Raw genomic sequence first — 72,089 nt, forward strand, 5'->3', positions numbered from 1 at the left:
GGAAAGAAATGAGCAGAGCATTCAGAAAGCATTAGAGTAATGCATATAGGTCCATTGGTTGCTGTGATTCTCTGTTGGGATCCACAGGCTCCTGGTGCATTCTCTCTTCAGTGCAAGTGTCAACATGGCATGGCAGGTATTTGAAATCATCTGAAGTGGGAGGCTTGCAATGCAGATATAATGGCAATAAGGAATCTGTGAGTATGGTCAGTGGGTGATTGAAATGATGGACTGTGGAATGCAGGATTAATAGAGAGGAGTAGGAGAAGAGAAGCAAGAGGGTTGTGAAGATATGCTTACTGGAGTAATATACTTTCTCGAAGAATGGTTACTTAGACGGGAGTTCTTTGTGTCAAAATTGGAAATATGGAAATTTGTGGTGGGAATATAGTGTTTCTGAGTTACTGATTTGGGAACAGGAGAATTTTGGGTGAAGATAGGATCAGGGTGTGGAAGTGAATGACTAAGGATGGAATAGTGAATAATTTCATTAGAGATGAGGCCATAAAGGAGCTATGGATTCCTTGGAACTCTGTGTCCCAATAACAGTGGGCTGTGGAGCACCGGCATGTGTGTATTTGACCATGAGAGAGAGAGGAGGAGAGGAACGTCCTGAAGCAAGATGGTGGAGGGAAGTTGGTCTGGATTTGACACTGGATAACGACCTTGAGCTTTCTGTCCTTGTCTCACATCAGCTTGATGGTGTCACTGAATCCTGTTCTCCACGTGTGGTCCCTGTACCAGCATCATCAACATCACCTCTTAGAAGTGAAAATTCTCCATTTCTTCCCCAGACCTACTTGGGTTGAGGTCCAGCACTCTGAGTTTTAAAAACCCTCCAATGATTGTGATGCACAGTGCGATTTGAGACACATGTGTCCAGGGAGAGAAGGAGGGTGGAATATCCACGTGAACTGAGAACGTTCTCTTTGGATGGTAGTCTTCATCATCCATTTTGTTCAAAGTTCACATTTTATTTTGTTCTGAAAGAGAAAGCTCAAAAAATATGCCCAGACTTCATAGTGGAAACAGTAAGACCATGAAACTAAACCCAATCAGAAAACTAAAGTTCTACGCACCCTGAATCCTAAGTAGCTGCATATTCCAGAGGCCAGTTACTGGACTAACTTCCCATCCTGGCGGTGAGGTCAGATGCAGTCAGTGGGAGGAGACCTTGGAGAAGCCGCAGCAAGTCTGTGGATACAGTGGACTGCAGGGACTCCAGGCCTGCAGCAGTGAAGAACTCTTACATTCTTCGGAGTCGCAAATACCTTTGAAACAGTCGCACAGGCTGGTCCATGTGAATCTTTGGACCATGCTGGGGCCGAGGGATCTGCACACCAGCCCTGAGCCCACCCGGGCCACTGTCCATATTGGGCAGAGATGAGTCCAGGGATGGGTCTGGGCCACTCACAGCCCCTCTGCAGGCAATGGGCATCTTCTAGAGATATCAGGAGACAGACACAGAAAGTGAAGAAAAGCATGGGAGAGACTGACTGTGGCCTCGAGGACAGACGAGATTGCCAGGGAGCCAGAGAGAGCAAGGAGCCAAGAAAGGCATCCTGAAAACACAGTGAGGAAGGCAACATCGGTACCTAAGAAAAAGAGAGTGATGTGGTTGAGAAATTCCCCATGAGACAAGCTTGACTCTCACAGCATCTCTTTGTAACATCCATCATGATCTTGACCTTTCATGGTAAACCTCAATTTTTATTTACCATGAGTTTTCTCCTTTTTATATTAAAATTGATAGGAGAATTGAAGCTGAGGAATTAGTGTATTGAAGTTACATGTGTATTTTCTAGAACTTACACTCAATGAAGAGATGATACCTACTTGAACAAGATTTGTCTGTTAATTTATATTAAATCCGATTCCATAAATTTTTATTGTGATTTTGCATTTTTTTTTTTTTCTGCTGAGGAGGATTCATCGTGAGCTAACATTTGTTGCCAATCTTCCTCTACTTTGTATGTGCGTCACCGTCACGGCATGGCTGCTAATGATTATTGTAGGTCCGTGCCTGGTAACTGAACCTGGGACACCAAAGCAGAAAATGCCAAACTTAACCACCTGGCCAGGGGCCAGCACTATGATTGTGCATCTAATTATAACATAAAATCCATCAATCTTCTCTTCATTGTCACATGGTAATTCAGACATAGGTGATTTCAATATCATGAATTAAGTATCTCTTATCTGTTACCTGGCAAACTTGTGCAGCTTTGATTTTGGAATATTAAAACTGAGCATACCCCCTGGAGGCATTATTCTCCACTTAAGAGAAGCTTGCAGCAGGCTCATTGCCTTCCTTCCCACACTAGATCCAGAGTCGTGGAAATGTGTTCGCCTTGCACACAACACAGAGCACAAAGGAATTACTCAACAAACACGTGATAAGTGAATAACTGGTGGGATCATCAGGTCATTCACAGAAGCCAGACTGAGAGAGAGCTTCCTTAGGTCAGGAAGGAGAAGCATTGCTTTAAATTTGTGATGTTTTAATTTGTAACATTGTAATATGAACAGCAAGTATACTACATTTATCAAAATTGTGTTCTGAAGGTTTTCAAAAATCTCTAAATCTCAGAATAGAGAAAACTCAATCTCTGTGAACCTGTTACTTGCTTTAAAGATTGTCAACTCGTATACCATCTGGCTTTGTTTATCCTCACACCAAGTCTCCAAGAATTAACCAGAAGAGATGGCTGAGAGCACATCATTTCAGCTGTAAATATTTCCGTTTCTCTTACAGATGAGGGATTTTTGGAACACAAACACAATAATATTATCACACACAAAAATAAAAATGTCATTCGGATAATCAACTGTCTAGTCAGTATCCCAAGTCTCCCAGTTTTGTCAAAGTTATTTCCTGGTTTTACATTTTATTTGAGTCAGGATCTTAATGAAACCCTTCTTTTGCAATTGGTTGATCTGTTGCTGAAGTCACTTTTAATCTCTTAGTAGTTCATGCATCTTGGGATTTGGGTGGGATATGAGTGTGTGTGTTTGTGTGTCTACACTGATGTGTGAATTCTTTCTTTCCTGGATGGCAGTGTCCTGAAAGGAAGGACCTGGGCTGTGGGAAGCAGGATTTCTACTCTGCTTCAGGCTGAACTGAAAAGGCATCCGTGGGTGACACTTGCAGCCTTCAGAAAGGAGGGGGAAGAAGTATCAAGGAATTCAAGACAATGGCCCTTGTCTTACAGGGTGTTTCCAGGGCATGATGTTCAAAATGCCAGGTGCTAAGACTTTAGCTCCACGTCGTCGGGTGGATTCTCAGCATGAGCTCTGAGCAGTGTCTGTTCACCACCCACGTGGGGAGCATGTCAGTATTTTAATTGTTAAGGTGGTGTCTGTTGTGTCTGTGGTGTCTAAGATTGGTGGAATTCCCCTGCTGGACCCACTTCTATACCTGATCCTCTCCTGCCTCATCTTTCAAAACTCCCAACAGGAAAGTTTCACATCCCTGTAACACAAATCCACATATCCTCAGCACAGACTGGGGAAAAGAACACAGCAGTCCCAGGGACTAAGTGCTCTATTCGCTCAGGCCCAGCTGCCCCTTTGGGACAAGTCAGTAACAACACGACTGAGTGTGTAAACTAGTGATTGTCTAAGACCATGGACCTCAGAACCACATGGGCCCAGATATCACCCATGACAGCAAGGGACGGTGTGGGTCATTCAGTGGACAGGATTAAGGTCTATTGTCCTGGCAAACCAGAGCTCACCACTGATCCATCAGGCCCAGCCAGGGAGGAATGGCCACGATGTACCTGACAGAGAGGCTGGGGGCCTTCTAGGGAATTTCTGCCAAAAAAGAATCATACAAGGAAGTGCGGGGATGCTGGAAATCCTAGTTCACAGGGAGCAGTGAGGTTTATGGAACAAAGTCCTGTTGTAGCTTTAAAAGCTGCATCATGAATCTTTCCCTCTGGATATGAAACAAGCGGGAAAAGGACTTCCTAGGGCATGGGCCAGGATCCCAGGTTTCCAATCTTGGTGAAGGGTGAACAGGGAGGACTAGAGGCGGCCTGATGGGGATGTCCTGTTGGCCCTTAGTCCATCTGCACATGGTGTTCCTCTGGCCTTGTCTGTTCCACATGCAAACTTTTATCTTTTTACATTTTTCCTCATTTAGTGTTGATGCAAATCCAGAGACTGGTTAGAAAACGGCAATTTACAATATCTGATCAAAGAAACATCAACAAGAGAAGCAAAAAACATTCCTTCTTCCTGATAAGCTGTAGAAAGACAGCCGCTGTCCTGGGGAAGGACATGGTCCTGGTAAGTGCTATTTGAAAGACACCCACATTTCAGTGGTTATTGCTCTGCCTGGGAATGTCCCTCCAACCTCGACATCCAGGGAGATCTGAGGGGCTGTCTCTGTTCCTGGCCCAGGTGAACCACACAGAAATGCACCTGTCCTCTGAGGAAGGGGGACTTGAGGGTGTCATTCATGTGGCCAGGGAGGAGGCTGGCCCTCCTCCCTTCTCCCACATAGAATAAGCTATGACCATACACAAGTTCTTAATTCAAGGAGGAAAATAAGATTCTGTGTCTCTTTTACATGAGCATAAGAAGTGAAAGAACCACACCACAACACCCAGGCTGCGACAGAAACAGGATATAACGTAAGAGTCAAACCTACCATTTACTATTAGAGAAATAATATCACTCCTCCCCAATGGGTTAACGGTCGCAGGGGTGGAGATGTCAGGGAGTTGGAAGGGGTGGTGCCCTCCCTCTGGGGCTTTAGGGGAAACCAGGGAAAGTCTTAGGATGTCATCGTTCACTCAGGGTGGGAAGAGCTGGCCCGGTGCACCACGAGGGCGCCAGTGTCACTGCTGGTCAGGAGGAGCTGCCCTTGTGGTCTCCAGAGTGTGACGGCTCATCGCCAAGGGCGTGGTGGCTGAAGAGAAGAAACAGACTATTTTGGGGTCCCTCCCTGAGATTCATGGCACACCTCCCTGCACCCCTGCACTCTGAGCCAAACTCTGTGCCGAGTGCTCAGTCCATCAACAGCACCCTGTTTGTCCCTGATGCGGGAGGCATCATTTAGCATCACCCATTTCAGAGGATGCAACTGAGTCCCAGAGAGGAGAGGGGAGCGGCCTGTCCCAGGTCTGCTCAGCAGTGGAGCTGGGATCCAGGCCCATGCTTAGCCCGAAGCTGTACTGAACCCCTGGATTCAGTCGCTCCTGGTCCCAACACTCACTTGGCCCTGAACTGGAGGATGTCCGGTTCCTCTTACTCCTGAAGAGCCGCATTTTGCTCGCCTTCTGGTGTGCAGGCTCCAGCCGGCAGGAGACCCAGTAGCTACAGGGCAGAGTGGCCTGTGAGCTACCAGGAGCCACACCTCAGGTGCCCCTCCCAGAACGTGCCAGCAGATGAGTCCCAGTGCCCCATGGGTCACCATGCAACGAGTTCTGTGGCTGATCAGCGAGCCAGGCCACAGGCTCTGGAGCTGGCCATCAGAGAGAGTCTGCCCTGCCCTCACCCAACTCCTGTCCCCCTCACCACTCATGGACACTGATTGGCTCCATGGCCTGGAACCAGGCCCCAAATCGCTCGTCGGGCTCCAGGTCATATGAATTTGCAGCCTGCTGGAGCAGCTGGATCCTCCGGATGAGTGTGTATTTCTGGGAGGAAGGACAGGATGCAGATAGGGCTTGGGTGGGGAACGCTGCCAGGGACTTGTGCGGAGTGAGGATCTGGTCTGGGGTCTGTGCTCACTCGGGAACCCTCCTTCCTTCCCACTCCATTCAGGACTTGCCTGTCCTCACAGTTGGCTTGAATTAGTTCCTCATCCAGGAAGGTGTCCTTGATGCCAGCCCCTCCCGCACCTGCCAACGTGATGGGATGCCCAGCTTTGTGGATCTGACTCTCCCAATAAATGTAAGACCCAAGGGATGAGGCCAGAGAAAGTCTTGCCAGGGGAAGTCTGTGATTTCCACTTCCTCACCCTGCCCACAGCTGCTCACCTCACACCATTTCTGGAAGTTGACCCGATTTCCCTGGAAGGGAGACAGCCCCCTAAGCCCATAACCAACCCCCATCACACCCCTTCTCAGGCTGCAGGAATGTCAGGGCCCAGCAGAGGACAGACCTTCCACAAAGAGAACTTGACATTGGGCCAGGCTCTGGGCTCCAGAGCAGGAGGGACAGGGGAGCTGAGGCCAGAGACCTTCTGTAGCACACCCTCTCTGATGACAGACGGGGAGACTGAGGCCTCAGGGAGGAAGGGACAGCTGGAACACAGAAGTGCTTCCTCACCTGCAGGGGCTGATGGCACTCCCCCAGGGGCAGGGCCCGAGGGGGAGGCTGAATCCATCTCAGACACAGCCTCCTGCAGCTCTGCAGGCAGGCAGCTATGAGCTTCACCAGCCCAGGTAGACTGGTGGGGGCCTTATGTGGAGCGTCTATTCATGCATTGCTAAGATGGGCCTGACTCCCCAACTCCCAGGGGTGGCCATGGTGCTCTCATGAGAGGAGGTTTGCCAGGTACTGAGAGCTCAGTTCCCAGTGCAGGGCTCTCGCCTCCCAAACCTCAGGATCCTGCTCCCTGTCCCCACCTCCAGGCTCACTCACATCCAGATCATCCTCCATCCCAATGTCCAGCAGCTTCAGGTGATAGAGGAACGTGCCCAGGAAGGGGACGACACCCTTTGAAATCAGGGTGGGAGTGGTGAGATGAGTCCCACCTCTCAGGTGCCCCCATGGACCCTCCCCCAAATCCCTTCACCCCAGCCTCCTGCCCACCACAGACTCCCACAGAGAACAGCTTAGGACCCTCAGTGGCCTCCCCCCGGTTACCCCCTCCAGGACCACCCAACTTCCCCAGTCACCTCCCAGGGGTGGCTTTTGGCAAGTCCCAGGGTATGTGGTCCCTGCCCCTCCCCACCCTAACCCATTTTGGGCCCAGCCCTTCCAGGCCTCCTCCTGGTCACTTCCAGGGCAGGCCTTTCAGGCTCTTGGGCTCCTGGAGCTGGGCTGGAGGAGGAGGGACCCATCTCTTAGAGAGGCCTCCAGCCGTGAGGTGAGTGACCCCGCCTCTGACACCTGGATCCTCCCCCTCAGGCCACCTCACCTGCTGCTGCTGTCTCTCCTGGGCTCCCTGGGGGTCCATCTGCAGGGTGGCGCTCACAGATATCACCTCCTGCAGGGTCAAGGACAGGCTCAGGGAGGCCATGTTCCCTTCCCCATGTCTCCCAGGCCCCTGATCTTGGACCCTGGCCATCTGGTGTCTATGGCTGCTCCCATTCCAGGGTGCCCTGATTCTAGATCACTCCCAGCTCCAACACTCCCTCCTCTGTGCCCTCAGGCCTGCCCAGGCCCCTAAGCCTCTCTCCTCATCAGGAAAGTGTGAGGCGGACTCCCCATGCCTCCCAGGGTCCCCTGAGGACTCAGTGTCATCTGACTGTCACCAGTGCTGTCCCCTCCCCCTTCGAGGAGGAGGAGCACAAAGCTCCTGCACATTCCTCTCCCCCTTGTACCTCATCACCCCTGTGAGGCCTGCACCACAGATCATCTCCCTCTATTTCCCAGATGAGGAGACCGAGGCCCACAGAGGGGCAGTGACTTGTTCAGGGGCCCACAGAGGAGACCGCTCCCCCTCCCAGCCAGAGGCCCTGGCCCCTGGCCTTCACTCCTCCTCCAGACACACCTCAGACCAATGTCCTGTCCTCTGGACTCTCGGGGTGTGTTGAGGCCCTCAGTCAACCTGAGCCATGGATGGAGAGGCACAAGGTGTCTCGGGGTCCCATGCAAGTGGCTTCTGTGTTTTCCAGGCCCCTGGGATTCTCTGACACCAGGCTGGATCTGAGGCCATGCCAAAGTCCTCAGCTCCCTAGGATCCCCTCAGGATTGTCCCTGCACAGAACTCCTCCTTCACTCACTCAGGAAGGGGACCCCCGTGTGCCACATCTGAGTGACAGTGTAGGGGCTGACCACGGCACTGTATAATGGTGACATTTGCATCCTTTTTCACTTGGAAACTTCTAATGTCCCTTCTCCTTTCTCAGCTCTCATGTTTGAAGTCTGTGGTCTGAGCCTTTGCACAATCCTTAGGCCCCTCCTGCCAGGGCCTCGATGGAGGCCATTAAGAATCTGTCAGGAAGGTCCATTAAGAATCTGTAGGTTCCTCGATAATTCTCATTGCCATCTGGGGCGTATCCTTGTCGACAAGGCACCGGGGGAGACTCACTGGTTTGTCAGCAGTGACCACTATCGGGCTAGAGTGCACAGTCCCAGAGAGCACACAGTTCTGTCCCAGATCCACCATTTGGCCCAAGGCTGTGCAACCCCTGTGTCCACAAGGCCTGTGTGACTTCACAGTGCCCATCCCTGGGACAGGCAGAATGCCCTCCCCTGCGAGGTGCAGTGAAGACAGAAGGAGCAGCAGGGGCCTGGCTTCCTGAGGACAGACTGGGCTGCTTTAGGAAGAAAGGAACCCCCACCCACTCCATCCACCCGCCAGCCTGGAGGATGATGAGGGCCAGCTGATGGGTCTGCATGGAAGCCAGACACCTGCTCATTCTGCCAGCTCCTCACCTCTTGGAACAGTCCAGGCGACACCACTGTATCCCGTGACCAAGGCCTCCTGCCCCAAACAGTCCCCACCTGCCCCTGCAGCTCACACCCCCCGCTTTCTGTCCAGCTGGACAAGACAGACCGTTATTTCTCGGGGAACCTTAAGTGAAAAACTTACCAAAGCACATCCTGCCTGGTCCCTCCCCACCTCACCTCCCGTCCTTCCAGATCTCCAGCCTCCACTCACCTCCTTGAGAAGCTTTCTGCTCTCCCGGTGGCATGTTTGGATGATCTTTTTCAGTATTTGACAGCTCTTCCTGAGGAGGGAAAAAAGGAAAGAAACACTGTGGAGTGGTTTGAGGGTAAATCCCTTTTGTTTGAAAACCCAGAAGATCCAGACAGCCTGGATGAGTATTTTCACTGTGTCCTCTGAGCCCTGAGGTGTCTGGGACTGGGGAGGGGGCTCTCCTGTTGTCACCTGGGGCCTCCATTTTCTTATTTTCTCAGCAGATGTGTTTTAAACAGTCTTAATTCCATGTAGACAGAGAGTTCTGTTGCTGCAAACACTTGAAAATTTTCAATTTGGTTCAAGCCATGATCTGTCACTTAGGGAAACTGATTCCTGAAGCAGAACCACTGGCCTAAGTTTTCAGAAAGACTTGAAGCCTGCCAACCAGGTCAGACCCTATCCCCAGGGTTTGCTGTCTCCCAGGAGGTCCCGACTGACTGAAGGGCAATGCCAGCCCTGTGGGGGGTGTCTGGTCCACCCAGGTGGTGCTCGCATGGAGAGAGGCCTACCCACCTGGACACCTGTCTCCACGTCTCTTTTAAACGTTGAATGGAGGGGCCCTCCAGAGCCCAGAGGATCACATGGAGAGAGGAAAGGTTCCTCAGGCCTTCGCATTCCTGGGGAAGGGAAGAGAATGAGCTGTGAGGGGGAGCTGGAGCCCTGCTTACTCTGGCTTCTGTCCCCTCATTGACGTCTCCTGTCCCGGATGAGACAGCAGCTCAGGGAACCCGGGAAAGGCACAGCTGGAACCTGATGAGGAATACTTCCAGGGAGAAGGATTTCAGCTCAAGCCAAGAAAGGAGCCCAGGAAGAGGTGAGCTTCCCACCACTGGGACCAGGAGTCAGGTCATCGAGGCCTGGCAGGAGGGGCCTAAGGATTGTGCAAAGGCTCAGACCATGGACTTCAAACATGAGAGCTGATAAAGGAGAAGGGGCAGTTCCCCCGACTCCAGAGAGGGGCTCCCAGGGCCTCCCACATCTTACCTTGGCCACCTGGATCCAGAGCTCCACCACCCTGGCCCTGTCCTGGGCCGTCATGCTCGGGTCCCCAATGCAGGTGGTGACGATACATTCGACCACTCTCTTAAAGTGGGTCATGGTGGCATGGATGGTCGGTGCTAGGTGCTCATTGCCCCTTCTGTCACACTGGGACCAGATGGAGTCCAGGAAGTCATGGGGCCTCACTGTCTTGAAGAGCTCCTGGGGAGGACAGGGAGTGTCACCCAGCCCTGCCACAGCCCAGCTCAGCATCTGCAGCCCCCAGTCCCAGGCCAGGTCAGTGGTGAGAGCTGGAGCTCAGGAAGCTGAGAATGCGGCCTGAGGCTTGTGGGAGTCCCTGGGTGTTGCCTGTGTCCCCTGAGGGCACCCAGCACAGGATGACCCAGGACCCGATACTGTGGCGCAGGGAAGTGGCATTTGCTCGCCGCCCAGTCTCACTTCGTCCGAGCACCAAAACTCGGCTCCTGCTTGACCATCTCTAGGGGCATCTTCCACCCATTCTGACCATCCTGGGGTCTGACTCCTCTTTCAGATGCACATTCCCCCAAGGCAGCAACAACCACGGGCTTTGTTTGTCTGCCTTGTAGTCATGTACACATGAGGTGCCTAATTAGTGCTGAGGCTGTTGAGGCCTCCTGGGCAAATGAGTGAACTACCCAAGGACGAGACAGCACTTCAGTGTGCTCCACTCCCCCACCAAAGTGCAGACTCTGCCCAACTTCCTCTCTGCTCCACCTCATCCACCTGCACAGCCACTCTGCAAGGCAGCTGCTCTCAAACTCCATCCCTACTGTCCACATGAGGCCAGCAAAGGCTTGGGAGTTAAGAAGGCTGCTCAGGTCACATGAGGGTAAGTGGGGAAGCAAGAGGTTGGACCGAGATCATGGGATTCTGGATGAGGAAATGGCAGGTCTGGGGCAGCTGATGGCACAGGGAAGGCCGGCCCCACCTGCCCTGAGAGCCCCGCTGCTCACCACATCCATCAGTGTCAACTGCTCTGCCACCAGCCGGGGAGGGAACTCCAAGAAGTCAGGCTTCTCCTCCCTCAGCAGCTTCTTGGTGGGCACGTCCCAGGGGCAGGCGGGTTCTGGGGCTGGATCTGGCTCTGCTATTATCTCTCCAGGTGGAGGGAGGATTCTCCCTGGAGCCAATGGTCCAGCTGGCTCCAGCTCAGGAGCTGGCACTGGGGCTGGAGCTGAAGTTGGTGGTGACTCTGGCCCTGGAGGGACTGATGGAGGTGACACTGGCTCCAGCTCTAGCACAGGTGGTGGAACTAGCGCTGGAGCTGGATCTAGCCAGGGAGCTGGCCCTTGCTCTGGCGCTGGAGCTGGAGGGAGCTCTGGAGATGGTACTGCAGGAGGAGAAAGAAACAGTGTCACTCAAGTAGCTGACTTCCCCTGTGCCTGTCAAAGCCAGCAAAGACCCCACTGCCTTGAAGTGAACCAAGCCTCTGAACACTCTGCAAATTGTCTTCCCAGACTGCAGTCGCCTCACCTTCCAGCTCTGCCTCAATGGACCGTGGATGCTCCAGCTGGACCTGGAGAAGGTAGGCGTGGCCCTGAAGCGCCGAGCCAGGCAAGCTGAGATGCAGAGAGGCCAGCTTCATGCTGAAGCAGGGATAGTACAGGAGCTCCCAGAAATCCTGCCCTGGGTCCAGGCAGGTTCCCACCAGAGAAGAGATGGCACTGGGGGAGGCAATTGGGCAACAGAGTCAGAGGCCTGGCCTTTCCCTCCACACTTCTCACCCAAGACACCCTGGCTTGGGTCTGGGCCCTATGTCTGCCGCTCTCCATCCAGGTGAGAGCCACATGGCAGCCCTGACCCCTGTGAGGCTGTCCTGGCAGTGGCAGGCCTGCTTATCCAGCAGGTTGACATAGAGTCTATTGTGACTCTCTTCCCACTGACACTCTTCTCCTGAAGGTCTGGGACACAGCCCACCCCAGCCCTCCATGCACTTGTGCAACTGGACTGAGCACTGAGACAGATTTGTGACCAGGTTGCTCACACACCTCCTGTTCTGGGCCTGGAGGCGGTGGTCAGAAGAGGTAGATGTGGAGAAGGGGAGGCAGATTCAAATGGGTCTGTGGTGGGAATGGGTTTCTGGGGGAGAACTCAGCCCAGCCATCCCTCTGGTTCCCAGGGGTCCTGGCACCCATCCATAGCTCTTTGACTCCTGTCCTCCTGGAGTGGAAGCCACTGGGCCTCTGCCTTCCCATGGGAATCAAAAGATGCGTGAGATGCGGCTGCTGACAGGCTCCCCTCAGCCACAGCCTCCATCTCTCCCCCCACAGCTTGTTCTTTAGAGACAGGAGGCCGTCCTTCTGGACCCAAAGACCACTCACTTTTTTAGGTGGTCCTGCGCTCTGCCCTCCTGGCTGGAATAAGGGGAGATGCCTCCAGATGTCAAGGAGGCTATGAGGGCATCCCTTGGGATGGACGGTGGATGACAAGACCTGTGAATGATGTCGAATGTGAATGTCTGACTCTCAGACGGAAATTGAGGCCACGCATTGTGTCTCCTTCATTCACTGGGTTTACTGTCTCCAAATGTCCTGCATGCATAGGTGCTTAATCTACATGGTTGAATGAATGTAATCCACCCAGAACCATCCCAGACACCTGAGTGGGCCTAGGGCCTCTCTGCTGCCCCAGAGATCCTTGACTGGCTACCCCAAGGAAAAGGACCAGGACCAGCTGGATGGAATCTCCAACTCCTTGACAGGGTGGTTTCCATGTGCTTTTCCAAACTCAGAAAGGCCGCATCTCAGAGATGGGTGAAGCACACTACTTTTCACGGGGAAGAGAGAAATAAACACCATGAACAACCACAGCACGTCCACAGCCCTCTCTGCAGAGCCAGGCACCAGGTAAGCACCCGCCATGGCTGATCCCATTAGTTCCTACAAGATCCCCATGAAATTTATCCTCTCCCACCCTACTTTTCAGAGGAGCAAGCTGAGGCTCAGATTTGGTGACACTCCGAGGACACACAGCTGGCAGGGGGTAGAGTCACCACTGTGCTGAGGAGGGAGTGGCCACTCACCTAGTAAACAGCTGGTCCAGGACCTGGTGGGTTGTGTCTAAGGCCGAGTAGTTGACCATGAAGGTGGTGAAGCTAGAGATGTTCCTCCTCAGGAAAGCTGGTGCGTTGGACTCTGTCATACTCTCCATCACGCCTGTCTGGAGGGCCCGCATTCTGCAGGCCTCATTTAAATTCACGGTGGACTCATCCTCACACTGAGGGAGAGGAGGAGGTACATACACTCAATGACATCATGGTGAACCAGCGGGAGCATGAGGTGACTTTCTACCCTCCTGTGTAGCTGGTGGGAAGGAGTGGAGGTCCAGATTCCTTTGGGAGTGGGACTGTGGAGCACTCTAATGAAAAAACCCTGGGAGGTTCCAGGGGAGACTCAGATTTGAGTCTGCATTCTAGTAGTGCCTTGGTCATCTCAGAGTCCTGGGTATGAAGACCCCTCTGCACCCACACTCACCTCAGACCAGCCCTCTTCATTGATGGACTGGTGCACCTGTGTCCTCTCCAGGGAGATGGCGAACTGGAAACCATCTACCAGCTCCTCAACCATCACTTGGGTGCAGCTCTGCAGTGACAGTGCCCAGAAGTCAGGCCAGGAGGCATCAGGGGCCTGCCTGGACTTTACCACAGAGGGAAACCCCACCACAGTTCAGGCACAGAGGGGCATCTGCATAGTCTCCATCAGGGAAGGAATGTGATGACACCTCGACGGCCTGGGATTCACATGTGGGTAGAAGAGCTTGGTCCCCAGCACTCGCCTTCCTCTCCTGCAGCCAAGATCTTCAGTATGAACATGACACACCACCAGATCTCCACCATTTAGCTACCTGCTCCTGCTCAGGGTGGTTCCTCCTCATACTACCTTCTCTAACTCCACCTCCCACATACACACACACACACACACACACACACACACACACACACACACACACACAATGAGGGTCAAGGGGTGTGGGGCTGTCCATTTGGGATCACAGTTGTGGCCTGACCTAGAGTGGCCTGCCCTGGGCTACGCTGTTACCTGATGGTTCCTCCTGCCAAAAGGCCACAGACATTCGAGGTGAGGGCTGAGCCAATGTCTAAAGCGACTTAACATGCTCTCATTCTTGGCTTTCCGGGGGCCAGAGCCTCGGAAAGTCACAAGACAACACGAGAACATCCTGCTGTGTCGAGTGTCTCCACTCAAATGAACTGGACAGGAGGCTCTGGTTACAATGTGGGTGCCTGGTAACCAGAGTTCTAAGTTCTGTTGGGGGCTGTCACCAAGGAAGTGAGGTCACTTCTTCAAGGTTCTATTACTTGGCCCCTTCCTTCAATCAGACCCACTCAAAGCCCCCGCTAGGCTGTTGGCTGCTCTCCCTCCTTGCCCATGTCATCTCCATCACTGTACACAAATATCCATCACCAGCCTCCCCACATCTCCTGGGAGCGGAACCAGTGGCCATCTTTGAGGAGACAGAGCTGAAGTCACACCTCTTTTATCCTACCAGTTCTGTGTCCTGGAAAAGCCACTGTGCCTCTCAAGATCTTCCCAGTCTCCCAACCTGCACAATGGGGATGGTGCTAAAAACAGCTTTCTAGGAACATCGTCAGGTGTATATGAGATAATACCTACAACACCTGTGGATTGGTGTCACATGTGTCTAATGCTGGCCCTCCCATCTATGTCAGTTCCATCTGTGCAGCCTCCACAAAGCCCCACTCCATACTTCTTGTCACACATCATTGGCCTGAATTTGGTCTGGTCACTCTTATCTGCAAGAAGGGTTAGGAATTTTATCTTTTAGTTTGTTGAATTGCCACCCAAAATAAAACTGATTCTCTGTTCTGAATATTAAGGGAGAAGGTGAACAGTGGAAACTACCCGTGCTCTCTCCCTACACTAACCTTCAAGTTGAAGGGGAGGAAATGAACTTTTCAGATGAATCAAGCATGTATTTACCTACCACAGGCTCTCTTTTCTTGTTGTTTATTCATCCACAGAGAACAAGAAGTCTTGTGTCCAAACCAGAATGTATGAGACGTCCACTGCCCTCTGTTCCCAGCAGAATGACCAGAACCAATTTGTTGGCTTTTATTTGCCTGGCCCTTGTAAGTAGATCTGAGAATATTCTTTCTATGTCCTTCATAGAGTGGGTCTGGGAGAGTCTGAGGTTGTAGAGAATTGTAGGCAAATAGCAGGCTCCTGAAAAACTGAGTCAAATTGGAATCTCTGTAATTCAAAGGAGAGTGATATCAGCATCATTGTGGAAGAAGACACCTCCTGTTTTTCTACTCCTGCACTAACAATGCTTTGGCATCCATCCATAGACAAAAGTGCCTTTGTGGGAGAAGTGGGATCCAGCACCATATGCCAAGGGACCCAGAGGGAGTCTCACCCACCCATGCATCTGGTAATAGGCAGACAGACCTCGGTCCCAGCTCTGGACCCTACAGTGGCCCGTGAACCAGCTCAAGCTCCTTTCAGCTGCTGCATGGAAACCCCTGAAAACACTGTCTTAGATCATGACACACAGAGGAGAGGGCCTTTGTGGAAGTCCAGGTTTCAAGAAGAGAAGTTCCAGCCCTCTGTTGGAGCACAAAAATATGAGTGTGGATGGGTTGAAGAGTTTGGGGGCATTGGCAGCTAGGTACTCTTAGAGGGCTTTAAAGGATGTGGATCCTGTAACTGCACTGAGCACTCCATCAAGAAGTCTCCCATGACTTGTGGGGTATGCCTCACCCACGGATCTCCCCAGCTGGCCTTTAGGCACCCCCAGTGCTCTGCGTGCCTCACATACACACACCTCCACCCTAGGGCTTCTTCCCTGTGTATGCTCCCAACAGTGGTGGTTAGAGTGAATTTTGGAGGACAGCTAGTGAGCACGTGCAGAAACTTGGTCCAAATCCGCAGGCCAGAGAGAGACCACAAACTTGAGGTTTCACACAACCTCTGGAATACAAAAGGGAGGCTGTCAGCGCCCAGCCTATTACATCACAGCATCAAGAGAATGCATACAAGCTGGAGAATTCTGCCATTAATGAACAAATTAAAAATGCTGGGATTATACTGGTATAACACATTAAAATACAAATGTATTATTGAAACATATATTAAGTTTAATAAAATGACATTTCAAATGTTGCAAAAATTAAGTTTGAGAAACCTTGTAGGTGGTCAATAAACATCTGTCCCTCCCTCCCTCTCCAGAGCAGCCATATGTATATGTATAAATACACACACACTCACATATATATATACCCACTGTAAGTTCTATATATAGAGAGATGCATATGTGCATGTGTGTCCACAAACTCTCACACATATATATAATGCATGTACCTATGTATATCATATACATGTATGTATACATGATAGAATACTCACATGCACATGTGTATATCTCTACAATTTCACCTTCAATAAGGTAAATTTCCGGTTTGTATTGACTCTAAATAACTCTGCATTTTAACTTGTTAGGTCTGTTTCGGTTTGTTTTCCCCAAACGTTCTGGTTAGTCCTCTGGGCACTTCTCAATTGGATAACTGTTATGTTTTTCATTTGTTGTTGTGCTTTCATTTTCTCTTTTTAATAAACATATTTGTTGAAATAAGACATACAATCAGAATAGAGCACAAATCCAAGTGTAAAGATTGATAAGTTATCCAAAAGTGTACACATGTGTTAACACTACCCAGGCCAACAAACAGAACATGACCAGTTCTATTTATAGTAGATTATACATGATGTATATAATAGATAATAACCGCAGTTACCTAGATTATTATTTCTCCTTTTCAGGAAGTAGCACACTGAATGGCAATGCATAAAGCAAATTTAGTCATGATGTGGCCTCCTTCAAAAATATAGCTGGATTGGGAAGGTTAATTTTTTTTAGGAATACATGAGTTTAGTTCCAGCAAAAAAGAGACTTGTAAATTTCCTTTCCTGTAATGACCTTGTAAGATTTTTGGAGCAAAGTTAAGCTATTCTCATAAAATGAATCAAAAAGTTTTCCCCATTTTTCCTGTTCTGTGGAAGAGCTAGAGTCAATGTGTATTATTTCTCTCATGAATGTCTGGTGGAATTTGCCAGCAGAGGTGTTGGCCACGATGAAATGCGGGAATGTTTTAAACATACAGATCAATGCAACAGAACTGAACGACCAGAAATAAACCTATACACCTATGGTCAACTGATTTTTCACAAGGGTGCCAATGGTGCTGTGACAATTGAATAGCTATATGCAAAAGAATGAAGTTAGACCCTAACCTTATCCCATAAGCAAAAGTTTACTCAAAATGGATCATACACTTAAATTTAAGAGCTAAAACTATAAAACACTTAGAAGAACACACAGGCATAAATCTTCATGACCTTGTATTTGGCAATGGACTCTTAGATCTGACACCAAAAGCAGAAGCAACTAAATAAATGAATAAATAAGTTAAACTTCATCATCAAAATTAAGAACTTTTATGCTTCAAAAGACACTATCAAGAAAGTGGAAAGACAATCTAGAATGGGAAAAAATATCTGCAAATCATATATCTAATAAGGACCTTGTATTCGGAACATATATTAAAAAGCTCTTGGGGCCAGCCCAGTGGTGTAGTGGCTAAGTTCGCGCCCTCCACTTTGGCGGCCCAGGGTTCATGGGTTCTGATCCCAGGCACAGACCAACGTACCGCGTATCAAGTCATGCTGTGGCTGCGTCCATATAAAGTAGAGGAAGACGGGCACGGATGTTAGCCCAGGGCCAATCTTCCTCAGCAAGAAGAGAAGGATTGGCAACAGAAGTTAGCTCAGGGCTGATCTTCCCCACCTCCTCCCCCAAAACAACTTCTTACAATTCAGTAATAAAAAGACAACCCAATTTAAAAATAGGCAAAGAATCTGAACAGATATTTCTCCAAAGAAGATATACAAATGGCCAATAAGCACATGGAAAGATGCTCAGTATCATTAGTCATAAGGGAAACGCAAATCAAAACCACAATAAGATACCACTTCATACCCACTAGAATGGCTAAAATTAACAAGTTAGATAACAAGTGTTAGTGAGAATGTGGAGAAACTGGAACCCTCAAACACTGCTACAGGAATGTAAAATGTTGCAGGCACTTTGGAAAATAGTCTGGCAGTTTCTCAAATAATTAAACATAGAGCTACCATGTAACCCCAGCAATTCTACTCCTAGGTATATATCCAACAAATGGAAACATGTCCACACAGAAACTTGTACATGAATGTAACAGCATCACTCATAATAGTCAAAAGGTGGAAACAACCCAAATGTCCATTGACACACAAACAGATAAACAACATGTGGTATATCCACACAATGAAACATTATTTGGTCATAAAAAAGAATGAGATACTGACATATGCTACAACATAAATGTACCTTGAAAATATAATGCTAAGTGAAAGAAGCCAGCCAAAAAAAAGACCATATACTATATGATTCTATTCATAGGAAAGTCAGAATAGGGAAATCTATAGAGACAAAAAAGTAGCTTAGTGGTTGCTTAGGGATGGGGTAAACAGGGTCAGGGGATAAAGGGATGGTAGCTGAAGGGTTCAGGCTTCTTTTTGAGGTGATGAAAATATTCTAAAATTTACTGTGGTGATGGTTACACACATCTGCGAATACATAAAAAAACCCACTGAATTATAAACTTTATATGTGTGAATTGTATGGTATGTGAATCATATCTCAATAAAGCTGCCTAAAAAATGTAGTAGCCAGCTCCAAAAAAAAAAACATCATAGTGAAGAAAGCAGAATGTAGGGTCAGGGAGCAACATCACTTTTGTTCATCATTAATCCTTCCTGCCCCTAAAGCCATGCCTGCATGTTTGCAAAAAAAAAAAAAAGGACTAAATGAAGTAGACGAGTGACAGGAAAAAAGCAGAGTAGGAAACCCTGATTTCACCACATGAAAAGAGCACAATTCTACACTATGCAATGTCACCAAAAATTAGACATAAAAATATCCTCACTTATACCTGGACATACAAACTACTAAAAACTAACTTACCAAATAAATTTCTGAAACATCAAATGAGTCTGTGTTAAGGCATCGTTTGAAGAACTTAACTTGTATTAATTGATTTAACCCACACAACCACCCTATGTGGTACATATATAGCTGATCTTCATTATTTACAAGTTCCATATTTGTGAATTCACCTACTCACTAAAATTTTTTTGGAATCCCAAACCAGTATTTGCAGCATTCTCATGGTCATTCGCAAACATGAGCAGAGCAGTGAAAAATTTCAGTCTATCAACACACACGTTCCAGTTGAGGTCAAACAAGGTGACACTCTGCCTTACTTCAGCTCTCATACAGAAATGACCAGAGGATAGAGATGGTAGGGAGCAGTGTGGTGTAATGCAAGAAGCTCCGGTTCTTTAGAGTTCAGGAGAGTTTAAGTCATTTTCCCAAGATCAGAAAGCTAACGAATGGAGGACTGTATGAGCCAAGGACACAAAGTGAAGAAATTGATGGTTGAATGAATTAATAGTTAAAAGGCTAAAAAAAGAGATAAAACGAGATCATAAAAAATACTTAAACCAAAAGTAGAAGAAATGGAGAAGGGAAACAAAAAACAGATGAGACAGAAAACAAACAGTAAGATGACAGATTTAAATCTAACCGTATCAATAATCACATTCAACGTAAATGTTCTAAATGCCCCAATTACAAGGCAGAGACTGTGAAAACAGTGTGGCAGTTCCTCAAAAAGGTAAACATGGAATTACCATATGATGTTGCAATTCCACTCATAGGTATATACCCAAAGAAATGAAAGCAGGAATCACTCACAGGTATACACCCAAAGCACTGATGTGGCATACAGATACTTGTCCACCAATGATCACAGCAGCATTATTCACAACAGTCAAAAGGTAAAAATAACCCAAGTGTCCAAACAAAATGTGATAAACACATACAATGGGATATTAGTCAACCTTAAAGATGAATGAAACTCTGATATATGCTAAACATGGATGAAACTAGAAAACATGCTAAGTGAAATAAGCCAGACACAAAATGCCAAATACTATATGACTCCACTCATCTTAGGTACCTAGAATAGGCAAATTCATAAGACAGAAGGTAGGGGAGAAGGGAGAATGGGGAATTATTGTGTAATGGGTATAGAGTTTCTGTTCAGGATGATGAAAAAGTTACAGAAATGAAGAGTCACAATGGTTTCACAATATTGTAAATGTACTTAATGTCACTGAATTCTAAACCTTATAATGGTTAAAATGGCAATTTTTATGTTACGTATATTTTGCCACAATAAAAAAAAAAAGGGCAGAGATCATCAAACTATAAAAAAGCAAGACCCAAGTGTATGTTGCCTACAAAAACAAACACTTTAAATATAAAGACACAAACAGGCTAAAAGTAAAAGAATGGAAATAGACCATGCTAGCACTAGTCAAAAGATCTGGCTACATTAATATTGGACAAAGTAGACTTCAGAGCAAAGAATATTACCAGGGATAAAGAGGACCACTTTATAACGATAAAGGAGTACATTCATCAAGAAGACATAACAATCGTAAGCATTTATGTACCTAATAAAAGAGCTTCAAAATGCAAGGAGCAAAAAACAATGGAACTAAAAGAAGAAACAGACAAATCCAAAAAATTATAATAGGAGATTTCCACACCCCTACCAATAATTGACAGAACAAGGAGACAGAAAATCAGTAAATGTTGATCAAGTCTTTCATATCCTATCAACAAACGTGATAACATTTATAGAACACTCCACCCAATAACAGCAGCACATATATCTTTTTAAAGTCAAAATGAAACATTTACCAAGACCACATTCTGGGACATACAACAAATCAGATAAGCTTTTAAAAGATTCAAATTATGCAAAGCATGTTCTCTGACAGGGGAACTAAATTAGAAATCAATAACAGAAAAAAAGTCTGGAAAATCCCCCAAATATTTGAAAATTAAATAATACTCTTCTAAATAAGCAATGGACCAAAGAAGAAGTCAAAGAGGATATCAGAAAATATTTGTTACTGAATGAAAATGAAAACACAACATGTCATTATTTGTGGCATAGAGTTGAAACAGTATCTAGAAGGCTGTTTATGGCACTCAACACCTTTATTAGAGAAAATGCAATGTACCAAAGCAATGATCTAAGTTTCCACCTTAAGAAATAAGGACAAGAAACGCAAGCTAAACACAAAGTGAGCATAAGAAACAAATAAGAGCAGAAGTTGATGAAAAAGAAAACAGAAAAACAACAGAGAAAAATCAATGAAACCAAAAGCTAGTTCTTTGAGATCAGTCTAGCCAGACTATTAATGGAACAAAAGAGAAAAGACAAAATTAGTATCAGAAATAAGAGAGGTGACATCACCACATTTGCTATCAATAGTAAAAGGATAATAAGGAATCCTATGAACAACTTTTGTCAACACATTTGACTACTCAGATGAAATGGACAAAACCTGTGAAAGTTAAAAATTACAACAGCTCATTCAAAAAGAAATAGATAATCTGAATGGCTCTATATCTACTAAAGAAATTGAATTTGTAGACAAAAAGCTTCCCCCAAAACTTCAGGCCCAGAAAGTTTCACTGGTGAATTCTACCAAATATTTAAGCAAGAAAGAACACCAATTCTAGACACACCCTTCCAGAAAACTGGGGAGGGTATATACCGCGCAGCTCAATCTGAGGCCAAGGTTACTCAAAAACTAAAACTAGACAAAGACATTTCAAGAACACTACAGACAAATATCCTTTTTGAACATAAATGTAAAAACGTAAATGAAGAAATCTTTAGCAAATTGAATCCAACAGTATATAAAAATAATATACCATGACCAAGTGGGATTTACCCAAGGAATGCAAGGCGAGTTTAACATTTCAAAATCAATGTAATTCATCATATTAAAAAACTAAAAACAGAAACCATGGGATGAATTAAAACTATAAAACATCTCTAAGAAAACACAAGAGAGAATCTTAGTGACCTTGGCTTTGGCAAAGATTGTTAAATACAATGCAAAGAGCGGAAATATAAAAAAATATATATAAAACAGACTTCATTAAAATTAAAAACTTCTGTTCTTTGCACTGGTAAGAAGTAAAAAGGTAAGCCACAGAGTAGGAGAAAATACCTGCAAAAGATATATCAACACGTAAGAAACTCTACAATTCAATAAGACATACAACCCAACTTAAAAATGAGCAAAAGATCTGAATAGACACCTTGCTCGAGAAGATATACAGCACGCAAATAAGCACCTGAAAAGATGATCAACATCATCTGTCATCAGTCAAATGAAAATTAAAATGACAATGAGATAACACTAGACTAGAACGGCTAAAACTCAAAAAGACTAACCAGACTAAGTGCTGGAGAGGGAGTGGAGCAACCAGAACCTGCACACATGCTGGCGGCAATGTAAAATCGTACAACCACTTTGGAAAACAGCTTGGCAAGTTTTTAACTAATCACACACCTACCACACAATTCAACCATTTCACTCCTGAGTATTTTCTCTAAAGAAATGAAAGCACATGTCCACACAAAGACTTGTACACCAATGTTCACACAAGTTTTTTTTGTTTAATAGCCCAAAACTGGAAACAATCCAAATGTTCCTCAATCAGGTGAAGAAACAAACAAAATGTGACACATGCACAACACAGAATACTACTCAAAAATAACAGGAAATGAACTATTGATATATGTAAGAACATGGGCGAATTTCTGGAATAATTATTCTGAATGAAAGTAACTGAGCCAGGTAAAACAAAGAGTACATATTATATAATTCCATGTATATAAAATTGTAGAAAATGAAAACTTATCTACAGAGTAAGAAATAAATCAGTGGTTGACTAACGACAGGCAGCACACAGTTGTAGGGAGGAATAACAAAGGGCCAGAAGGCATGTTTTAGAGGTGACGCTCATTATCTTGATTATAGTGATGGTTTCATGGATGTACACATATCTCAAAATGTATTAAACTGTACACTTTAAATATGTGCAGTTTGTTGTAGGTCAATAATACCTCAATAAAGCTGCAAGAGGAGGAGGAGAGGAGGGGGAGAACAGAGAGACGAAAGAAAAATAAATCAGTCTAGGAGGACCAGGATCCAGAGTTCAGAGAGGGCAGTGAAAAAGGAGGTCAAGAAACAATCAAGGAGCATTCCCTAGAACTGAAGAACACAAGTCCTCAGCCTCAGAGTCAGCCAAGCACCGATCAAAATAAACTGAAATTTTAAAAAAATCTATACCTAAGTACATAATCATGAACACTTAGACTACCAAGGATAAAGATCTTGAAAAAATTCAGAAAGAAAAATAGATCAACTACAAAAGAACGAAAGCAGAACATAGAAATTAAGAGCATGGCCTTCCTGATTTTGACAATGGCTCTGCCATGTATTAGCCAAGTGACCCTGAGTACATTACTTAACCCCTCTGTGCTTCAGTTTTCTCATCTGTAATAGTAATAATAGTAAGTAGTAGTAGTCATGGGGTTGTTATGAGAATTTAATAAATTAATCTATAAAGTGCCTAGAACAGTGCCTGGTATGTGTTAAATACTACATAAGTATCGGTTAAATAAATAAATCACATTAACATTCAACTTCTCATCAAAGGGCCGGCCCGGTGTTGCAACCAGTTAAGTGCTAGCACTCCGCTGCGGCGGCCCAGGGTTCGCCGGTTTGGATCCCGGGCGGGCACCGACGCACCGCTTGGCAAGCCATGCTGTGGCAGCGTCCCATATAAAGTGGAGGAAGATGGGCACGGATGTTAGCCCAGGGCCAGTCTTCCTTAGCAAAAAGGGGAGGATTGGCAGATGTTAGCTCAGGGCCGGTCTTCCTCACAAAAAAAAAAACTCATCAAAAATACTGGATGACATAAGTCAAAACAGCGAGTTTGGATGTGGAACCGTATAAAGAGGAAAAATAACATTTTCTAATATTAATAATGGTATAGTGAAAAGGTTAATCTCATATATTACTTGTCATAAGCATAAATTGTTGGGAGCTTTCTGGAGAAAAATTTACCACAGAAAAAATTAGCATGAGCTTCAAAATCATTTAAAGTATTTAATTCAGCAATTACACCTCTAGGAACATTCAGAGAGATACATACATAGAGATACGACTCAATCTTAAAAATAGGATACATCAATATGCTGGAATAATGGTTTGCAAGATAAATCAAGTGGAAAAAAATATACCAAAATGTTGAGAGCAGCTCTCTTTATGTAGGAGATTACAAGCAAATTTTGCTTTCATTCCTTATATCTTTCCCTATATTTTTTAGCTTGTTTTTCTACAATTGATATGTATTATTTTTGTAATTAAGTTCAAAATGAATTAATTTTTATACTACATTAAAAATGGTGTTCATCAAAAACATTTAGTCCACATGAAATGCAAACATTATACCATCAAGTGAAAATCAATGTTCATACTTGTATATGGCAAATTATTCCAATTTTGTTTTATTAATTAATATATATGCATAAAATTATTGAGAAGAAATATAAAAAACATAAACAGAAATTATCCATTGGTTTAGGACATATCACTGATAAATGTAGCTTCTTCATTTCTGTCTGCATTTTCTAGTTATTTAAAATGAACCTGTGTGCTTTCATAATCTGGAAAATATATCCATAAAATGCTATCTAAATAAGTCTACCATGTATAAAAATTGCCTGCTTTACATGGAACAGTGAGATAATTCAAATTATATTGCACACAAATTACCATCTTTACCTGAAATGTCAGAAGACATCCACATTAGCTATTATCAGCTGTATCACTCTCATCACAATCACCATGATTTCGTGTACAGCACTAACCTCATTGGTTTATTATCCCCTGCATTCTGTCCTGCATTTGCAGTGCTGAGGAGTTTAACCACTGCAGTGTGAGTTGGAAAGAGAAAGAATATGGAATCGAGGGATTTGCCTTTGTGCTACTTAGTGGCTGAGAGACTTTGGGTAAGTCATTTAACCTCTCTGTGCCTAAGACTCCAAATGTTATAAATGGAGGTCATAGTTTTCTCACTAGTTCAGTTGCAAGGATTAAAATAAATAATGATATAAAAATGAGAACCCAAGTATAATTGAGTGTCACTTATGATTATTTTTATGCATGTTGATTTATGTTCTATCCTGTCTCTAAAGAAATTCTGAGGTGACTTTCACCCCAAAACGTACACAACGAAAACATTAAATCACAAATAGAAATAAATAAATAGAATATTTAAAAAAAGACTACAAAGAGATCAACCATTAGATTAAGAGAATTGCCAAGACTAAGTTTAAGTTTGGCTCCTGAAAGCCACAGTGGTTCTTAGGACTAAAAAATAAAAGGAAGCATACAATTATTTAGACAAAATATGGAGTACTTTTAAAATGATTCTAAAATATATTTTTCAAATAGGATTATAAATCTGGATATCAGCATATTCTGGTTGCTAGGAATGGTTGCTAACAACTCTTTGCTTAACAAAAAGGGAAGTTTCTTATGAATTAAGAAAATGTTCCACAGACTAAATGATGCTGATCCTCAAAAAGAAATTGGAACGAGGGAATCTATTACATTTAGGACCTCTCTCTTACTCATTTCTAGGTGCTAATCACTATCTTATCACAGACACTTAGTCATTTCAAATGAACAGATGGCTAAACTGCAATTTCATGAACAATTTCCCTTAATCCTTTGCTGTATGGCATGGATCACATCCTTGTTCCTTAGACTGTAGATCAATGGGTTCAGCATTGGGCTCAAAAAAGTATAGAAGACTGCAAATATTTTGGACTCCTCTATAGACTTCTCAGATGGGGTCCTTAAGTGCATGCACAAGAGGGTTCCATAAAATATGGAGACTGTTGTCAGGTGGGAACCACAAGTAGAAAAGGCTTTGTGCCTGCCTTCAGCAGCACGGATCTTCAAAATGGCGGCAATAATGAAAAGGTAGGACAGGAGAATGATGAAGAGCGAGCTTAAGAGAGTAAAACCAGCAACTACAAACATTGCCGTCTTCTTGACATAGGTATCAGAGCAGGCTAACATTATAAGAGGAGGGTCAGCACAGTAGAAATGATTGATTTCAAGGGAGCCACAGAAAGATAAGTGAAAAGTCAGCAGTGCCTGAGAGAGTCCATTGAGGAAGCCAAAAGTATAAGGGACCACGACTAGAGAGATACAAATGTTCCTGGACATTCTGGTGCTGTAATGTAAAGGGTTATGAATGGCTACATAACGATCCAATGCCATGGAAGCAAGGATATAAAACTCAGTGATCACCAGCGCAATGAAGAGAAGACACTGCATGAAGCATCCAGCATAGGAGATGGTCTTCTGGTCTGAGAGGAAGTTGTGCAGCATATTTGGAGTAATGTTGGAGGAATAACAAATGTCTACAAAGGAGAGGTGGCTAAGGAAGAAATACATGGGCGTTTGGAGGTGAGGATTGGTCCTGATCAGCAGGATCATGCACAGATTCCCTGCCAGTGTGATTAGGTAGAGCACCAGAAACACTCCAAACAGGATCTTCTCCAACACTGGATTGTCTGTGAGTCCCAAGAGAATGAATTCCCTCACTACAGTGTGGTTTTGAGAAGACATTTTCTTATCTCTTGAAAACTGAAAGTGAAGAATTCTCTCTGATCCAGATTCTGCATTTATTCCATTTTTTCCAGTAAATGCATTTCATCATTTAGTCTTTGATCTATTCATCTATTGGGAAGTTACTCTTTTTTCAACAAACACATCACACATTGAAACCTGTCATAATGGAAAACTCCATATTTGGTTTTTTTTTTTCAAATTTTGTGGGAAAAAAAGCACAAGAATTAAAATCAGATACAAAAAACAACAGGTCCTTGGCATCATTCAAATGGAAAACTGAACCAAGTTGGATTTCTAGCATCCCTCCAGATCAGATATCCTATTTTCCAGATGCAAAATCAAAAATAAATATTCAGTACAGCATTTTCACTTGAAATTCATAATTGCTTGGCTTAATTTCCTTCAGAAGGCATTGAATTAGTAAATTTATCTCTTGACATATGGCTTAGAAGGTACAGAATGAAGAATTGCTCTCTCTGCTTTGTAAATTCACCCACTCCTTTATTAACGTACGCTACAAAGATTGATTTTTTTTACTGTTCCAGCTTCTGGGTTTATAGCAGTGAGTGAATTCCCCATCCTCGTGGAGCATACGTTGTGGGAAAAGGTACCGATGTTAAACACACAGATAAAGATGGATAACATGTCAGTTAGAAGCAAACACTATGAAGAAAAATGGAGGCTGGGATGCTTTTAGATGGCCATTCAAAGAAAGACCTTTCTGAGAAGCTAGAATTTGTGCAGTAAATAAGGAATACAAGTATCTGGAGAAGAATGTGAGGTTTTTCTGTCCCCATTTTATGTGCAACTAACACATATGAAAATATTTATCTAGGGAAATACAGATCATGTTTAAATATGTCCCTGGCTCCCACCTGGAGCCACTATCTCTCAATTCTTTGTGAAAATAAGATACAGCTGGAAAAATTGTACCTCAGAATTGCACCATAAGGATACTTTTATCTAGTTTTCATGTATACATCAGAAGAGATTGCATATAATAATTAATTTTTAGCGATGTCATGAAATATTAACATATGAATAGAAAAATCAAGTAAAATTGATAAAAATAATTTTTCAACATTGGTGGGATATTAATCTGCACAGAAAAGAACAAGCATATTTTTAGTGAACAAATGTATAAAATGACCTACCTGTATAAGTTGACTTCCATATTTTGTAAAAATGATGGGAGAAGACTTATAATGTATTTCTTGGTTACATTCTCTAGGCTATTTTAAAAACAATTCTAAAACATCCAAATAAAATAGTCTTTTTTCCTCAAGAGTATAACTTTATTTTGGTGCTTTGAGATCCTAGATTCTCCTTTGAGGCCAAAATTTCTACCTTACATCTGTGTACGCTGCTTGGTACCGAGTGCGTGAGATCTTTAGCACAGATAGAGAAATTAGTCATCATCTTTAATAATATGGAAGGAGGGAAACATGGGTAGATAAGTTTTGTATTTTTGGTATAGTAAAGATGAGAGGATTCTCAGCAGAAGTCTTCAATGTTTCTCTATAAACACTGAGGTTAGGTCATCTAATGAGAGTGAGGAGAAGGACGATGAAGTCAATGAAAATTTGAGGAGCAGAAAGAGCGAGGAGGGCAAAACGGTGACATAATCAACGGAAGGAAGTAGAAGCGCTGGTCAGGGGTGAGGACACTTTGGAGTGTGGACATTATGGATTTATACTGGAACAATCTGCCCCATTGAGTTAATTTCATCAACATGTTAGGAAGCAAAAATGAGTCTGAGAGCCAGGATCATTCATGAAATTGATGATTCTTAAAATTGGTGGTTTAGGAGGAGGGTTGAAATTAGAATAAAGAATATTTGAACATTGTTTGATGCTGCATTTGTTAGAGAATAAAGAAATATAGAGATATTTTCACTAGTCTGTCCAGTGCACTAATAGTTCCAAGTCAATACAGTCAAAGAAATCAAAGTGTAGTCTGACCAAGAGAAGCATCTCTGATTTTATTAGTTCTCCAAATGATGTGTTACACTGTAAGAAATCAGTCATGAGATAAAGCTGTATATCAATGTCAAAATGTAGACAATTATCAACTCACCACATTTGAGAAGATTTGAGCATTACAATATTTTTTTTCAAATTGAAGTGGAAAGATTTCTCTATTTCAATGTTTATCTCAATTTGCTCCTGATTTCCTGCACAAATAAAATAATAAAATTTAAAGAATAAAATCTACTGCTAAATATTCCCTTGAAATAAAAGTTTCTTGTAAGATTGTAGAGCTAATCTTAGGATTGCGGAGCCCTCATTTCCTGAGGCCTTAATATGGAGATTTCTTGTTTTACATAAAAATAGTGGAAGATTTGACCTTTCTTTAAACAGAATGTCAGTTTTTAGTTTGAAGAAAATTTGTCCTAAAGTGATTCTGCATGTATGCATTTAAGTATTTTCTAATATACTTTAACATATAATAACATTGTAATAATCATAAGATTTATAAAAACTGTTCTTCAACAAGAAACAGGACTAGCTCTGTAGTAACTGAATGCACAGGCAAAAAGTAGTGAATTAGCATTTTTAGACTTGGAAGGGCAAGTACCCATCCTTTTCCATATGGGGTCACTTGACCAGAAGTCTGCACATAAGAAGTTGATGTTCCTTTATTTGTACAGTAATGAATAAGATTAGAGGATCCAGACTTTACCTAAGTGTATAATACTAACTCAAAGAAGACTTTGACGCATTCTTGTTTTACTTTCCTAGAAAGCCTTCAGAAGACTATGTAAATTATACTTGATGACATGAATTCCTTAGTTAATATCATTGTGCTTCAATTGCAATTACCAGTTGACATGTGTCTGCTAAAAGGACCCCTAGTGACTTAGCTACACAAATGTCACAATAGTCAGATAGTTGGAAACATCCTTCTGACACTGTAAGTTTCTTACTCGTACTTTTTTTGTGTGTGTGTGAGGAAGATCAGGCCTGAGCTAACATCCGACGCCAATCCTCCTCTTTGGCTGAGGAAGATTGGCCCTGGGCTAACATCCGTGCCCATCTTCCTCTACTTTATATGGATCGCCGCCACAGCATGGCTTGACAAGCAGTGTGTTGGTGTGCGCCTGGGATCCAAACCTGCGAACCCTGGGCTGCCGAAGCGGAGCATGCGCACTTAACTGCTGCCCCACTCGGCCAGCCCCTTTTACTCGTATTTTTGTGATTATTCAATTGGCTATCTTTTTAAAGTTATAGTAGATTCAACATTGTACTGGAAATTCTAATCTATGTAATAAAAGTATACAGATTGGCAAAAAAATAAAATTGTGTTATTTACAGATCACATGATAGTTTACATAGAATCTCATCTTAAAATACAAAAAGAAATGTTAACTAGACTTATTGTGGTGATCATTTCTCAATAGATACTGATATTGAATCATTAAGTTGTACACCTGAAAATAAACTAAAATATAGATGCAAAAGAAAAGTTAAGAATGTATTTCAGAAGGTGACATGATTAAAAGATCAATACACATAAATCATTTATATTATTATGTAAAAAACAACCACAACTGGCAAATAAAATATTTAAAATACCACTTATAATAACATCAAAAGCATAAACTACTTAGAAATGAATATAATAAAAACTGTGCAAGAGATACATGCTGAAAATCACAAAACACTGCAGAGAGAAATTAAAGAAGACCTAAATAATGGAGAGATATATCTCACTTATAGATTGGAATGTTCTGTTGATGCAAATAATCCATAATTAATCTATAAGTAAAAATTGAGATGAGTTCATTATGAGCCAGACCTAAGGACCATATAGCCCGGGAGAGTACCTTCATGAAGGAAGGTAGAACTCCAAAGAAGTGAGGTGTACAGAGTGGTTATATACTGTCTTGGAACAAAGAGCATGCTTCACATATGACAGGAATATCTCTTTCACAGTAGTTATGAGATTTCTTTGCTGGCACAGCAGGTCAGTGGTCATAAGGTGAACTCAGCAGATCCATAATTAATTCTTAGTTTCTGGGAGGAGATGCTTATCTTTAAAGAAAAACCAATATGGGGGGAAATTACATCCTTGTCTTTAAGGGCATCATTCTTTCCTTTGGGACATTGTAAATGTTTAAATCGGAAGTATAATACATGCCCAACAGGCCACATCAGTCCTTTTTAGAAAAACAAGGCCAGGCCTAATTAGTTTTAAACCAAATGGTTGCCTCGTATACTCTAACATATCCCATTGCTTTTTATTTAGTTATCAATTCAATACTAAGTTGTCAATTCTTCCTAAATTGACCAATAGTTTTAATGCCAGTCCCATCAACATTTCAGCAAGCTTATTTTTTCAAAAATCAATAAACTGATTATAGAATATATACACATATAAAAAAGACTTAGATTAGCCAACATCATTTTGAGAGAAAAGAAAAATTACTGAATGGTCTACACTACCTAATTTCAAGAGTTAATAAGAATTTATAGTACTCAAAACAATGTGTGGATCTAAGGGTAACAAATAGATTAATGGCACAAAATAGAGAATCCAGAAATATATCCACACAGGTATAGTCAGTGGATTTTTGAACAAAGGTACAAAGGTATTTCAATGGGGAATGCCAGTGGAACAATTGAATATCTGTATAGCAAAATTTAACTTTAATTCCTACATCACATCATACTCCAATACTCCAATATTAATTTGATGTGGATCATGGAACTAAATGTAAATACTAAATCTACAAGTCCTCTAGGGAAAAGAAAATAGAAGACTGTCTTCGTGATCTTGAGGTAACCAAAGATTTCTTAGGAAAGACAAAAAGGCATTAATTATGAAACAATAAATACATATTTTTTGTGTCATCAAGTTTCAAAATGTGCACTCTTCAAAAATAATGTTAAGATAATGAAAAGGCAAGCCACAGACTAGGAAAAACATTCCCATTAAGTAATTCTGACAAGAACTTGTATTCAGAATACATAAAGATCCTCCACAATTCACTGATTTAGCCGGCCAATTAAATTTAAAAAAATCAAAGATGTGAATAGACACTTCATAAAAGAGGATATAAGAATACCCAATAATCACATGAAAAGAACTTCAGTACCTATAATTGTCAAGGAAATGCATATTTTAACTAAAATGGGATACTACTTCACAATCTCATCAATGGTAAGAATTAAAATGATTGACAGTGATAGTATGAGGCAACTGGAACCCTCATAATACACTACTTGATGGAATGTAAAATAATTCAACTACTTTGAAAACTGGCATTCTTTCTCTTAAAAAGTTACAATTTCTTAAAAATTTATGACCCAATAAATCCACTTTCAAGTATTTAACCTAGAGAAAAGAGGACATATATCCACAAAGAAACTCAAATGTATATTAGCAGAGTCATAGATAAACAAACTTTGATACATGCATATAATGGACTACTATGTAGAAATAAAAATGAACAACCTACTCACACACCTTAAATGAATCTCAAAAGCATTATATGGAGATGGGACCCAACTTTCTGAATGGTAGAGTGATTGATACCAAACCTCTTAATCTCAAACTCCTGTGCCCGATGCACAGCAAGACAAACACAGAGACATTGGTACTTGGAGAAGGAAAAAGATCTATTCACATTGGCCAAAACAAGAAGGCAGGAGCCTGTGTTCACTCAAATCTGCCTCTCCAAGAACAGGAAGTAGGAGGTTTTTCTAGAGCTAAGGGGCTCAGCAGGAGAAGCTTCAGAGAAACAAGGGGGTCACTCCCTCTAAGCCCCTGGGCAGTCTGACTTCTGAACTTCAATGGCTGCTGAGGGCGCCCATCCAGCTATCTAGTGATCTCAACGTTCCCGAAGGCATTCTATTTCTTCTGCAAAACCAGCTCACAAATCCTCAAGACCCCTGAGTCACCCCTCAAGTTAAACAGGAAAACAGCAAATTGGTTTACTATCCACAGTAATCCTCAGGCACTGGGCTTCATGGTGACCTCTCAAAACCCGCTCCTCTATGAAAGCAAAAGTTATCTAAAACAACTTTTTCAGAATGCTGGAAATCAATCAAGGGCTGGCAGAATCTTAGAAGTGTTTAGTCTGGAAAAATGACAGAATCTTGCTAAAAAGAGTGAGCTTCTTGGCAGTTTTTACTTGTGCTATTCCCACGCCCTCTTGCCAGCTGCATAGTAGCCTTGAAAACTGGAATTGTGATCACGTGGTTTTGCACATTTGTCAAACTGCATTACACTGTACACTTAAAATTTGTACATTTTATTGTGAGTAAATTTGCCTCCATAAATTATGATTTAAAGATAAATTTTGCTTTCCTCAGAGTCAAGCAGATCACATTACTCACTGGTTGTTTAATACTGAGGTACTGATTTAAAAAAACAACACAGCACAATGTTATAAGGGCTCTTTCATACTAGAGATTAATGCAAACCGAAGGCTTAAACATTGAAAGCTAAAGTTTTCCTCAAACCCGTTCTTCACTAGAACTTTTTTTAACAATTACATCAAGAATGGAATCCAGAAAGCTATATGGTTTATCTTTTATCTCTTCTCTTTTCTTTGTTCCCACTGTCACTGAAGCTTGGGGTGGGGTGGGGGGAGGTGGAAAGAAGAAGAAGAAGGGGAGAAGGAGGAGGAAGAGGAGAAAGAGAAGGGGGAGGGGGAAGAGAGGTAGTCAGATGGAGAGTTTTAAACAGTGAACACGGGTTGTCAAGGCAACTACTCACGGGCCTTCTCTGTGGAGACAGGGCCCCAAAGAGTGTTCACCCAGGCTGATGGGACCAATGAATTTCTAAATCTATCCATCACACACACTGCATAGTCTTTGAGAATTAGGCACACTGAAACATCAGTATAATAAGTAAAGATGATATTTCTATGTTGGTTAGGCAGTCTGACATAAGCAGAAAGAAGAAAACACATGAAACTCAAATCTAGGCACTATAGAAAAACCAAAGGACCAACAGCTGCATTTTCCAAGTTTTAGCCTAAAAGTCATGTCTTCTGTAATGCCTTATGGCTTGATTTTTTCCTGATCCTCTGTTCCATAAAGAGGGTCTAGTGGCTAGTTTAGTCCAAAGGTTTATGTGTAACAATTACAAACATACTAAGAAGCTTCTGACTCCTGGGTTTTGTTTTTAAATATATGAGAATAAGTAGGCAGTCAGCAGACTTAATAAGCCAAAATGTACTGACTTTAATACTGCTAGTTGGAGGGCCCCTGACCATTTCAGTATGTGAAAAGCAATTTCACGTCAATCACTTTCAATATAATATTGATCAGCATTGCAATCCCATGTGCTAAAAACACTGCACATACTTGCATTTTTCTATCAGCAGAAGTCTAAGCACTATGATAGGCAGTGGTGCAAATATGTTTGAAAAAAGGAATCTACAAATTGCATCACATGGAAAAATATCTAACCCATCTACCAATAACGTTAACACTAGTTTTAATATTCTTATTGTGGTATAAATAGCATACAGCATCACTGCCTAAACTAGGAGTTTGCAAATAAAATGAGCAGTGGATAAGCAAGGAATTTAATGTTACTGAGTAAATGTACAGTGGACTGCAGTAGCTATTGTAGAGTAAGATTTCTTCTGATAATCTGTGACCCCACCCTTACCACCAACATACACACACAAAGGCAAATACACACACCTCTACACAATGAAGTTTTGAGCCATTTCAGGTAATAGCTGTCCTTTCTAAAGAGACAGAGCCTTGCCTTTAATGCAATCATCCTAAAAGTATGCAAACTTGAGATCATCATGTGAAAAGTCTGTGAAAGAGAATAAATGAATCCATAATGAGAGAGGAAATGAGAGACAGAGAGATAAAGAGACAGAGAGACAGAGAGAGAGACCTGGTGGCACAGAGAATTCCAGGTCTATGTTAGTTTGAATTAACTTTGTGTCATTCACTGAAAAGGTCCTGAAGACTCTATTACTCTATGTTGAAATCACATTTACTTTATGTAAAATGAAAGATATAGGATACTGAAATATCATCTGCTTATTAAAATGTTTTGTTTCAAAGAAGATAGGACAGCTTGTTTTAAAAAGAATAGAACACTATCCAACAGATCATCCAGCCAGATATAAGATAACTTTTCTTTTCTAATATTAACTTTTTGAAATTGTGGTTATTGAATACTTTCAGTTCCAGATGCCAGAAGCAACATTTTGTCTTCCCACACCCTGTGCCTTCCATTGGAATGATTATTTTTTGTTTTTTAATTAATTTATTTATTTTATTGATGTTTTAATAGTTTTTAACATTGTGAAATCTTGGGTTGTACATTTTTGTGGAATGATTCTTTTTTAATTTGAAAACTTTTATTGATGATTATAAAGACATGGAGAGAAAAGGTAGATATAAAGAGGTTTATTTTCTCAAGGAGTGCTCAGTCTATGTTAGGAAACATTACACAGCATTTCTGTGATTTGTTTCTGTGACTAAGAGCTTGATTAGTGTTGCAATATCTTTAGAATCACAGGAATGGGCATGTGTAACTGTTTGGGAAGGATGAAGAAGGGTTAGGGACAATCAAAAAGGAGATTATATTTGTGCTGTGTCTTAAAATGTGAAGAGCTCTCCATAAAAATAACTACAAGATGGACAAAAACCATTGGATTAGCAAAAAAATTATGTGTTTTTAATACACAATGCCTGAAAAGCAGAGTAAGAGAGGATTAAATTATAAGATCTGGGTTTAATTTCTTATCAAAAACCATAGGCTGTAGCTGAAAGCAAAATTATTCCTTAGTCTCTTTTAAATGGCTACTTTTCTATTAGGACGACAATCAGTCTTTCGATGAGAAAGGGATATACTAGGATCACACTTAGTATATTTTACTGAATTCTGACCAGTTTAAAACATTCGTGTTCACATGTCAGTGGTGACTATCTGTAAAGAAAATCCAGTCCTTCTGGGGAGATATCCCAGTTATGAAAATACTGGTCAAACCAGGGGAAAACTTGATTGTTGTTACAATCAAATTGCAACCAGCAGTAAAATAGAGAGGTATGGTTAACTGCTAAGGCATCAGGGAAAAGATATCCATCTTGCCCTAGCTCTTTAAGTGTAAACTGCTTACCCATTCAAAGATCAAGCCACATGACACTGTATTTTCAGGGATTATGAAGAATTCCTCTTTTCTAAGCCCCAGAAACTTCCATTCCATGATCCTTGGTGTTTTTTCTCTGTGATTCCCCCTTACATTTACCCTGTGGTTTGTTCCCATTACACCCTCAGTGGTCTAGATCACTCGTCCAGGTTAGAAACACTTGACTTCAGCACTTCTAACCAGGATTTCGTTCTGATGTTTCTCTCTAGTTCACTGGGGACAAGAGGCAGTCTCTAAGTCATGTTTCAGTCCTCTGGCCATATTCTAGTTCAGTCTACTCCCTATCACCTGTCTTCTGTCAGTTACATGCACAACCAACCAATAAGAGAGCCATCGAATGGGGGACAAAATGGAGTCATTCCTCCTGCCACTCAGTATTTTCTCTTTCAGCTGCTTTTATACTGGGTTTTATACCTCAGAACAGGGAGTTGAAATGTGATATTTGTGTATTTTCAAGCATAGAAGTTCTGTGGAATAAGTGGGATTTACACAGAGTGATCATATTCCCCAGGATGCTTAGGACATTTGGTCCAACTCCACTATCAAAAAAATAAATGAAAAAAGAAAGCTCATGCAGACTGAAATGGGTCCAGGGTCAGTGGAGGTGGGTTTAGTCACTTCTAAGTTCCCTCAAAGTCCTTAATCTCATGCTTTGATGATTCTAAGTACAAAAGTAATAAGAGGTTATATTAAAAATTTTACCTAAGGAAGCTTTGACCTCCTTGTTTCTCAGACCATAGATGAGAGGATTTAACACGGGGATGACCACTGTGTAAAACACAGATACCACTTTGTCTTGGTCCATTGAGGAGCTGGAGCTGGGGCGCAGATACATGAACAGGATTGTGCCAAAGAAGATGGTGACCGTCATCAAGTGGGAAGCGCAGGTGGAAAAGGCTTTGTGCCTCCCCTCAGCAGAATGGACCCTCAAGATGGCAATGAGGATGTAGAGATAAGAAATGAGAAGAGTCAGGAGGCAGCTCAGTTCATTAAAACTGGCAAAAGCAAACATGACAATCTCATTGACATATGTCAGAACAAGAGAGTTTCAGGAGGGGTAGAATGTCGCAGAAAAAGTGGTTGATGACATTTGAGTGGCAGAAAGACAGTTGGAAGGTGAAGCCAGTATGAATGGCAGCATTCATGAAGCCTGCAAGGTATGTGGCCAACACCAGGAGGACATTAAGATGGGGGGACATAGTGACTGTGTAAAGGAGAGGCTTGCAAATGGCCATGTAACGGTCATAGGCTATCACTGCCAACAGGAAGCCCTCAATGCCAGCAAAGGAACCAAAAAAGAAGACTTGCACGGCACATTCATTAAATGAAATGACTGGGTTCTCCACCCAGAAATTCACCGGCATAGTAGGGGTAACAACAGAAGAATAACAGAAGTCAACAAGGGACAGGTTACTGAGCAAAAACTACATTGGGGTGTGGAGACGTGAGTCAATCTTGATTAATAGGATCATGCCAAGATTTCCAAGCACAGTGATCGTATAGACAACTAAGAACACCATAAAGAGAAGGCACTGTAGCTCTGGATGATCCCTGAATCCCAGGAGAATAAATTCAGTCACTGTTGTGTGATTTCTCATACTTTTCTCTCAGAATGGATAGTTCATCTGCTAGGATAAGAAAGAAACCAAGGAAATAAATTGTACAAAAAAAATACCAGAAAAATCAAATAGTTCATTCTCTGCTATAGGTAAGATTACCTCTTAAGATGTCCTGAGGACATGTGTAATAAACATCTTTACTTTCTTATTATAGTAAAAAAATGACAAGATTCTGTAAGTAAACTCAGTAAACTATTTTATTTAAAAATTAATGTGTGTGTGTGTGTGTGTGTTTGTGAGGTCTTTGATGATCAACCCCTATTTGTCCATATTCTACCGTAACTCCCAACTTTTCTCCTCTCCTCCCTTGATCCTACTGCCTTCACCACTTATCATCCAATTTCCTTGCATTTGCCATGGTAATTAAAAATCTGATACAGTTGAATATATTTGCTGTATCCAATTCTGTTTTTCCTGTTTTCTCTTAAGCCATCTCTAATGAGGTTTTCACCCCATTACTCCATGGAAACTGCTCTCACCAAAGTCATCAGGGTCTTTATATTTTGGCAAATCCAGTGGTCAATTCTCTGTGCTTATCTTGTTGATCTATCAATAACATTTGACAGAGTTGATTGCTTACTATTCCTTGAAAGACTTTCTTCTCTTATCTTCCAAGACACTAGACTCTGAGTTTTCCTCCTACCATATGGGTTGCTCCCCCTCAGACATCTTTGCTTTTTCCTCCTCTCTCTCTGACATTTAAGGTTGGAGTAGATGAGAGTTCAGTCCTTGATCTTCTTCTCTTTTCTACCTACACTCTACTTTGGTGATCTTATTCAGTCACATGGCTTTAAATACCATCTATATATCTATAACTCTTGAATTAAGATCTCCAGCCCTGACCTGTCTTCCAAACCCCAGACTTATAATTAAACTGGTTACTCATATCTCCACAGGAATGTTAAATAGCAACTCAACATAACCCAAAACTAAATTCCTCGTGCCCTCTTTTGATTTACTGCAAACAAGTATTCCCTGTCTCAAGTCAGTGTCAAATCTATGCTTCCATTTGCTTAGATTAAATTAAATGAACAGATAAGTAAATATTGGAGAAATTAATATGTTCTCTTTTTCACACACTCCGTAACCAGTTGATTAAATAATTATGTTGGCTTTTACCTTCAAAACATCTATATCAATAATCCAACTACCTCCTACAACCTTCATTCCTACCACCAAGGCCCCAGAGTCAACAACATCTCTCACCTAGATGACTGCAAAAGTCTTTCAACTGATCTTTCTATCTCAAAAATCAGCTAAAATCCTACCCTGCAAAATAACCACTTTTAAAAATTTGCAGCCATCTTATAGAGCTCTACTTTATGCGTATATATATACAAATACTTGCATTATATATGTAATAAACATATAAATTGACATAAATGAAATTATACTCTATGTGACACATATGATCTTATATATGTGTGTACGTATTTATGTATGTATATATATTTATGGATATGTATGTATGTACAGAAATGTACGTGTGTATATATGTATATATATATACAAACATAAACACACACACGATGAAGGCTGAAAATTGTGGTCATTTTCTCAATTTGTGCATATAAGAGCATAAAATTATTTTATCTAATGACCTTTAGAGGGCCTTAAATATGCCAAGTGTTTTGGCACTCTTTCTAAAATTACTTAAATTTGCCTGTTTTGCACACACACACATGCATATGTATATATACCTATAGATATACATATATACATACATTTCTGTATGTATGTATATGAGTATGTTGAATATTCTATAAAATTCTTGTCTGTTATTAGTGATCCTAAATCCCTGTCTTCTAAAAAAAATCCATGTTCATTTAGTTGGTAACACGAAATTCAGTGTTTCAGACATATTCCAATTGAGATGTTTAGTCTTAAGTACTTGAATGTTTTTTTGAGTTCCTCTGGGAAACTTTCTATATCTGAACACTTTGAGATAAATTAAATCATCTTACCTTTTGTCCTTAAAAAATACACTGGAAGTAGAGGTGTTTATTAGTTTAATTTTGTTTTATTTATTGGTTTTGGAGACATACAAGTTTTCTGTCTTACAATGTGCAATTTATAGCTTTGATGAAAATGGAAGTGTCATAAAGGATTCAGCTATGACAGAATTAAGGCATGGTTAATTAATTCCACAAAGAGTAGAAAACACTGCTTCTGAATCTGAGGCAGAGAGTCAGCCTTATTAAGGCTGTGATCATTCTCTTGAGAAAAAGTCTAAAGCTTGAAATGAGCTAATCCAAAATTAAAACATGCATTTATTTTTCACTGATAATTGCACTACATTCTCTCCAGTGAACCACTTATACCCTGGAGAGTAAATTAGGCATTTAGAGAAGTGCAGAAACTATTTCAAGGTCCTGAGACTCCATCGAGCATAACCTTGAATTAAATGGTACAGGATTGGTCAGATCCTGCCTCCAAATTTCAGAATTCCACTTAAAATATAATCCCTACTCGTTTCTACTAGAATACAGCTCTCATTGCATTCACTAGTTAATTCATTCAACAAATATTTAGTGAATTTGTTTTAGGGAGCAGACAGTATCCTTGGTACTGGCAGAGTAGACAACAAAATCAGTCTTGTCCATTCCTTCATGCAGCTTACAGTCTGGAGTTGGGGAGAAACAGTTCTTACAAAGTGATAAGATAAAGTCAAGTCTAAAACCTATTTATGAACTGTTTGATCTGCCACTTTCTCCAAATACCTTCCTGAATACAGTTTTTTCCCTCCTTTCATTTACTCACTCTGGTCCACAATACTTGTCTCCTTACTATTCCTTTAACAAACCAAGAAGAATCCTGCCTCAAGGATGTTGTATGTACTGTAAGTATAGCTGGAATGCTCTTCCATAGACACTCATATGATATTATCCCTACTCAGACTTTGCCCAAATGTTATTTCCACAGAGAGCTCTTCTCTGATGTCACCACTCCCTATTTTATTGCCTGATTTATTTTTCTTCAAAGCACCACTCATATCCATGTTAAACACGCACACACACACACATCTATGCATATATGTATGCACATTTGGTATAAACAATAAATTCTTCCTCACTCAAATATAAGTTACATGAGATCATTGTCAGTGTTCTTACCTGTTATATCTCCAGTACATGTTACAGAAATCCAGACATTTGTGACAACATGGATGGACATTGTGGGTGTTATGCAAAGTGAAATAAGTCAGAGGGAGACGGTCAAATACCATATGATCTCCGCCATTAAGTAGTAGATAATAACAAACAAACACATAGAGACAGATCTTGGATTGGTGGTTACCAGAGGGGAAGGGAGGAGGGAGGAGGGCGAAAGGGATAATTCGGCACATGTGTGTGGTGATGGGTTGTAATTAGTATTTGGGTGGTGAACATTAATAGTATTTTTAACAGCTTTATTGAAGTATGCATATGCCCAAATTCGTCAAATTATATACATTAAATAAGTGCAGATTTTGTATATCAATGAACAGTTTTTGAATGAATTATGAGTAAATAAAGATATAAAGGGTGTCCATTTTCTTGGAAGTATTACACAAATTAAGGAAGTATAACACAAAATACCATTTAAAACTTAACATGGAAAAGGGCATTTTTAAGCCCAATGACATATAGATATGACGCTAAGATACAGACCCTGCTACGAGTACAAAAGTTGTCATTATTTTATAGGTGTATGAGTACAATAACTAAGTAAAGAAAGCTAAATTCTTAATCTGTTTATGTGTCCAAAAATCCCTAGACATCAGGTTGTCAATTGAATATACTAATCTGGAATTCAGGTGAGAGGTCAGGGCTGGAGCTAAGCATTTTGGAATCATTGCACTATTCTTAGATCACCTAAGAGGGGGGGTGCAGATGGAGAAGCAGTGCACCAATGAACCAATGTAAAGGATTAATTCTATGGCTCCAAGATTTGGAGACCAGGATGAGGATGAAGAGCCAGCAAGTTATCTGTGAAGATGTGGCAGTGGAGCGAGAAGGAAAATCGGCAGATTGACGTGAGATAGAAACCTACAAAGGGGTTTTATTTTGGGTAGCTGAAGGAATTAACCATGGTAATCCTCCTGAAATAGCAAGCAAAAGTAACGTAGAAGAGCTACCTTTGCGTGCAGTAGTGTTCAAGTCTCATGTGTCCTTGGTTCAAGGAGGGGTGGTACAGAAATACAATCAGAACAGTTATGGGGCATGAGGAAGTAGAGACAATGACTAGAGATAGTTCTTCTGAAAAAATTAATTGTAAAGGGAGCAGAGAAATAAGTTGGTGACTGGATGGCACTTTCAGCCAAGGAAATTGTTAAGAAGAGTGATACCAGATGCTGTTTGTAAACAGATGAGACTATTCCACTAGAGTTTGAGAAACTGATGCTTAGGGAGAGTAGAGATATAATTTCTGAAGTAAAGTTCACGGAAAGCCCCAAAGTTGTGAAAGAACTGGTCTTAGGTAGAAGCAGGGATATATTATCCATTATGACAGGTGGGATGAAAAGTATATATATAAAGATTTAGAGGTGATAAGATGGGGATGGTGTTATCTAATTGTTTATATTTTGGAGGATGAAGTATGAGAAAAGATCAGTGACAGAGTGAAGTACTGGGGGATGTTCTCTAATTGCACTAAGCAGCCTAAGTGGAGGACAGAGAAAATAAACAATTAAGTTTAACTAAATTGGGATTTAATTAGATGAGTAGAATGGAGAGAAAGTAGAACCACGGAATTGAGAGTGATTGAGAATGAGTCATCATATGATGGGCCATGGAATCTCAGTTGGGCAATGAGTGAAATGTTGATGTGAGAGTAGTGATGAATAATGATAAAGGGCCATTTTTCTTAGATTGGTGAAACAAGAAGCAGGTAAGGCATGGATACTACAGTAGATGAGTCAAAATGAAAGAGAACATAAAGGAGGATGCCAGCCATGATACAGTCTTGAATGTCTTTGAGACAAACTGTGGTTAACAGATAAAAGTGGAAGTTATAAGGAGATGGGAGGACAGTTCAGAGTGGACAGGATGAGTTAACCCCTCCTTTGTGGTCTCTAACAAATTTTTCAAGGGTGAGGAGGTCTCACTTGCAGCATGAAGGGCACTGGTGCTCTCCCTCATGGTCTGCAGTGGATAGTGGAATGGAAAGAAATAGGGAGTAAACATTTACCTGATTCCAAAACATTAGGCTTCCTTCAACATCCCGTCTCATCAAAAAAGGTTGTTTCCCCTCTGCTCCAACATTGACAGCCCCCCAATCCACTACAATGAGCAATAAATAGATAATTTAATTTGAGAAATGTTTATTGAAAACTACCTGAAAGATTATGAGAGGTAGAGATTAAAACGTTAAAGTACATGATTACTACCCTCAAAATATTCCAATTAATTCAAAAAGTCAGTAAACTATTGCTCTGTTAATTGCTGTGGTACCCATATTATTATAACACCTGATAAGACTCTTTCTTGTATCTTATTTGGTACCCTTGACATCCATGTGAGTGAAATAGTGTTATTATTTATAATGGATGCTGTGGTATACTACCCATATTTGCCTTTCAGGGTTGAAGTATTTACTCGGCTTCCAAGTGAATTGGCAACTGACACTTCACAGCTGAGTTCTGTTCTCGGAATGTCCCTGCTGAAAGATATTGCCATGCCCAAGATTACACCCCTTCCCGGTGGGTAATCCATATCCCAAACTGCTCATTGTGGAGGCACAAATACCTGGCCCTTTTTTCACACGTTAGGATATCTCCGAAGGCTCACCTCAGGTCCAGAGCTCCAAGTGGAATCAGTTGAGTACTGTGTTGCAATTTCATCACAATTCAACATTTTCTACCCAATTCCCTCACTCCCTTACAGGTATGGTTCCGGAAACACTCTCCAATAAACCTCCTGCATAAATATCAGTCTCAGAGTCTGTTTGCCCAGATCCCAATCAAAGACACCAACATATTATAATAAAACTAAGATTAAGAAAAGCTAAATACTAAAATTAAAACTTAAACCCAGATCAGCCAATTTCAACTATTTTGTTGCTTTATCAGATACTACCCTCCCCCACTGTGTTGATTCATCATATAGGCCTATTGACACACATTTAAGACACCAAGAGATTAAGAAGCAGACCTCATTTTAAACAATCTACTTTAACACAGAAAAAAAGCTTAAGCAATCAGACAATAAAATTAATATGAAAATATATTTTCTTCTACATAACAGGATGATGTGTAACACGCCTTTACAGTATGTGTTTCTGTAAGATCTTCTTTAGGGCCCCTTTCACATCCTTATTTTTCAAACTGTAGATGAGAGGATTTAGCAAAGGGATCACTACCGTATAAAAGACAGAGACAATCTTGTCCTGCTCCATTGAGTAGCTAGACGTAGGGCGCAAGTACATGAAGAGAATTGTCCCAAAGAATATAGTGATAGCCATGAGGTGAGAGGCACAAGTGGAGAAGGCTTTGTGCCTGCCCTCTAACGAAGGCATCCTCAAGATGGCAATGAGGATACACAGATAGGAAATGAGGACAATCATAACACAGCTGATCACTATAAAACTAGAGAAAGACATGATCACGATGCCATTGATGTGGGTGTCAGAGCAAGAGAGTTTGAGCAGAGGTGGGGTGTCACAGTAAAATTGGTTGATCCTATCAGAGCCACAAAATGATAATCTGCAAGTCATTCCTGTGTGTATGGCTGCATTTCTAAAGCCTGCTAGGAATTAAGTAGTGACTAGCAAGGAGCAAATTCTCCCAGACATGAGCACTGGGCATAGCAGAGGATTGCAAATGGCTGCATTGCGGTCATATGCCATCGTGGCCAACAGGAAGCACTCAGTCCCCAGGAAGGAGCCAAAGAAGTAGAAGTGGGCAGCACATCCACTGAAAGAAATGGCCTTATTCTCAGCCACAAGGTTCACCAGCATCTTAGGAGTGACGGACGAAGAGCAAGAGGCATCAACAAAGGAGAGGCTCCTGAGAAAGAAGAACATGGGAGTGTGGAGATAGGGATCAATCTTAATTAACACAATCATCCCCAAATTACCCACCATGGTTGCCACATAGATTAACAGAAACAATCCAAAGAGGACAACTTGGAGATCTGAATTGTCTGAGAGTCCTAAGAGGAAAAATTCTCTCCCTTCTGTTTGATTCCTGCCTTGGACTTCTTTCATATATTCGATCATTTGAGCTGCAATAAGAGAGAAGACAGAACATGGCGTTTGGTCACATGAATACATGACAGAGCTATAAACATCTTTTTACTGACATACATGCATACAAATTCTAACAGAAGAGTGCAACGTGAAAAACATAGTAAAACGTGTATTGGACTTGTCAAATCAAAAGACTGTGCCTGAGATCTAGGTGTGCTATCTACTAACTAATGACCTTGAAATAAGTGCTTCATACCCATTAACTAAGACCAAGCTCGCGTTAGCCGTTTGTCGAATAATTACAGGATCTTATTTCTATGATGTATTTCTCTTCTTTATTGGTGATAAATAAATTAATTGATTTATTAACATGCCTTCTAGACACAACTTCTGGAGCAAGAAGGTGAAGTGAATTCAGACCACTGACTATTCCTCCGCAGTACTAATGGAATGTATAAAAACTATTGAAAGTTAGCAAAATTAATCAACAGTGTCCAACAAGAAGAAAATAATTGAATTTCCTGGGGGAGAGGAGAACTTGAAAAACTGACGACCAAGGAGAGAGACAGAGGATGGTCCCATGCAGCTAGCATGGCTCCAACCTTGCCCTAATTCCCAGCATCTGCATCTACAGGAAAAAAAAAGTGTCAGTTAAGTATCAAGAATTTTGAATAACTCCCTCCAATATTTAGAGAATCAGATTGTAAGAATAAGTAGACATTCCAGATGAAAGTAATAGAACAAGCCACGGCAGTGGAAACCCCAACTTAACACTCTGATTCACAGGATCACAACAGAACCAGAAAACACCAGCAGCAGCACATGGAATATTCCAGCCACCATACTGAATTGGAGGAATAATTTACCACCAGGTCATCTAAGTGGGAATAAGAGTCACCCCTTGCAATGTGTAATGAAGCTGAATACAGGGCCAAAAAAAAAAAAAAAAGAAAAGAAAAGGAAAAAGAAAATTCAAAATAGATGCCCAGCCTACGTCTTCCAAAGAAAAGTTTAAGCAACAGCTCCAGTGGAATTCTCCCCTTTCACTCCAATCCCCTATCCCTTCCTTGACTTCAGATTATCGAGCAATAGATAAAACTGTACTAGGCTACCTGTCAAATCATAGCTCAGACAAAGTGTTAAATCCTTTATCACTCACTGGAGAAATTTATTTGATACTGTATAAAATTAAAACATAGGACCAAAGTAAACACAATGGCTGTGCTAACATTGGAGAGAATAGATCTACTGAGCACAACTGGGGAGAAGAGCGGGCAGGAACTGGTTCCGTTCTCACAGACACTGCCGTACACAGAAGTGCCTATCCATGCTCTGCTCCATCTAGTTTCCGTTGGAATAGGGGCTCAACATCCCAACCAATAATAAAACCTGGGTTTTTTATACAGTATTATAATGCTTCAAAGTGTTATTGCACCTATTATCTTATCTGAGCCTCACCACAAATCAGTGAAGGAGATAAGCAGATATTATCCCAAGAGTATTAATAAGATCATCTTTTGTTAGACGAAGTCAGTGAAGTATAGGGCTTTCTCAGATAATTGGTGGTGAATCCTGAGCAGGAACATAGGTCTCTTGATGCAAAATTATTTGTTGTTCCTCAACACTACATCAACTCTCTCCCTGTTTCACTGGACAAATATACAGCCTAGGTCCTCTTCCTTGGAATAATCTTGCTGTTTGAGCCTCAAAAGAACAGCATCTCCAGAAAGGAAGTAAAAATAAGGAATGGATCTTTTTCTCCCATCCTCAACCACAAAGTTTCCCTAAGAGTATTATTTTATCAGAAATAGTGAAAAAAATAAAATGCCACAGACATTTTTTTGTGTGTGTGCTAGACACACAAAGAAAGGTAATGATGAGTAAAAGTAACAAGTACTAAAATATGTTGAGCATTTCCTATGCTCTACAAGCACTGTGCTAAGTATTTTTTCCTGCAGTGTTTTATTTAAATCCTATGAGATAGACAACATTTTAATCCTCTTTTTGCACATAAAAGGTACAAAAGATTTGTGACTCTTTCTCAGAATCACAGAGTTAGCCTAATGGAGTCTAATTTATACCCAGCCAATGCAACTCTTAGTCTCTTAACACTTGAGGTAATTTAGAATGACTTTCTCAGTAACAGATGTGAGCACTAATACACAGAGCAGTTGATACTGTAATTCTCAGAGCTTCATTAATGTGCTAGAATACATTTAGTTACATTAAAAAATCTCCTTAAGAGAAAATATAATTACAATTACTAAAAATTTCTTTTGTAGAATTCATGTTCATTAGTTTGCACTATTAGCAAAATACCATTTGTTTTACATCTGGTGCTGTGAATTGCATGTTTTCTCCTCCCCTCTACTTTGTCAAATATATTTCTCTGCTTCTCTGCAGGAATACCCTTACTCCTGGTGAGATTTTGCAGTCAATCCTCTAGTCCAGAGACTCTTGATCTGGGTTTTTAATTTCTAGGAGTTTGTGAAAATAATAATGAGATTTCCTGAAAAATCTGGTGTTTAAAAAGGCCTGAAAATCACATTATTTATTGCTGCCTTTATTTCTCCTAATGATTTACAAATCTTATAATAATAAAAAACAACAGAGTATTTATTTATCATACTTTCTAGCCATTCAGTGTTCTCAGAACTTTGGGCCTATGGGTGATTGGAGAAATTAACAAGATTGCGAATTATTTTTTAGGTCAGTAAGTTACATGGGCAAAACCCTTTATAGCTTTTTCTTACCTTTCTTAACTGCTTGACTTCTATTTGATCCCTTTGCTTGTTCCTGTCCAGTGCCTAAAATCAGCAAAAAAGAAACAAAGTAAATAAAGCCTTCTTCTTAGAGGAGGCACTCACTCTAATTCTCCCAGGTTAAGCAGGAGGCACAGTTGGAATGGACTTTAGACACCATCCGTTAACAGAGATGGGAAAACTGAAACCCTTTACACCTTCCCTGTGGTAGGAGAGTTACTCTGCATTCAGCAGAGTAACTTTCTTTTACTTTTCCTTAAAGATAAGTATCCCAATTTGTTAAATCAGAGTAAAATAACATTTCAAAATAAACAATAAACAATATATCCCTGCAGGATATATATTCCATGACAAGTTAATAAGAAAAAGATCTGTGAAGAAATTCAAATTATGTAAGAAACATGCCCTGGAAAAATGGACACAAAATATGAATAAACATTTCACAAAAATAGAAATGCAAATGGCCCTTAAATATTTGAAAATATATTCAACCTTTATATCAGTCAGAATCCAGCTAGCAGACAGAAAACCACACAGTAATTCTATCAGATAAAATTTAATATAAAGACTTACTACCTGGCAACAGGGGATTCACTATCAAGTGATCAGGAAAAGTCCAAAGTATACAGGAAGAACAGATACAGGGAGCAGCTACTACCTCTGGGGCTGAGGCAGAGCACCAAGGGAGAACAAACTTGGAAGAGGACCCCATCTCCAAGGCTCCTTTAGAGGTGGTTGTACTGGGTGTGGCTGTAGCTTGCTATATGGCAGAGACATTCCCTGGCCAGGACTGCCAAACAAGAAACCACTCAGTAGGGTTCCACTGAAACTCACTGGGTAGCCACCCCCTGGGGTGCCAGCAAGACTTACTAGAAAGTCACCTCTGGTGTGCTGATGAAACTTGATGGGAAGCTACTTGTGGGAGTGCTGGTCAACCTTTATGAAGGGTGAGCACCACTGGGTATCCCACATGCTACTGGCTACTACATGCCATCGAGTAACAGGGAAAGAAGACATCAGTATTAGAAAGAGAGCCTTTTCCTTCCGCAGTGTCCCTCCAGTGTTCTCCACTGATTAGCTTAATATTGTCCAGCTGCAAAAGGGGAAGTGTTTATAGTGTCCAGGTCCAATATCACTAAAGCAAGGCAAATGTGGATGGATTTGGAGCTGAGAGACAAAAAATTTACAACTGGTATATTATTCTCAATGAGAAAAAATGCAAATTATGACTACCTTCAGAGAATATTTTCCAAATTTTAGATGGTCCTATATGTGTGTGTGTGTATATATATATATATATATAGAGAGAGAGAGAGAGAGAGAGAGAGAGAGAGAGAGAGAATAGGTAGGTAAATTTAGATGAGAAATACAAATAGTTGACAACCAATTTTATTGAAAAGACTGTGGGGAAATAAGCACTCTTGTACATAGCTGGAAGGAAACTGGAATATTTAGCAAGTTGCATATTAAATTTCCCTTTGACCCAACAATCCAACTTCTAGGAACCCACTCAGGTGATGTACTGGTCAAAGAAGGAAAAAGCATATGCGTTAGGCTATTTATTATTGTATTTTTTTCTTCTAATAGCAAAAGATCAGAACCAACTCAAATGTCTAACAGGAAACTTTATAAATAAACAATGGTACATCCACACAATGGATTATTATGCAGCTAGACAAATGAGAGACAAATATTTGTTTCAAACCAAAGTTTGACTTGAAAACAAATATTATAGGCCGGCCCGTGGCTTAGCGGTTAAGTGTGTGTGCTCCACTACTGGTGGCCTGGGTTCGGATCCTGGGCGTGCACCGACGCACTGCTTCTCTAGCCATGCTGAGGCCGCGTCCCACATACAGCAACTAGAAGGATGTGCAACTATGACATACAACTATCTACTGGGGCTTTGGGGGAAAAAAAGGAGGAGTATTGGCAATAGATGTTAGCTCAGAGCTGGTCTTCCTCAGCAAAAAGAGGAGGATTACCATGGATGTTAGCTCAGGGCTGATCTTCCTCACAAAAAAAAAAAAAAAAAAAAAAAAACGAAAAAGAAAACAAGTATTATAGGTAAAAGAACATGTCAGTGTTATTAGGAATTAACTTTTCATCATAAAATGAGATTTAAGAATAAAATTAAAGTAGCTGGATTGAAAAAAAACAAGATCCAACTACATGCTGTCTATAGGAGCCCACTTTATGTTTCCGGACATACAGAGGCTGAAAGTGAAGGAACGGAGAAAGGTATCACAAAGATTCTTTTTATTAACTTCAATGATTTTATTTTTGAATCTCTTTTTTTTTAGAAGGAAAATTTCTCTCAAATAATATAGCATTTCCAAATTAAGTGGCTTTTTAAAAAAAATTGTATAGGTAGGGAGATTTTACAACTGCCCATTTTTGTTTTTCTTTATATAACAGGAAGCTGAAACAAAGTTGCATGCCATCTCTTGAAATTAAATAAAGGTAAAGCACACATATTTTTTACTAACTTAATCTCGTTTTTAATGTTTGAATTTTATCTTTCCTTCATCCTATTTTTCTTACAAATATGTACATGAGATAAGAAAATAAAATTTTTTGGTAAGCTACCCTAGATATCTTCCTGGAATAAGAATCTTTGCCTTATGAATGGCAGTCTTCTCACGATTCTTATCAAAGGAGAAAAAGCATGAACACCACACTCAGACAGATGAGTGTTTCCATTCTCAATCTACCACTTTTTGTTTTTTTTGTGGGGAAGATCAGCCCTGAGCTAACATCCATGGTAATCCTCCTCTTTTTGCTGAGGAAGACCAGCTCTGAGCTAACATGTATTGCCAATCCTCCTTTTTTTTTCCCCAAAGCCCCAGTAGATAGTTGCACCTCATAGTTGCACATCCTTCTAGTTGCTGTGTGTGGGACACAGCCTCAGCATGGCGGGAGAAGCGGTGCGTCGGTGTGGGCCGGGGATCCGAACATGGACCACCAGTAGTGGAGCGCGCGCACCCAACTGCTAAGCCACTGGACCGATCCCTACCATTTCTAAGTTGTGTGGTCCTGGAAAAATTAAATAACTCGCACTCACTTCATCTCTAAATCAGTGAGTCATTCACTTCATCTGAAACCAGAGGCAATAATATTATCAGCAGAAGATTCAATTGATCGCACATGTGAAAGTCCCTGCAGTGTCTCTAGCAAATAAATCTTCTCAAAAATTGTTGGTTTCCTTTCCCTGTTCACCAAACTATGGTCTCAAAAAAGCTTAAATCTCATTAATTTGTTTTGTGATGTTAAATTTCAGACACATGTCCCTTACACTGTATTAAGATAGTTTAAATAGGGATATGCAACATGGAAGTTAAATAAATATAATCATATAAATGTATATAGATGTAACATGGAAAGAATCAGCCTCTTTGAAAGGAGTTGCAGGCATCAGAAAATAGATCTTTCTAAATTACTGTCAAAATCACACCATAGAGGCAGCTTTGAGACAGCCCTGGTGGTCTAGTGGTTAAGATTCAGTGCTCTCACCACCACAGCCTGGGTTCGTTTCCAGATCTGGGAACCAGACCACCCATCTGTTGGTTGTCATGCTGTGGTGGCTGCATGTTGCTATGACGCTGAAAGCTACGCCACTGGTATTTCAAAAATCAGCAGGGTCACCCATGGTGGACAGGTTTCAGCGGAGCTTCCAGACTAGACAGACTAGGAAGAAGGACCTGGCCACTCACTTCCAAAAAAATTGGGAAAATCCTATGAATAGCAGCAGAGCACTGTCTGATATAGTGGTGCAAAAAGACCAGGCAGGGTTCTGTGCTCTGAGGTGCACATGGTCCCTAGGAGTCAGGATCGACTCCAGGCACTAACAACAACAACAAGGCAGCTTTGGGCTGGTAAAAATATCCCTGTAGCACTTATGGTTGATTCAATCATCACCACCAGAGTGACTGGAAATCCCCCTGTGCTTCCTTCTTTTATCATTAAGGCTTAAGGAGGAGAAAGTGAAATTCCTCAGGGGATGACAGTTCATCAAATCTTTGGGTCTCCTATGAGTGCAGAAAGCATTTCATCACATTTCTTCTGAGGCTTACTTGTGACTCTGAGACTGAAATACCTCCTGCACAAGGGAACAAAGGTGGGATGAGCAAGCAGCTCAGAGACCACTATCAGAGTGGTTCATCATCATTGGATTCTTCTCAGAATAACGTTCAGTAGAGTTCATTGAGAGAACAGGAGACAGTCAACCCCACCAACAGGTAGAAAACCGTTCAAGTCACAGGTCAATATTTGGCAAAGAAAGAGAAAGAGATGTGACCTACTGGGAGTGGAGCATCACACTGCCCAGTGCTCCTTTGAGTATGCATTTGCTTGACACCAGATCCATGCCATTTTAAAGTTTCAAAAGGAGAAATGGACTATGGGTTTGGATTTTAGGTATCTCATAAGAAGTCTGAATTCAGAAAATACTAGAATTGGAATGTTCCAAAGAGTTTTTATTCTCCAAACCATTCATTTCACAGGTAAGGAAACTGCAACTAATACAGCAATTCATCAGTTAATTAGTGCAAAAAACAAAACTACAGCCAGGATTCCAGACTCTTACTCCAGTATTCCTTTCCTATAAACGTGCAAAAGCTGGTAATACTTAGAAATCTAAAATATATTTGGCCTGTATCTGCTTCTGTAAGGCAATACTTTTGCTGATCTTTTAGAAATATCCAAGTTTAGTAACTGTGGAATATGCTTATCTACTCACTATTGTACCATTTCTTCAAGAGTCAGATCTGCTGACTTTTAGCTACACGAGACTAAAAAGAAAAATATAAAAGTTTTCTTTTCTTTTGTCTTAATCAGCCTTGATTTTGAATTTTATAGCTACATCTCTACTTGTTTTATTGTTTAATAGAAGCGCTGTAGAATTAAAACCACGTTTTTCCTAAAGGTTAAGGCAGTCCGTGATTCATCACCCCACGGAATAAGCATTGAACATCTTTTTTTCTGGGAGTTATGAGTGTGCACGCATCTACCGAATTAAATCATCTATACTCACATACAATGGCCAAATGCATTGAGCACTTAGGACATCACAGTCACTGAATGACTGCACTATGTGTGTGTGTGTATGTATATTCTAACCAATTTTTTGTTGAAAGTTATTAAGGTAGGCATCAATCTCATTCAACAAATAAAAAACTGATTCCAAGAAGATAAGTAGTGTGCTAGAAATCAATAGTAGTAGGTGGCAAAGCCTGGATTTGTCTGTACACTATAAGAGAGAACAGGCAGGGTGCTTTATAATTGGTGAAATAATTCTCATATCCTTCCTCATTTAGCTGGAACCTTGATTCTGTCAGGGAGGAGAGAATGATTTTCTAATCACATATTCTAACTGAGCACAATGAATTGATCAGCACATACTCAGCTGTGGATTCGTCCTGACGCCCTGTGCCGTGTTCTTACCAGGCGTCTCATTTTCCTCTAAGTATCACCTCTGCATTTGCAAACTTGGTGTCTGGGTCTATTTCCTCATCTATAAAATTATGAGATTGGACTAAACGACTCCCTCCCATGTCAACAACAGGATTATTTACTCTCTCACTAAAGTGGAAGAACAGAGGAGGAATGCAAGGACTGTGGTAGATCTTTTGTTTTTTCTTTGTTCCTGGTGAATTATTTTCAAACTTCTATGTGAAGAAGTGGGGGAAAAAAACACAGCACTATATATGAAATTGCCAGTCCCAGATTCAATTGCTGATTCTGCAACTAACAAAATAACTAACAAACTGTGTGACTTTGCAAAACCCCTCACCCAAAGCTTCTGTTTCCTCATTAATATAACCTATAAAGTGATATATTCATTCATGTGTAGTGAGAATGAGCTGAAGTGGGGGAGGTGAAAATAGTTTGCTATTTTTTAACAGCTTTATTGAGGTATAACTGACATACAATAAATTGAATAAATTTAAAGTATAACATTTGATATGATTTGATATATGTATGAAACCATGCTCCCAATCAACCCATTACCGCCAAAAGTTTTCTCATGCTCCTTGGTACTCTTTCTCTCCTGCTCCTCCTCACACACACCTCTACCCAGGCGATCATTGATCTACTTTCACTATTGATTAGCTTACATTTTCTAGATTTTTATAAATGGAATCAAATAAGATATACTCTTTTTTATCTGGCTGTTTTCTCTCAGCCTAATTATTTTGAGATTCATTCATCGTGTTGCATGTGTCAATAGTTTATTCCTTTTAATTGCAGAGTGGTATTCCATTTCATGGACACACTATAATTTGTTTATCTTGTCACCTAAGAATGGGCCTTTGGATTGTTCCCAGGTGTTTTAGAACAGTTGGATCATAGGATAGATATGTGTAGGCTTAATTTTATACTGCCGAAGTGTTTTCCAAAGCAGTTGTACTATTTGAAAGTTCCAGTTCCTGCGTTTCCTTGACAACACTTAGTATGGTCTGTCTTTTTAAATTTTAATCATTCTAACAGATGTGTAGTGACATCCCATTTTATTTTAATTTGTATGTCCTTACTACAACTGATCCGAGTATTTTTCAAGCATTTGTTGCTATTCATATATTTTCTTTGCTGAAGTGTGTGTTCAAATCTTTGGCCCATTCTTCTTGGATTGTTTTCTTATTGAGTTTTAAAGTTCTTTATATATGATAGATACCAGTTCTTTACAAAAAATATATTTTTAAAATAATTTCTCCAAGGTTTGTCTTTTCATTCTGTTTCCTAATTGACCTAATGTATGAAATGATGAACACATTCACTACATATTAAGAATGAATTGAATAAGAGTAGATATAAGTACTTTATAAACTATAAATTCTTGGGCAGATAGATAGTGTTGATTACTCATTATTAGAGCCCCTTCTTTGCTGCAGTTGATTATATTCGGTGCAGAAATTGAGAGATGGGGGCACTATTGTCAACCACCCCAGGATTTAAGACAACTTATTGTGAATGTTCACACCCCCATGAAAGACACATTCTACTACTCTGCTTTCTATCTTTCTTAAACAGGAAACCAGTTAAAGTCGATACAGCCTGAGTTCTCACTTCAGGTTTAGGTAGAGGATGCTACTTATTTCTAAATTACTTTGTGTTTTGTTTTGGTTTAGTTTTGCCTACTTCCTTCTTAGAATTCTTCAATGGACCAGATATTTATCCAACCAAAGAGAAAAAAGTTGAACAAGTGCATGCTCCTGTGTGACCACAGAGTTGGATAATGCTCTCTCTATTCCCCTTGAGTGAGGGATGCTTGAATCTTAACTCTGAACTGAGCTGTACAGCAACCTGTTTGTTAGACAGTAGAATTATCTAAAGACACAGCTGTGGCTTCACCCTGATCATGTCCCATGCCAAACCTCTGGGTGTTTCTAAAGATCAGGGAAACCAAAAGACTAATTCTTTGTCCATGTATGATAGGCAAGACAGGAAGAAGAAAGGCAGACACAAAAATAAAGAGATTTAACCTCCACCAAATCATATACACAGAAGACAATAAAGTGAAACGGACTCTAGAGTTAGACAGACCCAGCTCTGCTACTTACTGGGTGTCGACTGTGTTGAAGTTACTTAATATTTAGTCTTGTTCTTTTCAGATATGAAATTCAGATAATGGTGGTAGCTACCTCATAGAGTGTTGTGGGGATGAAATGATGAAATGTGTGTAAAGCACTCAGTGTTCTGGCATAGATTTAACTCAGTCACTCTTAGCTTTTTAAAAATTACTATTATCCATTGCCTTTTTAAATATTTCTCACCCTATGTCCCAAGTATTTCACTTTCTGTATATATGTGGGTATGGTATATTATACTTTGAGATCCCTGAGTCTTTCATCTTTCTTTTTGCACCGACCTGCACTGAGAGTTGATGTTTATTCATTATCTGCATTTATATTTGCTTTGTTTTAGAAACAAGGAAGGGACACTCAAAACTGCTCTTCTTTACTAATTGATAAGACAGATAATTACACGGATCAGGTCAAACATTTGGTACCACATGATAAATGACCTCAGAGCATCAAGGTCTTTGGAGAAGCAGAATATACCATCCCTAAGACGCTAACACTTTCTCCTATTTTTACTGGGCACCTGGAGAGCACACACGATCATCACCTTCACCAAAGTCATTTGAATTATCCTAAGGGTCATAAAATCTAATTATTGGGAAGATTTTTAAGAATCACCCCAAATAATGCACTGAGTCCAGGCACACAAAAAATTGAAGAGATCGATAAAGAAAACCACTCAATGGTGACTGAGTTTATCTTTATTGGCATCACTCAGGACCCTCAGATGCAGATCATCTTCTTCGTGGTCTTCCTCTTGGTCTACCTGATCAACGTAGTGGGGAATGTTGGTATGATTATCCTGATCATGACAGACACTCAGCTTAACACACCCATGTATTTTTTCTTCCGCAACCTCTCCTTTGTGGACTTGGGCTACTCCTCGGCCATTGTCCCCAGGATGCTGGCTGACTTCCTAACAAAACACAAAGTTATCTCATTCGCCAGTTTTGCCACCCAGTTTGCTTTCTTAGTGGGTTTTGTGGATGCTTAGTGCTATGTCCCGGCTGCCATGGCCTATGACCATTTTGTGGCCATCTGTTGACCCCTCCACTACAGCACTCTCATGTCCAAGTGAGTCTGCTTGGCTCTCATGCTGGGCTCTTACCTGGCTGGTCTGGTGAGTTTAGTTGCCCACACTTCCCTCACCTTCAGTTGGAGTTACTGTGGTTCCAATATCATCAACCACTTCTTCTGCGAAATCCCACCACTCTTGGCCCTCTCTTGCTCAGACACCTACATCAGCAAGATCTTGCTATTTTGTCTATGTGGCTTCATTGAATTCAGCACCATCCTCATCATCTTCATCTCCTATGCCTTCATCCTCATTGCAATCATCAGAATGAGCTCAGCTGACGGCTGCCTTAAGGCTTTCTCCACCTGTGGGTCTCACCTCACTGGCGTCACACTTTTCTATGGCACAGTCGTGTTTACGTATCTGCAGCCAACATCCAGCTACTCCCTGGACCAAGACAAGTGGGCCTCTGTGTTCTACATGATTATCATCCCCATGTTGAATCTCCCTGATTGGTTTACAGAACAAGGATGTAAAAGCTGCTTTCAAAAAACTAATTGGAAGAAAACCTCAATAATAACAAAAAATGAAAATATGTTATCACCACAGGTAAATGGTAGTAGTAGAAGGATGGTGGAAGGAGATAGGAAATGCAAATAACTTTCCAATGAACACCACCCAAATCATCATCTATTTGCTGAGTGAATCTTAATTCCTAAAGAGTTTTTGGTAACTCTTAACCCTATGCTCTGAAGGAAATAAAAATTAATGTTTTGAAAGACATGCTGAGCAAGTATACATTATAAGTTATAATTGAAAGAGCAGTTGCTTTAGAATCAGGAAGATCTTTGAATCTCATTATCACATCTCTAATCAGTGACCTTGTTGCTAGAGGACTACTAAACAAAGCACTTTAAATCTCATTAAGTTCTTACAACAATTATTAGAGATAGCCATTATCCTCATTTTAAACGTGATAAAAATAAAGTTCAGACAGTTAAACAAATTTGTCAAAGTTAAGTGATAGAATCAAAAAACTGATCCAAGGTTTACACTTTCCATTTTGATTAATGACAAACATTCAGGCTTTGGACTATTTAGAAAGAAGCCCTCATCTAGGCTCTGCTATTTTCTAGCTATGTGATCTTGGGCAACTTGATCTCTGTAAGCCTCAGTTTCTTCATCTACTAAATGGGAGTAACAATGTTTATCTCTTAGTATTTTTCAAAGGATACGCTGTAATCTCTGTAAAGAATCTGTCAAATAAAAATACTTAAGAAACATTATTTGCTTTTATTTTTCATTCATTTCTATTTTAACTGTCCATAATTATGCTACCAATATGATGCAATAAAGAGAGGAAATTAATTTTTTTCCATGTAGTTTGTGGTAGAGCATGCATATCAACTTATAATGGCAACAGAAAAATGCATAAAGTTGGATCACCTTGGTCTTAGTCTCACTCTCACCAATAATTATATCAGATAAATGCCTTAATGTCTCTGTACTTCAGTCTTTTCATCAGTAAAACAAGGACTATTATTTTTTTTTATTTTGTTTGGTGAGGAAGATTGGCCCTGACCTAACATCTGTGCCTCTATTCTGTAAGTGGGTCACCACCGTAGCATGGCTTGATGAGTAGTAGAGGTCCACTTCCAGGATCTGAACCTGCAAACCCAGGTTGCCAAAGCAGAGTGTGCCGAACTTAACCACTATGCCACTGGGCCAGCCCAAGGACTATTATTTATACCTTATCTATCCTATTAGTTTAAGTGATAAACCCCTTATGTTTGAAAAGACCTGAATTGTCTTTCATACATTAAAAACTTTGTCCAGTAATAAAATCATAACAAAGGTAAATATGTCAATCACGTTCTCTATAGTAGACTGCAAAAATCACATGAGTTGGTGTTTTCTTTAATCAACAAAGAGTTGGTATTCACTGTACTACAGGCTTAGAAAGGCAAAAATTGATGCGGAAGTGGCTAAGAAGGGATATATCAGAGTGAGATAAAGCTGAAATTCAGTTATGATTCCTCCTTGGATAAGCATAACCTATATAACCTCAGGTGAGATTTTTTTGAACAATGCATGCTTAAGACTTGGTGGACAATATGATTTTAAAGGAAGATAGAAATATAGATAGATAGATGATAGATAGATAGATAGATATTGATATAGATGCATTTCTTGACCTCATGCAATTTATATCCATAAGGAGATAAGATAAATGCAAATACCTTGATTCACAGGAAAAAAAAAATGAGTAAATGCCAAAAGAGAATTGCAGTCAAAGTGCTGTGGAAGCTCGCAATAGAAAAATAGCACTTTGTCCTGGGAGATCAAGATAATCTTTATGAAGGAGGGGACAACTGAGTTGTTTTTGAAGCATGGCTCAGAAATTAAAGAGGCAAATGAGACAGGGAATTCCAGAAGGAGAAAATATAGTGAACAAAGGCAAAAAGGCTGGAACCATGGCCCGTGTCCATGGGCCATTTTGACTGGGTGTCCAGTGGAAGGGTTTGATAGTAAAGCTGGAATGTAGCTCGAGATCTGGCACCAATTTAGGGGCACATGATTTTATTGCTTGGGGAGCAGGAAGTTTATCACTGGTGGATTCTAGAGAAGATTCCTCTTTGCTCCCTGAAATCCTGTCACTTATCCATTAGCAGAGCAACCTTTGGAGAAACCACTGTGCCATCACAGCCTGTAGGCTGGTAAATCTGAGTAGATTCTGGATACTTCAAGCAGGTTTTAGATGGTGTGTTTTTCTTAATTGGGCTTGGATAAAACTCGTACATTCAACCTTACTTCTGGTCTTCTCCCAGGGGAAAATTTAAACTTAAGTCCCTGCCTTAAATCTCTCCGTTAGAGAAGATAGCTGGAATTAGGGTCTAAGATTTCTTATCTATCCCATAGCTACCCTTCTTCCATAACTCAGGAGCTATAAAATTGCCAAATCCTTTTCTTAGCATTCTAGTCCCTCCTCTTCTTTAAATCACCTTGCTGATGTTATTCCTCCCTGCTTTCACTGTGCAACAGATTCTTTTGTAAAACTATTTCTTGAATGACCTTCACATTTTTCTACCTCCGTATCCTTCCCAATTCTCTCCTCTCTCCACTCCCTCCTTCCTTGGTAGTCCTAACTCCGTCTCTCAGAATGTCCAAATTCTTCTCTTCCTTCAAAGACCAGCTTAAATACCACTCCTTGAAAAGCCCTCTCTGAGCTACTGGACTGGTTAAAAAACTCTCCTCTGAACAGCAACATCCTTTAATTTACAGCTTTCTTATGGTTGTGTGTGGATATTACAGTGATGCACATACATGTGCAAATTCCTAAAAGGCAGACACGGCTTAAGATGTCTCTGGGTTTCTCCCATTGCAATAGCGAGATCACCATGGACGCCTAAAGAATGCTTATGAAAAGAAAAGAGTCAGACAAAATGTTTGGTGGCTAGAATGTTTCAAACAGCTACATGCACTACAAAAATGTGCAGCCACATGAGGGACTCTGGAAGCAGCTGTGTTGGTGTCTGTGTGCTTAACGCTGTTAGAATAAGTGTTAACGAAACTAACAAGTCCCTTCACCAGGCCTGGTTCTAGAAGACTGGAATAGGAGCCCACAATGAAATCAACATTATGAATGACATCCACAGATGACATCTGGAATTCTACACTGTCAGCTTTATCCCAGACATTTCCTTCCATATCCCACCTCTCAGAAGTTCAAGTCCCATTGAACTCAAGTACACCATGAAATGTCTCACTTTGTATACTATTGCTTATCCTAGTCCTATGCTTCAGACACCACTAACTCACCTAGAAAACTCATACTTCTGTTTTAAGTCACAAATAAATCATCACCTCATCTATAAATCATTTCTGGTCTCACCTTCTGGGGTTTTCTCACCTGTCAAATTGTACCAATAATACCTAAACAAATGGTTGCAGTGAGAACGAAGGAAGATATTGTTACCATGGCCAGTTGTCCCTCTTACTCAAGGCAGTTTTGTTTTTCGCCTATTGTCCTGGAGTAAGCATCAGTAGTGCTACCTTTTACTCTCAACAGTGCCCAAGTTTAGATATTAAAATATATGAAAAAGCTAAGTAGTATATTTAAGCACTTTGGGGTTTAATTAGATGGCAGCTTTCCTCTGTGTTAGAGAATTACTGTAAACAGAATTCTGCTATAACATTAAAACCTTTATACAGTCATGCATCACTTAACAACAGGGATACATTAAGTTGAGTTGACTGCAGTGTCATTATGCAGCTCATGACTGTACTCCTTAACATGAAGGCTTCCTTGGTAGCCTGTGAGACTTTAAGGCAGTCTCATTTTTTATCCTCAAGTCCTGGGATAAGTGACCCACAAATGTTCATTGAACAAATGAATGACCACCACCTGCTGAACTAGAGAACTACCGAAACCTAGTCCCAATTCTGGGTCTCAGGAAACCTATTGAAAATATGCATAAGATACCAAAATTCATACGGCATTATTGGCATCATATTTTAAGATGATGAAACTGGATCTTTAGAAGTTTAAATAGCATGCTAATGTGCTCTTAGTTTATAAGTAGTACCACTGGGATTAGAACTAATTGCTACTGATTCCTAGTCCAGGGTTCTATAGAATAGGGAAATGTACAGCATTATAGAAAGTGAAAGGCATAATCAGAACTGAGGAAGAGGTTTGGAGAACCTCTGTAAAGGTCTAGTTTATGGCTATATTCAGTCTGATGATTTAATTAGATTGAGTAGTCAGAATTTAGACAGGATTGTATTGTAAAGCACTTGCTGAAAGACTCACATTTGCCTATGACTATGGCGAGCTGAATCTTTGCAAGATCCAATGGGCTAGAGAAGTCACCATAACGTGAATACGTGAGGAAAAGACACAAAATAGGAGATAACATCAAAGAAGCAGTTCGGCTTTCAGATTATGTGGAAAGAGTGGTATCGATGAGGAATAATTATTTAGTATTTTACCAATTCTCATACTTACTACCTGTAATACTAAATTCATATTTTTTTTTTTTTTTTTTTACTTTAAGAGCGAACATATCCATTAGGAAAGTTGGCAACGTGATGTATGATGGTAGTGGTTATTATATCCTCTGCACCTACAGTGATGACATTAAACCTTTCAACATTGCATTATTGTCCTTAAAATTAACCAACCAAATCCAAAAAGCGAAAATATAAAGCCATTTCAGAACAAATTTTGACAGGTTTATAACATACAAATTTTATAATAAATATAGAATAAATCTAGAGAGGATAGAGATAGCTAGATATAGATAAATAGAGAGATTGATTAATTGATTGATAGATACCTAAAGATCATCTAATCCAACAACGGTTCCATTTTGTAAAAAGGAATGAGGTTCATAGAAAAGCATTCTCATAATACACAATAAGACTGATTAGTCAAGCACTGAAAAAGTGTAGTTCATGACGGCAGTCCATTCTCTAATTATTTTGTCTCCTCTAGGCTTTACTTTTATTTAAAAATGAACAAAGCATTTGTTAGTGTATTTCCTAGCTATGTTGTCTTTATGTTGCCATAATCCCAAACAAACGTAGAGAGTGAATAACTCAAGAGAACATTTGATCTTGTAAAGGACCAATAATTATTGAGTGCACCATTATTTGTGTTAGTCTAAAATTTTATTATTGCTGTTCTAGCAATGACTGTAGCATATAGTACATAGAAATATTAGTTAAATATCTTTAAGTGCTATGTTTTCCTTTTATGTCAAAAGAAGCAAATATAGAAAAGGAAGAAAATTTGGCTTCAAGAGGCTAGACAGAACTAGGATAGTTCTGGGCTATTTGGATGGCATTATTTTTCTTAATTTATCTAACTCTAACTTACTGATCAAAACAAACTAGTCAAAATGAATTGATTATGTCAAGCAATTGGTCTAAATAATGACTTTTTAGAAAAACAACACAAAAATATTTATTCACACTTCTTTACATGTTTTGGCTGTGTGTAGCCCCTATGAGAATTTTGTAATTTTTTTCTACTTTTTTTTTTTTTTTTGAGAAAGATCAGCCCTGAGGTAACATCCATGCTAATCCTCCTCTTTTTGCTGAGGAAGACTTGCTCTGAGCTAACATCTGTTGCCAATCCTCCTCCTTTTTTTCCCCCAAAGCCCCAGCAGATAGTTATAGGTCATAGTTGCACATCCTTCTAGTTGCTGTATGTGGGACACGGCCTCAGCATGGCCAGAGAAGCGGTGCGTCAGTGCGCGCCCGGGATCCGAAATCCCGCCGCCAGTAGCAGAGCGAGCGCACCCAACCGCTAAGCCACGGGGCGGCCCTCTGCATTTTTAACTAATTAATCCATTTATAGAGTTTGAGAGATAAGAAGGGTTGGTAATTTTTGTGAAACAAAAAAACTTTCCATTTTGTATACCTTTAGTCATTTCATGTTTCTTTCCACACATAATTTAATATTATGTTTCCAATTTATAAATAGCCAACTAAGCATGTATTTCTTATTTGCCAGTATTTGGGGGAATTTTAAATGTTACTTTTTACTTAAATAAATAGTTCAGAAGAAAGTTGGTTAAAAGTATATGTTTCTAATCCTCGTTCACATATTGAGTCAATATACAATATATGCAGTCATTTGTATATCAAGGCAAGTACACACAAGAAAACCACTACTGTTTAATGAATATGGCTATTTGGTTAGTGATTTTGCTTTTTACTTTTTAAATCAATTTTAAATCAGTGATGTCTACTTTCCCTATCCCATCAGAGATGCTTCATTTACTGATTGTATATGACCTATATATTTAAGTAGAAGAAATGGTTGCTTTTTAGCTGTTGTATATCTATGAAAGGAAAATTACATTCTTTTTATTTTATTCTAAATTGTGAAATAAAGTGAGAAAATTTTAGAAACAATTTATCTATAATGTAATAACATGTTAATCAAAGGCCATATTTAAATTTATTAAGTATATTAATGCTAAATTATATTTTGCTATTCTCTTAATTCAAAGAATAATTATCTTTAAAGATACCATTGATTGAAAAGCTTCAAAACCAGAAAATATGTTTCCACAAATTTGTGATTATATATATATCTGCCTGTGTTCCACACAGCATCCAGAGAGTCCTTTAAAAACATAAGTTGTGTGATATCACCCTTCTTCATAATACTTACATTTTACCAAGAATAAATCCCTACTTCTTACCTCAGTCAATTGAGCACTGCATCATCTGGCTGCTGCCTCCCTCCCAGCCACACGTCACTCTGCCCTGCTTCTCACTAGTTTCCTTTATTCCCTCAAACAGAGCAAACTCTCTCACACCTCCACGGTCTTTATTCACAACTACCCTCTACCTAGAAAGTTTGTCTCCTCAATCTCACTGCTATCTCTCCTTCTGATCTTTGCATGCAGCCTCCTCAGAGAAGGTCACCCTGCCTATTACTGTCTGTCAGTGCCCCTTGATGATTATTTCCTTTTTGGCATTTATCAAAATTTTTCAGTATAAGTGTGTATATATTATGTATATTATATATATGTATATTATATGTATGTATAATATATGTATAGTATACATATTTATGTATATATGAGGAAAGAAAGTGTTTCTATTTTATTTAACATTATGTTATATAGTCATTCAATAATATGTAGTGAATGAATGAATGAATGAATCCATTAATTAACATTTGACTAAATCTTCTGTTTCTGATCATTGTTATCCTCCTGTCCACACAATCAGCCTAAGACCGCCAGGAACAAACCTACAGACAGGTAAAATCAGATTTATTGATCCATTGCAAACAGGAATATCACATACTAGGATTTGGAGGTAAGGGTGGAGATAAGATGAAATTTAAATGAAGCGGTATTTTGACAGATTCATTGCAAAGCAGGGCTGTACGTAAAGGGGTCAAAATCAGGTCTAAACCACAAAGTAGGTGTAGGGTCTTGTTTTCTTGGAAACTACAAAATTAAGACAGATGTGAAATGTTGCATCCAAAAACCCTTATCTGAAGTCCTGCTCCTGAACTGAAAATTAAGAATGCTTCTCCACGTCAAGGTGCTTTAGATCCTCCAGGCAGGAGTAAGAAGTTTCATCTTACTGATATAATTTCAAGCAATTAATTCCATATAGTCTATAATTTTAGAGAACTAAGATTTCTCAAAGAGTAGGGAAATAGTACTCACTCAACGAGGGGAGTTGTTTTGATACATTAAAGCTGTGGTTTGTTCTTGGGGGAGACATTTCTTATTGTATTTGCAGTTGGATTTATGTGTCTTTTATGAATGACAGGGCAGATGTTGACAGTCTAGGCTATTTTTCACTCTCTCACTTCATATTCAGAAGTCAGTTATCTTAGATTAACAGTTAACCTTAGTGTCACATTAAGAGCTCTCATGTCCTCTTGCAATAGCTCTCCTTAAAACTCCTTTCACATCTTGGTTCCTTAGGCTATAGATCAAAGGGTTGAGCACAGGTGTGATCACAGTGTAGAACACCGCAATGACATTGTCCCCAGCCCTGCAGGACTTCGACTGGGGTCTCATGTACATGAAGATGGCAGTTCCATAGAATAAGGTCACAACTGGCAGATGAGAGGCACAGGTGGACAGTGCCTTGTGCCTCCCGGAGGCTGACCGCATCCTGAGAACTGATAGAAGGATTCGGGCGTAGGAAACAGCAATGAGGAGAAAAGGAACAAAGACAATGATGACACTGAAGATGAAAACAACCAGCTCAGTAATGAGGTGTCAGCGCCAGCCAACCTCAGGACGGAAAGCACCTCACAAAAAAAGGGATTCAGGACATTGGGCCCACAGTAGGGCAAACTCAAGTGAGGACACTGATCATCAAGGAGCTCAGGGAGCTACTGGACCAAGAAATGGCTGCCAGTTGGACACAGGTGCTTTGGTTCATAAGATGGTACAAGGAAGAGGATGACAAATGGCTGCATATCTGTCATAAGCCGTGACACCAAGGAGAACACATTCCATCATTCCAACAGAGAGGGAGAAGTACATCTGAGCAGAACAGCTGGAGAATGGGATGGTCTTTTTTCCCACCATGTTGGACAGCATTTGTGGGACATTGGTGGCTGTGTAGCAGATATCCAGAAAGCATAAATTAGTGAGGAAAAACTACATGGGGGTTTGGAGATGTGTTTCTATCTGGATAATAGTGATAATAATAATATTACCAGGTACTGTTAATAAAAAGAAGAACAGGAACATAATAAAAGGAATGAGCTTCCTCTTTGGCTGAGATGAGAGTCCTAGGATCACAACTTCAGTCACTGTGAAGTTTATTTTTATCATATCCATTTTTCACACCACCTCCCTCTTCCAGAAACATCCACTCACCTGAAGACAAAAATCAAGTGCCCTATATGCTACAGTGTTGGAACTAAGTGTTGTGACTAACAGCAAAAACGCCTAAAGGGAAGGAGGATTTATGTCATGGCAGGAGGAGGCTTAGGAGGAACTTGCTGTGGTAGGAAGAGCACAGAATGAGGAGTCAGAGGCACTGAGTTTTAGACTCAGTCATACCCACTGATTTGCTTTACAATTCCCAGTAGTCACTTTGCATCTCTAGGAGGTCTCTCTTTCCTCATTTTTCTGATCAGGAAGTAGGGGTGGAGTAGAGTGTTTGTGCATTCATTATTCAGGCTTGCCGCACACATATGGATTTGAGAGGTGTTAGCTGCCTGCCTAACACCACCAAGCTTTTTGCCACAGCCCCTGACATTTCAAGCATTAATACCAGTCTACGTGAAGCCATTGTCTCAGAGAGTGTTCTGAGTGTGACATTAAAAGCCCTCTGCAACCTCATCTGCCATCATTCCAACAAATACACGACATACTCCAGATGGATCTGACAACAGTTTCAACAGTTTCTCCACCCTCCAGTCATTCCATTCCCTGCTTCTACGTGTTGATAGTTGGAGTTTCGTTTTCATTGCCAGAAATCTTCCTCCCACCTGGTAACTGTCCATGCACCTTCAAGCACACCAACATGTTTTTCTCTCCTGTGTAAAATCTTTCACAGCACACACTCTTCCCTCATTGCTCCTAGCAAGCTGTCTTCTCTGGCCTGCCTCCCACTATCGGGTACAATAGATAATTCTATCATAACCTATGGTACTCACTTGTTTACAAAGATTTAGTTTCTCTCAATAAACTACACTCTTCTTGAGGTCAGGTCCCATGCCTTAGTTCTATCTCTTGTTCGTAGTACCCAGCAGAGTATTTAGAATACAGTAAATGCTAGGTAGATATGCAGGTTTGAGGACAGATATTGAGCACTGAGAGAACTGGTTTGAATCTTGGCTCTATAATCCTCAAATTGTGTGACCTTGAACAATGTATGTACAAACATTTCTATGTCTTAGCTCGTCTGCAAAATGGGAATAACAATCACATTTACTTCATAAGATTATCGTGAAGATTAAAATAAAATGACTCTTTTAAAGCACTCAGCAGAGTGCCTGGCACATACTAAGTACTCAATAAGTATTATGATAAATAATAGAGAAACTTGACAAGTTGCTTTGGGGGACATTAGCCAATCTGACATCATTCTGGTCACTTAAAAATTGGGTAATGAGTCAATGAAAAGTGAGGCTGAATGTCTGTTACAAAATCTATCTGTATAGACACTCAGTGAAATAGTAGATAAGTGAAATCGACTTCTAAAACAATATAGTCATAGGTGAATAGAAACTCAAAGATTACAGCTCTCTGAAGTACACGTGGTGTAGAGGAAGGACTATGGACGTTATAATCAGATCTCCTTGAGTTTCAATCCTGCCTGCACTTATTTCTGAGTTTATCTTCAGAAAGTCAATTAACTGCTCTGGATCTATTTTCCTGCCTTTAACAGGAGGTGCAACACATACTCCACAGAGCTGTTTGACAATTAAATAAACTTCCTGGGGAGGGGTTTTGCAAGGATGGATTTCTCAAAATATAGTGATTATTGTTATTACATTTTTTTTAAGTCATTCTCTTCTTTTGCATTGAGAAAGATTCTCCTAAATAAAGTCAGCACACTTTTGGTTAATTGCCTTTTCAGAGACTTTCAAAGCTATGAACCCCTGAGGTCCTTAAGGAGTCAAATACGCGGGGGAGCCTGAGCAGGCACAAGCTATCTGGATCCATGGCGTGGATCAAATACGCGGGGGAGCCTGAGCAGGCACAAGCTATCTGGATCCGTGGCGTGGATCAAATACGCGGGGGAGCCTGAGCAGGCACAAGCTATCTGGATCCGTGGCGTGGATCAAATACGCGGGGGAGCCTGAGCAGGCACAAGCTATCTGGATCCGTGGCGTGGATCAAATACGCGGGGGAGCCTGAGCAGGCACAAGCTATCTGGATCCGTGGCGTGGATCAAATACGCGGGGGAGTCTGAGCAGGCACAAGCTATCTGGATCCGTGGCGTGGATCAAATACGCGGGGGAGCCTGAGCAGGCACAAGCTATCTGGATCCGTGGCGTGGATCAAATACGCGGGGGAGCCTGAGCAGGCACAAGCTATCTGGATCCATGGCGTGGATCAAATACGCGGGGGAGCCTGAGCAGGCACAAGCTATCTGGATCCATGGCGTGGATCAAATACGCGGGGGAGCCTGAGCAGGCACAAGTTATCTGGATCCATGGCGTGGATCAAATACGCGGGGGAGCCTGAGCAGGCACAAGCTATCTGGATCCATGGCGTGGATCAAATACGCGGGGGAGCCTGAGCAGGCACAAGCTATCTGGATCCATGGCGTGGATCAAATACGCGGGGGAGCCTGAGCAGGCACAAGCTATCTGGATCCATGGCGTGGATCAAATACGCGGGGGAGCCTGAGCAGGCACAAGCTATCTGGATCCATGGCGTGGATCAAATACGCGGGGGAGCCTGAGCAGGCACAAGCTATCTGGATCCATGGCGTGGATCAAATACGCGGGGGAGCCTGAGCAGGCACAAGCTATCTGGATCCGTGGCGTGGATCAAATACGCGGGGGAGCCTGAGCAGGCACAAGCTATCTGGATCCGTGGCGTGGATCAAATACGCGGGGGAGCCTGAGCAGGCACAAGCTATCTGGATCCATGGCGTGGATCAAATACGCGGGGGAGTCTGAGCAGGCACAAGCTATCTGGATCCGTGGCGTGGATCAAATACGCGGGGGAGTCTGAGCAGGCACAAGCTATCTGGATCCGTGGCGTGGATCAAATACGCGGGGGAGTCTGAGCAGGCACAAGCTATCTGGATCCATGGCGTGGATCAAATACGCGGGGGAGCCTGAGCAGGCACAAGCTATCTGGATCCATGGCGTGGATCAAATACGCGGGGGAGCCTGAGCAGGCACAAGCTATCTGGATCCATGGCGTGGTCCTTTGTTGGCTGGGACTGTGAGAGTTGCGGGTCAGTGTCCTGGTCCCGGGTGAGGTGAGCAGAGTGTTTCTGCACTCATAATCTGAGTTGGCTGTAAATGTAAGAGACACAGGACTCTGCCAGAAGATGACTTGGGCACCACTTGCAAGCATTCATATGAACCTACATATGTGAGGTACTCACCTGGGACAGCATCTGCCTCTCTCAGCATTATCCTATCATTTCGTTAAGGTGTTAGAACTAGAAGAGAGGAACCCATGGAACCCCCAAGCAACGGTTAACCTAATACCAAATATAAAAGGATGTGGCTTAGTGGTTAAATACCAGGTCTCTGGAGTAAGACAACACCACTCTTAACTGTGTAATTACTAGCTACATATTAAAACTCAGTTTGCTCATCTGTAAAATTATTGCTATTAATCTTTAAACATACCTATGATGGATGCTGTGGGAGTATAAAATAATGCATGTGAAACACTAAGCACAGTGCTTAACTCAGAGTACAGTATTCAAAATTGTTACCTATTATTTTTATAAATGATCAAATCCTGGGATAGTTATGAGAATCAGAGAACAAGAGAATCAAGAGACATTAAGTTTAAGATTGAGTCCAGGAGTTCTCAACTTTTTCCCACAGGAAACCCCTTTCATCCCGTGGATTCGTGTTTTCAAAGATTTTGTTCAGCCACAAAATTGTTCTCAGTTTATAACGAGTGATTCATTTAAAATAAACAGCCTACAAAATCTCATAATAAGCCTACTAAGTAAAATGAGGTAAATATTGAACTGATCTATTTTTCCATCAAAAGTAGATGGGAAAGAGTATACTCTAATGAAGGGAAAAGAAAATAAGTTAAATTAATGGGATGTGTGTAATATTAGATAATGAGCAGTGCTAGGGAGATTGACAAAGTGGAAAAGAGATATAAGAAATATCAGAGAAGTAGATTGCAATATGTTGATCAGGGAACATCTGAAAAGGGGTAATATTAGTGGCAATTAAGTCTTGAAGAATGTGAGGGAGATCGCTATCAAGATATCTGAAGAAGAGCATTCTAGTCACAGGGAGGAGCAGCGGCCAAGGCTCTGACCATGTGCTGTTTATCCCATGAATGGAAAGGAGGGCAGCGTGGCGGGAGTGGAGTTAACAGTGGAGGAGAGAACAGGAGAGTCAGATGCAGAAAAGTAATAAGATTGTATGCTTTGTAAGGATTTTGGCTTTTACTATGAATACATTGAGAAGTCATTGGAGTGTTTGAAGAAGAAAAGTAAAATGATCAAACTGGTATATTAACAGGGTCACTCTAGCTGCCTTGTTGAGAGACTCAAGTGCGGTCAGCACAGAAGCAGGGAGGAAGCAGGGAGACCATTAGGAAGCTCTATAATGATGCAAATGTGAGGTAATAGTGGGTTATTCTAGAACCACGGGAGCTGGGAAAAGTTGGTCAGATTCTGAATCTGTTTTGAAGGTAGAATCAAGATGTTTCTGATTAGTCAGCTACAATGTAAAAGACAAAGAGGAACCAAAAATATTCAATGGTTTTCCCTAAACTGAGATAATGCCATTTACTGCAGTGGAGAAATCTGAGAGAAAAGCAGGCTTAAGAAGCATTGTTAGGAACTCTGTTTTTCTTGAAATGCCCAATGGACATCCTGTTAGAGATATTAAGTAGGTATTTGTATCCAGGAGGCTGGAGTTCAGGGAGGAGAAATGGTCAGGAGATTAAAAAAATAATAAGATTCACATATGGAAATCACTTAAAGTCATTAGACTGGATAACTCAACATGGAGTGACTGTGGATGGAAAAGAGAAGAGATCCACAACTTGATTCTGGGCACTCCAAAATTCAAAGCTGGAGGCAATAATGCTGCTGAGAACACACAGCCATGGAAGCAGAAGGAAACTCAGGCAACTCTGATGACCTGGAAACCAAGGGAAGAGAGTATTTCCAGCAGGAAGGACTGATCAACCACGTCAAATGCTGCAGATAAATCAAATCAGAGGAGGACTGAAACGCGGTCATTGGATTGAGTTACATGTGGTCCCTGAACCTAGACGAGGGCACCTTTAGTGGAGGAATAGTAGCAAAAGCTTAGGTGCAACAATCATCTGTTGTTCTATATTTTACTCAGAAATAAGTCAATTTAGTAACTTTGATATTTATTAACATTAATTTGACAGTCTAATAGGAACCAAGGGTTTTTGTGGATTCCAAGAGGAGGGGCATACATACTCATGTTCACTGGGAGTTTTATTTGGCTACAAAACCACTTAGGTTGGTGGGAAGTTAGTGTGACTGGAATTGCCCATGAAGTGTAATATAGATGTATTGTTGCTAGATATATTCCCCATATCCATTTCAGTGGAATATTTATAGTTCTATGTGCAGAGAATCTTGAAGAAGGTGGGCAGATTTCTTTGTCATCAGATGGAATACCAAGTCTCATCATCATATTCTAAGACATATGTTTTCTTCCTGTTATTATTATTAAGGAAAAAATCCTTAATAATAAAAAATTATAAAAGAAGTAAAAATGTAATATCCTGTGTAAGTTTCTAGTACTACGTTACTTATGTAGTACACAGGAATTACTTAAAATTGGCAATTTAGATTATTGGTATATATTTTATTGTTATAATATAGATAAAATACAGTAAATACTGTATACTTTATAATGCCATCATAGTATACCATTCTTCTGTACACTTTTTTCCAAAGCTTTGTATATATCCTCTTTTTTCCTTATAATCTCCTGAGTATTTTCTTATGCATATAGATATTATTATGAAATATGAATTTATAATGGTTGTAGAGTGTCTCAATATATGGAAGTACTGAAATAAAAATAGTTGATTCTTTAAAAAATATATTAAAAATAGGTGAAGTTCAGTATTTCAGATACAAATAAGTAACACTTTAAGCTAAGAAGTCACATATTTAGCAAAAAAAGCAAATTGACATTATGAAGTAGACCAAAGTATAGGAAAATGGAAATTAGAAGGCCATGCTTCCTTTACTTGAACAATCATTCCTAAGGGAAAAAATAAATAACCAACTTCAGAAATTTGGAATTGAATATTGTTAAAGTCGTTGAACAAGGAGGCCATTACAGTGAGGGGGCTCTTATACCTGGTAGCCTATGTAAGCAAACCAATGTCTAAGACAGAGTTAATGCACTTGAATCTGAGAAAATGAAACCTCAGACCAATCACAAACTGCCAGCTAGGTTTTCTGAAATAGAGCAATCATTTAACCTGTAGTCAATCAAATAATTTCCTTGCTTTCCTTTTGTGTCTTCTCTATAAAAACCTGTCCCCTACCTCCTGATGGGGGCGAGCTCCTGACCACTTTTGGTTTGACATTTGCTGGATTCAAATCGATGTAAGCTCAAGCAAACTGTAAGAAATTTTAATGTGCCTATGTTTATCTTTTAACAATATATAGTCATAAAGTCTAAGTGGTCTGTTGCAAAATGAAAATTCTTCATAAAATGAGCACTTACTTTGTTGGATCCTAGATTTCTAGGTTTACCAGTGATATAATGTTATTTATTTACCATATTTTCTATTTATTCAGCACAATGATTCAAGCTGAACTCTCTTTTCTCTTCTCCTAGGTGAGATTCCCTATAGCCATGAACACGGGAAATCACACAGTGACAGAATTCGTCCTGGTGGGCTTCAACAGACCCCATGATGCAGCTGATCCTGTTTGTGGTATTCCTCAGCGTAAATTCTGTGACTGTGGTAGGAAATACCACCCTCATAATGTTGATCTGTAATGACTCCCAGCTGCACACGCCCATATATTTTTTCATTGGGAATCTGTCTTTTCTGATCTCTGGTAATTCCTCTGTCTACACCCCAAAGATCCTAATGACCTGCATCTCTGAAGACAAAAGCATCTCCTTTGCCT

The 72,089-nt window shown here is 40.7% G+C and overlaps 1 protein-coding gene and 4 pseudogenes across 1 annotated transcript; 2 read left to right on the forward strand and 3 right to left on the reverse strand.

The window, feature by feature from the left end:
- Nucleotides 1-25,172: 25,172 nt before the first annotated feature.
- Nucleotides 25,173-26,646, reverse strand: LOC131402016 (olfactory receptor 5M10-like). The gene has a single exon (XM_058537017.1). The coding sequence runs from the start codon at nucleotides 26,506-26,508 to the stop codon at nucleotides 25,576-25,578; it is 933 nt and encodes a 310-aa protein (XP_058393000.1). The 5' UTR covers nucleotides 26,509-26,646; the 3' UTR covers nucleotides 25,173-25,575.
- A 9,656-nt stretch (nucleotides 26,647-36,302) lies between these two features.
- LOC131401999 (olfactory receptor 5AP2-like) lies at nucleotides 36,303-37,239 on the reverse strand (annotated as a pseudogene).
- Nucleotides 37,240-43,495: 6,256 nt separating this feature from the next.
- On the reverse strand, nucleotides 43,496-44,457 carry LOC131402013 (olfactory receptor 5AP2-like; annotated as a pseudogene).
- A 3,626-nt stretch (nucleotides 44,458-48,083) lies between these two features.
- On the forward strand, nucleotides 48,084-57,102 carry LOC131402001 (olfactory receptor 5AR1-like; annotated as a pseudogene).
- Nucleotides 57,103-71,808: 14,706 nt separating this feature from the next.
- Nucleotides 71,809-72,089, forward strand: part of LOC131402017 (olfactory receptor 9G1-like) — a 1,053-nt pseudogene continuing 772 nt past the window's right edge.

The sequence above is a fragment of the Diceros bicornis genome (genome assembly GCF_020826845.1).
Source record: "Diceros bicornis minor isolate mBicDic1 chromosome 3 unlocalized genomic scaffold, mDicBic1.mat.cur SUPER_3_unloc_1, whole genome shotgun sequence".
NCBI lineage: Eukaryota > Metazoa > Chordata > Mammalia > Perissodactyla > Rhinocerotidae > Diceros > Diceros bicornis.

Coding starts and splice junctions, on each gene's coding strand:
- LOC131402016 (XM_058537017.1), bottom strand. CDS start 26,508: ATGTCTTCTCAAAACCACACTGTAGTGAGGGAATTCATTCTCTTGGGA.